This window comes from Tursiops truncatus, chromosome 4, assembly GCF_011762595.2.
Source record: "Tursiops truncatus isolate mTurTru1 chromosome 4, mTurTru1.mat.Y, whole genome shotgun sequence".
Lineage (NCBI taxonomy): Eukaryota > Metazoa > Chordata > Mammalia > Artiodactyla > Delphinidae > Tursiops > Tursiops truncatus.
The window spans coordinates 64,320,269-64,392,357 of record NC_047037.1 but is presented as its reverse complement, the minus strand read 5'-3'; the positions used below and the strand labels follow the sequence as shown (position 1 = coordinate 64,392,357).

The window sequence follows — 72,089 nt, the reverse complement described above, 5'->3', positions numbered from 1 at the left end:
ACCACAGTGGCCTTAGGGCAGGGGTGTTATCCTCAGATGGGGAACACGAGGATCACGAGGTCAAGCCATTTTCCCAAGGTCACATAGCAAGTATAACTGAATGATTTCAAAGCTCACGCTATTTGCACTACATTTCTCTATCATTTCCACTACATTGCTCTATCATCTCTAGGGGGAGGATGGCACTCCAGTCAACACATGGTGAATACCTGCTATGTGCAAAGCATAACCCCAAAGTTGTTAATAGAGGCATTTTGCTCCTGAGAAGCTCAACATGTCATGTTGGAAACCCTTGATCCTTTGATTCATTCACTCAATATTATCTGAGCTCCACCGATGGGCAACGCCCGCAGGGGGGCCATGGAGATGGAGGACACAGGGGCTCAGCCCTGGCACACTGTAACACTGACCTCGGGATGCAGTGGGAAAGCAGAGGAAGGGATGTTTCATATTCTGTGAAGAGTTCAAGGAAGATTTCCCAGAGTTATTTTCGACTGACGTCAAGGTTGAGGCTTTTATAGACCAAGAACGTGGGGAAGGGAAGCCAGGGCTGAGACAACTACAAGCACCCTACAGTGAGGAAGTATAGGAAACGGCAGGTGTAAAGGAGAGTAGCATGGCTTAGCAGATGTTGGGGAGATGCTGGATTGTTGAGATAAGCTTTCAAAGCCCCACCAACGAGACAGAATTACTAAAGATTTGAGTATTTGTGTCTTCTGCTGACCCCTCAGCTCTTCCTTGTACTTACTCCCTTTACTGCTCCCTTGATATCAGGTGCTGGGTGAGGGGTTTGGGGGACAACAGAGAGTAAAAATCAGGGACAGTCTCTGCCATCAAGGAGGTTAGAGACCCATATCAGAAGGTCACACTTCAATGGATATTTGCGAACTTGGATAGTGTTAGGAAAGAAAGGAAGATGGTGTGAGAGGTCATGGAACAGGGGGACATGTTTTGGGAGGATGGTGGTGGTAAGCAAGAGCTGCTTTGAAGAAATAGCACTTAAATTGAATCTGAAAAAGTATATAGGAGTAATTAGATGGTGTGTGTGTGTGTGTGTGTGTGTGTGTGTGTGTGTGTGTGTGTGTTGAATGGGTGGTGGAAACAGGGGGTAGAGGGCAGAGAGTATTATCCCAGTAGGATGGCATTAACAAAGAGGAGACAGATGATATAATAAGTATTCTAGCAAAATAAGAATGCAGGATGGTCTGGAAGCTGTTGGCACCCTGTTGGGATCCCTGAATCCAGTTACTGAAGCCATGCCCTTGTGCTTATCCCGAGGAACAGCAGCTGTGTTTGGTCTTGGTGACATTCCTGGGTTTTGCTCTATGACTAGGACCTTTGTGTCTCAGCATCTTCATCTGTAGAGTGTAATGGAACTCACCTATGTACTTTTCAGAATACTGATACTAATAAGAAATGACAAAATACAAGTTATCTATAGACATTTCCTGAAGGATTAACATTGGAGTTGATGTAAAAAGTCAGAAAAGAGCTTCAGAGTGTTAATTAAACATACATGCCCCTATGCATGCACAGCCCAGGACTTAATGATGTCAGCTACTAGTAGACAGAGGTGGGTCTTCATTTCCATATCCACCTATCTCTAAATAAAGAGGTGGGATTTGAATAGAAGCACGGCATGGACACCCCTCCTGTGCTTCTTAGGAAGCTCCCGAAAAGAGAACGCTGCTTTCATTTCCCTCCAATTCTTGCACGCTTTTCCTTCCTGGGCTACAAAGGGGCTTCAGTTTGGAGCCAAAGCACATCAGACACGAGGATTAGTGTCCGAGCTGGGAGGAGAATCCAGATTTCCACAGCACTGAGCTGCCACTTTCTGAGAGCTGGAGCCCTGGCAGAGTGTTCCGGTTTGTTGTATAAAAGCCTAAGAACACTTAGACCCTGCAAACTTCAGAGACCAAAGAGAAAATGTGTCCATGTTATTCAGCAAATTCCCATCCCTGAGAGTTTAAGGGCAGGGACAGTCCTCAGAACGTCAGTGGGCATTTTGGCCTCTAGCCTCGGTTCTGCCACGTATTGACGGTATGACCTTGGACACAGTCACTTCCTGCATCAGAGGCCCTGTTTGCCCAACTCCAAAACAAAGTGGCTGGTCCAAGGTCTCTGACCTGCTGTGTTTCTAGGACTTGAAGCCCTCACAGAAAGACCCTGGGTAGTACTGAACCTGGTTTTGGATCACTGTTTGCCTATGTTTGCCATTGAAAGGGCTCTCTTTCCTGCTCGCTGTTGCCCTATCACCTAATCCCAAACTGCAAATAAGGTTTTTTCCACACACTTTCAGTACCAGCATTTCATGGATGGCTTCCACATAATTTCAAGATTTTCTGTTGATGAGGGCCCCGGGAGTCTGAACTGATGCCAGATTAAGTTTCATTTTTAATACAGGTAGTGCAGTGATCAGTCAGGGCAGGTGGAGTTCAAGGTGATGGATGGCATGATCAAGGAATAGCTGCGTAGGAGGGGCAGATTGGTTTGGTCTAAACAACCCATAATGAAAGCTTTCCCCTTCACCCCCACTGTCCAACGCTCTCCTTCCAGCTCCTGACCGAGAGTGAATTTCCCTGACAGTTAAAAGTTTGCTTGTGAAATTTGATAAACTAAAACAAAATTTACACTTCTACATGTTTATGTATATATGTAATGTAGTACAATACATACAGTTATATATGTGTATGTATGTATATATGTATTATAGACACACTATATATATACACCATATACACATATACATACATATGTGTGTGTGTGTATATATATATATATATATATATATATATATTTCCTTTGATTTGACTCCTGTATATACCCTGATTTTTTTTTTTTAATTTTTTGGCTGCACCGTGTGGCTTGTGGGATCTTAGTTCCCCGGCCAGGGGATGGAACCCAGGCCCCCTGCAGTGGAAGCGGGGTGTCCTAACCACGCTGGACTGCCAGGGATGTCCCTCCCCTGATTTTGATACAACTGTGCTTCCTAGAGTCGTAGAAAGTGGTAAAAGCCCCAATGCTGTAAGAAGGCCCATTATGAAGGAGCTTTCTGACCTCTCCAAGACTTATACAAAATAAGAAAATAGACTTCGCCCTCCTGAATTGAATCAGGGTAACCCCCAACTCATATCGCTTTCTTTGGATGCTCGTGATAACCCTGTGAGCTAAGTTGGTCTGGATGAAGAAAGAGATCTTGGAAAGTCACCCAGCTAGCAGGTTGCAGGACTAGAATTCAACTGCGACCTTAAGAAAAGAAAGAATAATGTAATTGTGCGTCTCTCATTATGCACCTCTTCATCCAGTTTTGCAGATGAGGAAACAGAGGTTCCATAGCTGATCTCCAAAGTGCCCTCTGGTTTGTGACCCGGCCTGGCTCTACTGAGGACTTGGACAGATTCCATCACACGGTGGTGCTTCTTTTTGCTCCATTATGAGCGTTACCATTCTGGTGAGACACTTTTAGTCACGGCTTGCATGTCTGTCATTCTCTGTCCCTTGGAAAACACATTTCATGGTCCAATAGAGCAGAGTTTCATCCAATAACACTTTGACTGGGTGGCTTCAAAGTGTGGTACCAACCTCCGGCTGGGTTTGGGGCAGTAATGCATAACAGTCTGGTAGTTAAGTTAGAAACAACAGTAACACAACCGCCAGGTTTGGTCCCAAACCCTAATGATCCCCAAACCTCACGCTGTAAGTGGAAGAAGTGGAAGGGGATGGATGAGTTTGTGACTCTGTAGAATTCCTACCTTATTCTTCTACAGCCAGACGGAGCAAGAAATCCCACTTAGCCATGGCCCCAAATCCCACTCTGTGGTTGAAAAAAACTTGGGCTTTGTTGACCACCTCTCAAGTCTCAATGCTGACAGGCTGGGAATAAACGGGAATAATTAATTCTAAAATTATCCCAAAGACAAATCTTTTTTTCCAAAGATATGGGTTGCTTTAATGTCTGGAGTGTGTGGTATTTGGGTTTTTCTTCCATCATTAATGCAATTATACATCTAGCTCGGGTCCCAGGGCTCTAGGGTCTCCAGAAATGGAGTGTCTCATTTCCAGGTCAGCCCTCGCCTGAGTGCCCCAATGCGACAAGGCAGCAGGCTTTCAGAGTTTAATCCCCTCAGATGCTCCGACCAGTGTGGCTTGGTTTGTGGTTCACCTCAGGACAATGCAAACTGAGCTATGCATTTACTGTAATTCTAATCAGATGACTCTATAATTGGAAGAACACCAGTGGCATTCTGTCTTTGGAATCTTCTCCATTAAGTGACTGAACGAGGGCCAGGGGACATTTGCTTGTCCCAAATGCAGGTCCTGATAGAGATGTTGGGATCTGGGTACTATGTTCCATTCTGCAATAGGATCAAGTTCTTCCTTTGTTGGTAAGATTCTAAATCAGTCTGGAATTGGCACATCGTGTGTATACCTGCCATTTCCCCTCTGCTTTCAGTAAAGTCTGGCCAATTGCTCTTCTAATAGTAAAGAACAAGTGAAATGAACATAGTGTGTGGGTGGCAGGTAGGTGGGGGATCTGTGCCTAAGCTTCATGACAGTGACTGAACATTTTAGATAAACATTTCCAAGTCTAGCTCATAATCATATGGGGTCACGGTTGTCTAAAATAGCAAGAATAATAATCTGAACTTCTTCATTGCTCTGGATAGCCCTGTTAGAGATAGAAAGAAACATTAAAGACAAGTGCATTGAGGAACCAGTTTGTAGTAGGAGCTTGGCAGAGTATTGTGTGGCTTTGGGAAATGTAGAAATGAATCAGACCTAGACCCTGACCTTGAAGAGCTCATATTGAGAGAGAGATATAAATCACGCTCATAAAAAGTATAATCCAAGATAGAAAGTACAAGGCCTGTGGCACTGGGATTTAGAGGAAGGAGAGATCACTCCCTTGTGGGGATATCTGGCTTGACTTCTTGGAGGAGGTGGTTTTGAGCCAGATTTCAAAGAATGGGAGGTATCTGGTTCACAGAAAAACCGGGAGAAGAGATCACAGGAGCAAAGCTGAGAGGGAACATGTGAGGATGTGGGCATTGGTGAGGGTTGTCTCTAAGTAGCCAGGGTGAGGAGGACGTTATGCCCAGGGTCAGGAATCTGGGCCGTATTCTTTGTCAGTATTTCTCAACACTCAAGTGCAGACCCATGGGGACCTTATTAAAATACAGATTCTGAAGCAGTAAGTCTGGGGTGGGGCCTGAAATTCTGCATTTGGAATAAACTCCAAGGTGGTGCTAAGGCTGCTGGTCTGAGGACCACTCTAAGCAATGAGGAATCACTGAGGATTTTTTTTAAAGTTTTTTTTAAAATTTTTATCGGGGTATAGCTGATTAACAATGTTGTATTAGTTTCAGGTGTACAGCAAAGACCACGGAGGTTTTTAAACAGTAGGGAAGGAGTTGCTGCTATAATCAGCCTTACACATCCCTTTAAGGAGATATTCTGAGGTTACTGACACACACACACGTGCGTGCTCGCACGCACGCATACACACACACACACACACACGACTGGTACAGCAAGCAGGGTTCATGTGAGCGTTTGCTTTCTATCCTTCCTTCCTCAATTGTACTGAGTCAAAATAAAAATCCAGTTAGAGGGTGAAAGTGGAAAAGGGGTGGAAAGATAGTCAAGACCTGGATTCAAGAAACCAGATAGATACAAACCACAATATAAATGCTGTTTTTGCTTCAGAAATGGTTTCTTCTCCTGAACTGTTTGTTGAAGGGCAGAAGTGAGCTGATGAGTGCCTTTGTATTTGAAAGCAACTTAAATACTGGCCCTCTGGCTTGGTCACTAATACAATTTTGCAATTTGATGAAAATACTTTAATTGTACTACGGATGAAAGAATAGAGATTAGAGTCAGAAGATCTGACTTAATCCTCTAACCTTTCTGGGTCTCACATGAAGTTCCTCATCTAGAACATGGGAGAATCATCCTTTTCCTGGTCAGCTCTCAGTTCTTCATAAAAAGCAAATGAGTCAATGGGTATGAAGGTCCTTCTTAGACTGACAAGTGCCTTGCAGGTGAAGCACTTGGCAGGTGCAAGGGCCACCTCTTATTACTACAGATGGAGAGATTAGTCTTTGCTCTTGGGAATTGCTGGTGGAATGACTTAGCATCTATGGGGAGGGGCCTGTGACAGCCTCAGGGGCAAGGCCCCAGGTACTAAGGTGTGCGAGGTCCTTCTGTGGAGCTTTCATCCCCTGTCACAGCAGGATGCACCTGCAGCTGGTAGGTCAGACTTGCCCTCGCATCTGGCTGTGTAGCTTCCTGTGATCTCTGGGGAAGTGTTATCAGCAGCAATATTGCCGTGCAAAGCATCCTCTGGGAGTGACTTTGAGGCCAGACTCAGGTGCTCGTGAGCTGTTGCCCGAGTTATGTCCTGTGTTCTCTGCTGCCCAAGGAAGGTTTTTCTGGCTCCAAACCCAGAGCCGGTAACACTGGCAGGTGGGAATATTATTTAAATAAGGGTAGAGTCAAGAACTTTAGGGCTCCAAGGGCAAAGGGAAAACAAGCAAGACACCAAGAGGCAGTCTTTGGGCCAGATAGAGAGGAAGGCAAAGAGGTGGCATTCAGGGTCTGTGAGGAGAGGAGAAGATAGCTCCTGAGAGCCAAACCTGCAAAGTCAATAACCTGGACCAGAAGCTCATTTTTAGGGAGGATTCTACTGCATTTCATGCTTGATAGAATTGGGTGTTCTTAAAACAACGGGCATTAGAGATGACCATGGACGTCAGGTTCAATCCCTTCATTTTGTACATGTGGCGACTGAGGTATCTGGCAAGGGCTTGCCCTGGTTAAACTCTAAATTAATAGAAGACCCCAGGGTGAATGCCAGGTCTCTTGATCACCTACTGAAGTTTGAGAAGGATCATCCTTTTTGCCTCTCTTGGCCTCAGTTTCTTCATTTGGAAAATGAGGGGAATGGAAGAGCTGTTCTTTCCCTTCTAAAATCTTCCAGCTCAAGTATTTGATGAGTCCCAAGGACCCAGACTCAATATAGGCGTAGGACGTTTCCCCCTACAGGCTGTGCTCTGAGGAATCACATCCTCTCCCCTTATTCTTCCTCGGGAATCTGCAATAATGCTTAATTCTTGCTCCCAGACTCACTTTCGCAAGAGGAAATCAATAGATTCTTCAAGCGGTTGGACCACAAGATGATGCCTGGGCCTAGTTTGTCAACCAGGTGGCTCTGGTGAGGGAAGTCGTATGAGTCATTGTCGGCCAGAAATGTAAATCTAGCTTGAGGCTTCCCTTGAAGCAAATTTAGGTCATTAATAATAGTGAACGTTACAGCACGTTACAGTTACAAAGCACTTTACATACCTCATTTGTTTATCACAACTATTCAGAGATGTAGGTGTTATTGTTATGCCCATTTTACAGATGAGAAAAATAGGCCCGGGAGGCATGGTAAAACTTTCCTAAGGTGACAGGAAGTGTGAGTGGTCAATGTGGGACTTAGTTAAGTCTTTGGACTTCATAATCCATGCTCCATGCACCACCTCTCTTTACATCAGGCTTCCTACTGCCAATTCATCCTCCATGGAAATAAACAACGGCAAGTAAGGTCAACCTACTCAGAGTCATTACCATGAAGAAGCAATGGTGGCAGCACCAGTGTGGGTATGACAATCATGGTGATGGGCCCGGGAACAGACCTAGAGGGGCTGACAGTTTTATTACCTCTGTCCACCTACCCTGCCTCTTTCACCTTCCATTCCTCAGATGGAAGCCCAAGCCTCCTGATTTCCAAACCAGGGCTTTTTTTTTTTTTTTTTTTCCCTATTCTGTAAAACATGAAACATAATTCAAACTCGTAAAAAGGCTGATGAGAACTGTAAAAAATACCCATTGTGGTAAACTTTCTTGCCGTTAGCCAAATATTTCCGATTCTATCCACTGCTGGGCTTGTAGTGGGACTGTACTCCCTGGCCCCCGTGAGCAAGGGAGGATGATGTAATTAGTTCTGGCTAATTAGTTGTGAGAGGAGGCGACCATGTCACTTCTAGTCTGGAGCGTGTAATTGTTCTTTCTTTTCCTTGGCACAGCTGCCAGCAAGAAGGTGGCTGCTCTGTTAGCCTTGGTCCCTGAGTGACAGCGATAAGCAGAGTCCCTCTGTTAACCCACCATGTGTGAGCAAAAAACCAAATCTTTGTTGTTTGAAGTACTATGATTCTGATTTTTTGTTACTGCAGCAAAACCTAACCTATCCTGACTTTTATATTCATATTTCTACCACCCTGACTTTGAAGAACATTAACGTCTTCTTACACCTGCTTCAGCTTGTAAAAGAAACAAACATCACCCAAAACAACTGAGTCTCTTTCTAGCTTACCTCTTCCCAGCCCTTTTTCTTGTTCCCCCAAACAAGCACCATCCAAAGATGGGATGCCTCTGTCCTGTCCATGTTGGATACCTTTACTCCATAAATGTGTCCAAGACAATAGATAGTGTTGTTTCATGTTTCTAAAATCTGCATGAATGATATCAATATCATGCTGACTTATTCGGCAAATTGCTTTTTTCATTCAATATTATTATTTTAAATATGCTGATATTGGTACATAGTTCATTCCCTTTAACTTCTACATCACATTCCTTTTTATAACTGTGTCACAATTTATGAAGCATTTCTCTACTAATGGGCTTTTAAATTTCTTTTACTTCTTATAAGCAATGATGCAGTGAACATCCTTGTGTAAAGCTCTTTGTGTATATGTGCAAGAATTTCTCTGAGTTGTGAACCTGAGAGTGGATTTGCTGGGATATAAGATATATATATAGCCTCAAATTTAGTAGATATTGCCAAATTTCTCTCCAAAGTGTCCGTACCCATTTGTAGTCCTATCATCATGGATTTGTGCTTTGCTATTGCTTTATATCATTATATAAACACTTCATATTGTCAGACTTCAAAAATTTTGGCTAATCTGATGGATGTGAGATGGCATCTCTTAATCTTTTTAAATTTGCATTCCTTTGATTGTTAGTGAAGTTGAGCCTCTTACCATATGCTAAGAATCATTTCCTTTTCGGCACTTTGCATGTTCATATAGTCTGCCAATTTATTTCTATTGTTTTTTCTTCTTCTTATGGATGTGTAGGATTCCCCCCCCCATATTCAGTGTATTAATCCTTTGTCAGTTACATATTTTGACTATGCGCCTGTGACTTGCTTTTAATTTTGTGCATTGCCCAGTTCTCGTTCTCTTGCAAGCCACAGGCTGCCTGCTTCTGGACACACTTGACTTTTCAGATCACAGCAACATGGTGAAAATGGCTTAAAGGTGTATTTTGAAAAGTCCGTGTGAATAAATGTTCCCTGACCCTAAATATCTGTAGTAGGCTAAGGAATGTGTTCTTACAAAAGAATCTGTGAAGGACCTATTTTGCTTACTCAAGGATCTCATTTGCTAATATAATTGTGTGGTGAAAGCAAAAGAACCAGGTGTAAGTGGAAAAAACCTTAGTCACTAAGGCTTGTTCGGGCTGCTCTTTGCTGGATACCAGGGGTGACACGCTCGCCTGCCGCAGTGAGTCCTGGCATGATTTGCCTGGCTGTTTTGACATTCTGTAGCCCCAACACATGTGGGAGGACACCTGAGAGAAGCTTCATGCGCAGGTCGTCTCTCCTTCCCCCATACACACCCTGGAGAGCCGTTGCAAGGGTGTGATGATGGCGAGGCTGGGACATGTTCATCAGAGGTAGGAGAAAGCAGTGTCTTGGAAGTGCTTCTAGATTTCCAGTGGGGAGAGTCCCTTTCAAGCTTTGTTTATCTCTCGGTGCCTCAGCTAACCCCAGGAGAAAACCTTAGCTAAGGACAGGAAGCTCAGAGCACCCAAAAGGATGACTACACAACTCATGTCTATTTATGTCTGCCTCTCACGTGTCCCTCCGTCTCTTCCCCAAGAGGCTGGGCTGCGCAGGTGCTCTAAGGAAGCCTGATGCACCATCACTCCCTAGGAAACCAGTGGGCATGGCGGAAGCCGAGCTCTGGGATCAATTACGCTGGTGAAACTACAAAGGCAAGAGATGAGCCAGGAGTGTAGTGGCTTAGGAACGACTTTCTGAAAAAAGACTTGATGTTCCCAGGTGGAACCCAGTGCCCCAGGGGAGGTGACCCTGCGTGGCTGACCGACCGGCCGTAGCGCTGGGGGCGAGGAGCCAGGACACGCCTTCCGTTCCAGCGGACTCACTTAAGTGGCAAATTCTTTTCTCTCGTGCAATCCTCTCATCTTCAAAGGGAATTCAGTAAGCCCCACAATGCCATCAGCACTTGGCCAGGTGTTGTACTGGCCCATTAGGTGCATACAGGCCACTACCCCAGGGAGCGTGCCGAATGAGGTGGAGCATCCGGCTGAGACCCGTCGACATCCCCCAAGACTGTCGTGAAGCAACTTCTATAAACCCTCCAGCCGTTTCAAACGGTGTGTACGTGGTTGTCAGCGCATGCTGTGTTCTGCCCTCATCCCTGTGCCTTAGCTCACTCTGTTCTCTTTGCCTGGAATGCTTTTCCACTTTGTGTGCTCAATACCTTCAAATGCCAACTCCCAGGTGCAGTCTTCTCTGATCACCCTGGGCAGAACTGACCTCTCTGAAGTCTATACATCCCCATCCTTATAGCGTTTTGTATCATTGTTAATATGGCGCATACCATATATGCCAGAATCGTTTGCTTACATGTTTATCTTCCATAATGGAGTCTGAGTTTCTTGAAGGTGGATTCTCTGCCTTATTCATCTTTGTTTCCCCACCAAGAATTCAGTAGGTGCTCAATAAACATGCCAGATTAAATACAGCAAGGGCACAATTCACGCTTTTATCTGATTCCACCTTGTGGTATGAGTGTAAGCAGGTCACGTCTCTCTGAGTCTTAGTTTCCTGCTCTGTAAAATGAGAGTGGGGAGGATAAATGATGTAAAAGGCTTCTAAGAGGTTTTCTGACTCTATTGTCCATGATTTGAAGATTCTGGTCTCCTAGCAGAAAACTGAGAGTTCATTATAACTCTGTAAAGACCAGGGTAGTGTTCTCATGTACACGTATTAAAGGGTTCCATATTCCTTCCCGCCTCTAGTCTGTCACCTTTTAGAAAATGTGTACTATTTAGCAAATTCTCTGACTAAAGTTTCAAGAAGCTTGTGAGATTGATTGATTACAGGAAGTATATACATTTTATCTTCCCTGGGGAATAAAACTGTTGAGCTAAGTGACTCTTTGAAAGGAACTTCTGACTATATTTTCTGACGACGTTTGTCAGCCTGGATGTGTGTGGAAGGGGTCATTGTGTAGCTGTGTATGTCACCCCAGCATCTCTCTTCCCACCGATGCAGGCCTGCTACATGTGTCAGGCCCAGTAGCTCTGGACCCATGAGACCACCGCTTTTCCTATGCCACCTCTCTGCCCCTTGAGTTATAGGTTTGGAATTCCCTGCAAGAATAGGATTGAGTAGCTCTCATATTCTGAGAACACATATATAAGATGCTAATAATACACAACTGTGATCTTTGTAACCGACCTATGAAGTGAGGCAAGACAGAGGTTATTATTGACCCATTTTGCAGATAGAGCTAAGACTCAGACAGGTGAAGTGACTTGTGCAAGGCTGCATGGCTAAGAGGATCTTCTGAGTCTGGCCTAGTGAGATCCATTTATCCTCCACTGTTCTAAATTTCATTGACCCCTTTCAAAATTGTTTAGATTGCTGTTTTCTTGACTGATTGCTCTGAGGCTTACTATCTGGTGAATCCGAAGCAGGTGAATTCTAGCAGAAGGAAAGAAAGCTTCCTAACCCACTTCTGATTTTGTGGTACCAAGAAGCTGCACTCATTAATGAGGAGGGAAGTCAGATGAGTTAGAGCTGTCCATTGGGGGTTTCTATCATTAGCATCTCACTTTGCCAGTGAAGAAGTTGTTGAAGCCTGGAGGGTCTCCCTCTGAAAACCTGAGAAGATTCAAGCTGCAGGGCAGGGTTGGGGGACATCTTAGGAACATGAGGTCTTAGTGCCCTCCCTTTACTTCTCCAAATCCAGCTCAGAGGGGGCATAACTTGCTAGCTGTATCTGTGAACTGGAGATGATACATCCTTCCCAGCTTACTCAGTGGGTTGTTGTGAGGGTCACATATTATATGGAGGTGACAGTGTTCTGGAAACTCAAAGTGCTGGGTGAAAATCAGGCAGCATCAGTATACTTCCATAGCTACAAATGGTCTTACTGGAGGGATAGGAGCTCAGACCAGTGTTTTTTTCCTAAAAGTGGTTCCAAGAAACATTATGCAAGAGAACACATAGCATGAAGTATGAATAACCACAGTTCCTGCCCTACCTACCTGTCAGAACACTGCAGAGGATTAAGTTAGGTAATGATGTAAGAGCATTTTAAAATTGTAGCAATTGCTATTATTATGACATTCTTGTTCCTCAAAGGTTAAAAGGTAGTTCTTCTATAAACAAGACGAAAAGACAACCCTTAGAAAATATTTGCAAATGAATCAATGGACAAAGGATTAATCTTCAAAATATATAAACAGCTCATGCAGTTCACTATTAAAAAAACAACCCAATCAAAAAAGGGCAGAAGACCTAAATACACATTTCTCCCAAGAAGACATACAGATGGCCAAGAGGCATATGAAAAGCTGCTCAACATCACTAATTATTAGAGAAATGCAAATCAAAACTACAATGAGGTATCACCTCACACCAGTTAGCATGGGCATCATCAGAAAATCTACAAACAACAAATGCTGGAGAGGGTGTGGAGAAAACGGAACCCTCTTGCACTGTTGGTGGGAATGTAAACTGATACAGCTACTATGCAGAACAGTATGGAGGTTCCTTAAAAAACTAAAAATAGAGCTGCCATATGATCCAGCAATCCTACTACAGGGCATATACCCAGAGAAACCATAATTCAAAAAGGCACATGCACCCCAATGTTCATTGCAGCACTATTTACAATAGCCAGGACATGGAAACAATCTAAATGCCCATTGACAGACGAATGGATAAAGAAGATGTGGCACATATATACAATGGAATATTACTCAGCCATAAAAAGGAACGAAACTGGGTCATTTGTAGAGATGTGGATGGATCTAGAGACTGTCCTACAGAGTGAAGTAAGTCAGAAAGAGAAAAACAAATATCATATATTAACGCATATATGTGGAACCTAGAAAAATGGTACAGGTGAACCAGTTTGCAAGGCAGAAATAGAGACACAGATGTAGAGAACAGAAGTATGGACACCAGGGGGTGGCAAGGGTGGCGGTGGTGGGATGAGTTGGGAGATTGGGATTGACATATTTACATGAATATGTATAAAATAGATAACTAATAAAAACCTGCTGTATAAAAAATAAATAAAATAAAATTCAAAAATTCAAAAAAATAATAAATAAAAGAAACTGCCAAGTGGTTTAATAAAAAAAAAAAGGTTAAAAGGTAGTTCTTAATAACCTGAAAGGAATTTACCCAAACCCTCTGTGATGCTATTTATGTTGCAGCCCTGCCTCATCTTGGGAGTAGTTTTACTTGGCTGAGAAGTACAAAATGGGCTGGGTTGGAACTCCTCTGCTCAGATTTTGTTTCTCATATCTTTTGGATGCTCTTTTTGAGTCAACGGCTCTAGCTTTCTATAAGGATCTGTAGGCTTCCGGCCCCCTTGGCTCTAAGTGGTCCCTGAGGACTAATTCCCTTTCCAAAGAGGGCTTTTTTTGGTTTGTTTTCACTCTTGTACCTGGGGAAAAATAGTTACTCTCATAGATCGTAAAGAAAAACTCCTCAGGAGGCTAAAATATATTTGAAGTGGATAGTGTCCAACCTTAGCTTGATAATATCAAATGAAAACATATATACTTTTTATTTGCAAAGAGTAATAGAGGCAGCTTATGATATGGGACATGCACTGAGGATATTAAATTGTAAATAAAAAATTAAAGCCATAAAAATAGCAAGAGAACAAATATGTTAATTATAAGGCTTCATTAGCATATCATTGCAGTTGAGCCTTAAATATAACTCTGAGCTTCCTGGCAGGCCAGGCAAAAGGTAAACATGATGACTTATGTCCTTTTTTCTGACTGAAGGGTGTGTCCTGATTGCTTAAATTTTTTTTCTGGTACTAATTTTGAAAACAAATTTCATACCAAGTAACCCTCAAGGGTAATGAATGTCTCTAGCAAGAATTTCACATCTAATGCAGGAAAGTTCTTTTTATATTTCTATCTTGTTTCCCTTTTTGAGTTCAAAGGCCCATATTAGCTAGGAACTAAATTCCTTCCCCTAGATAGTCCAGAGTCACCTCAAACTGAACAAATACCAAATCGAATTTAACTTCTTTCTGAAATTAGTTCATTCTCCTGGCTTCGTTAATTCAGTTGAAGCAGCGCATGTACAAGCTGCCCTTGCCCGAAAAATCTCAGGTTGTTTAGATGACTCCAACCCTGACCTCCAGCCTGCACCCAGTCAATCCTGGAGACTCTGTCTTTTGATTTTGTTTAAGTCCCCCCTCTCCTCTTCACTCCCATCACCACTATTTTAGGTCAAGCTCTCACCATGTCTCACATGGGCTACTGCAATGGCTTTTTAACTTGCCTTCTTGTTATTTCAACCTTTTTTTCACACTGCGTTTCTGGAAACTGATCTATAAAAGATGGAAACCTTCTGCAAACTTCCCAAAGGCTGCACGTTGCCCTCATGGTGAAATCTAAACTCCGGGCTTGGCAGGTGAGACCTCTCACCTGCTGAGTTTCCAGCCTCATCTTGCTGCCACGGCTCTTACAAATTCTCTAACACAGGCTACTTGTTCCCTAAGCACACATCATGCCTCCTGCCTTTGCACAGCCTATTCCTTCTACCTAGAAATCTCTCCTACTTTGCAAACTTGGTGTCCTCCATCTGGGAAGCTTTTCTGATAACCCTTGCAACATCCACCATAGTTAGGTTCTCCCTGCTCTGGATGCCCCAGGACCTGGGCGTATCTCAGGTTATACTTTCCACATGGTGCTGTAACCACTGGCTTAGTTTCTGAATCCTCCAAGAATATTAACTCCTTAAAGACGGAAATGGGATCTCATTCATCCCGGATTTCCAGCTCTGTATGTATGTCTGACATAGCTGGAGCCTGATAAGTATTTGTTGACCAAATGGGTGGAAGAAAAGAGAGAACACTGTTAGACATGTCCCAATGAGGCCAAGTTCAGGATGTGTTCACTACCGGTACAGGGCTCCACAGAACTTTTTCTTTAAGATATCTGGAAGAGTGAGTGGATAGACAGCACTTTAGATAAACCTCTCTGAAAGTATCTCTCTGTGCCAGCCTTTGGTAGGAGCTGGTGGCTGACAGTGAACGGTTTTGCTGTTTGCAGAGGCCTCAGTAGCTGATATTCTATGCTGACCAGGCAAGTCTGTATACCTTGAGCATCCTGTATGTGGGTGGATGGGTAGGGACAGTATTATTCTATTAAGAGAAGAAAGAAATCTGACCAGGACATGGATTATGAGGGTATCTCCCTGCACACCCAGGGTTTCCCTCAAGAAGTACTGCTTTCTATCAATGCCCTGGCACAGCATTGATCCAGTCCTTTCCTTGCTCCACTCCATCATCATGCAGCGTTTTTGTCAAACGCATCTGAATTAACTGGGGCACTTGTTTAAATGGCAGACTCCCCAGGCCCCCCTCACCCCCCAAAAGACCCCTGCCTCAAAGATGGCCTCCAAGTTGGCTGGGGAAATCTATCAAGCAGGCCCCATTGCTTAGCTCCTTGCTGATCCTGTCGTGGCTCTAGACTGACGGAGCTTGGGCTTGATCTTGTTTTTAACCTCCACAGGTCATTTGGTGTGAAGGTTTGTGGGCACAAGCAATTTCCAATGCCCCTGGGCCCAGTACAGCAGAGCTAAACTACCCCACAGGCTCCGGGCACCGTTCTCTTCATGTTACACAGGCCCCACCTGAGAGCAGCTCTGCTTCAAGGAAGGGATGCGAGCTCCTGTGCAGGGTTTGGCCAGCGTGGCACAGGTTGGTAATTCTTATGAATAATAATGTCCAGTAATCCATTTTTGGAAGTAAATAATAATCATTCAAAGCCAAATAGGATTTTGCTGTTATCCAAACTCTTGCTGTTGCGTGATTTCCTTTTATCTCACGATAGCCCTTTGAGGCGGGCAAACCAGGGCTGTTCCCATTGTATAGACGTAGAAACAAGGTGGCTTGTACAAGGTCACACAGATGGGATGTTAACACCTGGTCCCAGGTTTTCTGACTCTTTTTTTTTTTTGAGGTACGCGGGCCTTTCACTGTTGTGGCCTATCCCGTTGCGGAGCACAGGCTCCGGACGCGCAGGCTCAGCGGCCATGGCTCGCGGGCCCAGCCGCTCCGCGGCATGTGGGATCTTCCCGCACCGGAGCACAAACCCACGTCCCCTGCATCGGCAGGCGGACTCCCAACCACTGCGCCACCAGGGAAGCCCTGACTCCATTTTCATGCTGCATTCCATTCCACCTTGCTTGTTGATCTCTTATCAGATTTGCAAGTTGAGGAATAGGAACATTACTAAGGATGTTAGAACTGTATTTTAGGGCTCAACAATGTCCATAAAGAAATTTGCTATCAAATGCTAGGTACAAAGTTAAATAAAAATAAGAATTTCCATTTCTGAATTGTTGGAGGAACAGACACTGTGGCTGGATGTTAAAACTTAAGCCCCATGTATTAAGAAGTCTTCCAAAATCCATTATACCAACCTAAGCCTTGAGCAAAGTTTCCGGGGTGTGCTGCACTCACTAGGGAGAGCCAGTTGTGGCCTTCTTTTCCTCACTTCATGGTTTAGTGATGTCATATCGGTAGCTTGAAATCGGCATGGCGCAAGAATTTACCCCATGGAAGTCAGCAAATGCTACAATTCAGGGCTTTGTCATTCCAGAGAACCAGCTGTTAAACATTTACCAGCACACCACTGCTTCCAGCTAATAGTGACGGGCACAAACTTAGAATCTGAAAGTTCTCCTCTGTCATCTGCATGGGACCATTTTCAGTGTTGATTTCACTTCTAACCACAAGTCATACCCCATTCGTGGGATTATGCCATTCCTTAAACAGGAGACTCTTTCTATCTGAGCTTGCAAAATCAAGGCAGTGGGCTTCTACTAATAGTGCTTCATGTTTGTATAGTTGGCAAAGTGTTTACACACCCTTCATCACTTCTGAGGTTTGTGTGGTCTGTGGGGCAGATGCCTTCTCCTCTTGGGAGAGAGGAAGGGCCTGAGGATCCCACAAGGGATGTGACCTCTCTCAGGGGCATAATAGGCCTAGCAAGTGGTAGACAGGGGCTTGAACGGGGTCTTCTGCCTCCTTGCTCTGTGCTTCTTCCCCTTGTACCAGACCTCCTCCGTTAGTTGGGACACTTGCAATACCTGCAGCTCAGGCTGCTGTCTGGGGCATAGAGAAGGGATGCCTAGATAAAGTCTGGGGTGTAACCTTTCTCTTAGCCCTTGAGAGAAGGATAGACATGCTAGCTTGGGAATTTCTGCAAAATAACAGCTAGCTCCACTTTACTGATCTCATGCAAGGGGAAAGGTCTACTTTCACTCCCCCTTCTCCTTGATCCTCCCTTTGATTCCTTTAAAAACTGTTATGGGGACCTTGTGTTTTTAGGTCCTGCTCTCAGAAGAAATTTCGAGTCTCCTGAGTGACCGGCATTAATGCCCTGCTTCCCCTCTTGCACAACTCCCACCTTCTCTACTGCCTAGTGATGGAATTATTGATTGGTATGCATTTCACAACACATTTTCAAAACATGCTGAAGGTCAAGAATTAATGACTCATGGGCAGTCACATTTCTGTCGCCATGGCCCCTCTATATTATATTGATGAGGTTGGTGAATGCAAGGCATGGGAGAAACTGAGAAAAAGTTAACTCTGTCCAACTCTGGCCATCAGGACTATTATGTAGCTTGAAAAAATAATTCTTGATCTTCTATTTAGTGCTTGATCTGCTGAATCACTTGGTTTTTAATACCCAGGCTCTTGAAGAATATAAGATGTAATTAAAGGATTTCAGTGCTGATTTTGCCACCAACTTGTCCCAGGGGATCAGAGTACCAGAGAGGTACTAAGCTGAAGAAGAATCTTGGATTATATCTGAAGGGAATTTTGCTGCTCCGATCGTCAGTGATTGTACAGCAGTCCTTCAGAGAACAAATAGATAACCCCCGCTCCAGTCTTGTAGATAATTATTCACCTCTCTGCTTGAGGCCAGTAAGAGCTCCCCTTGGGACAGTGTGGAAGAACGCCTAGCACAGGAACAGAGAGTTCCAGGCCAGGAGGCAAAAGGTCTGGGTTCACTCTCAACTTTGCCACCTATGATTTGCCTTCACTAACAAGTTGCTAGACCTATTAGAGTTTCAGTTTCCTCATCTGTGAAAGGGAGACATTGACAAAGACCTTCTTTCAGAGGGCTGTTTCAAAGATCAAGTGATATCATGTGTGTGAACTTTTCAGTTATAAACTCTAATGAATAAAAAGCCCTACAATCTGGTCCTGCATGGGCTGGTTTAAAGGTTTTGGGGCAAAGAATGTCAAGGTGATATTTTTTTCTTCTTGATATGAAAATTTTTTTCTCACCTTTTTTTCCCCCCCCCCCAAAGTAATCTAATTTTCATAATTAGAATTTCTGAATGCCTTTTCAGTAACATTTATGGAACTGAAAATTTCTTAATGATTCTTCCGTAGGTGTTCATAGTCTAAATACCCTGAAGGTCCTTTAATATCATCACAGAAATAAGTGTGATGCAGTTGAAGTAATTAGTGGAGCCTGTGCCTCCTTAGCAGCATGGGTCCTCCCCACAGATACTCCTGCATCGTCCCCCTCTCCAAGCTGGTGTGGGCAGCATTGCTTCCCTTGCTCCCCACTAAAGAACAAACCAGTAGAAGAGGAAGTAAATTCACTTATGTAAAGCACATTCTGAGTGAGGAAAGGCAAGCATGTGTTTTGCCTTGACTGAAATTGCTTTGTCCCACCAGTTTGTCCTCTCTCCAGGACATATCAGAACTTATACAGACCTTGGCAGTCACCGCTCTCACCTCTCCATTGTGAAAAAGAGCCACAAGGCTTAGAGCTGAGAAATGACTTCACAGGGTCACACGGCTAGCTTGGGGAAGAATCAGGATTCAAGCCCCCATCCCCTGACTTCTCCCGTCTCCTCTCTCATTACACCAGATATGGAGAGAACACAGAGAACCTAAAAGAAGAGAAAAAAGAAGTACATCCTGGTCAAATATCTTGGGCTTCTGGTTTTCAAGGACAGTTTGATGACCGGCAGCAATAATGCCTCAAAAGCTGTGGTGATTAGCTTGAATGAACTTATGTAATAAACACTTATCACAGCACATGTGGCATCAAACACCAGCTAGATCTGAGCGTTGGAGCCAAAGCTGCTTTCATCGTCAAAGAAAAGGCGGGTGGGGGGGGAAGGAACTTAGCTGAGCAAAGCTGACAGACTTTTCACTAGAAAATTCAGAGGTAGTTTTTGGAGGAATGGGAACACATTTCCAATGGCTTTAAAAATTTGTTTAAATGTGAGTGGGTGAATTTAGTAATTAAAGAAGCGAAGGCCACTGAGAACCATTTGTGCCTTAGGCCTCTTCCAGACTGGTCCCTTCTATCTGCCTTGGTCAGAATCCTAGAAGGCTCAAGACGGGCAGGTTCAGAGGTTTGCCCAGAGCAATGGCTGAGGTTGCTGATTTCCATCTAGGCTCCCACACAAACACATACCAAACCACTCATGCTTCTCCCTGGAATATCTTCTCATTACCAGAACAAAGTCAGAGAGGCAGGGGCCATCAGTCTCTCAAACTGAGTCTCTCCATACAAAGTGGATTCTTCAGCCTGTTTTGGAGGTTAACCTACATCAACAGAACAGGGCAGTTGCCAAATACATGGTCACTTCCCTTTGGCTACCCACAAATTTTTGAACTGCAAGATCTGTTCATTTATCTACTTGTTTGATAGTTATTATCGGGAGAACATTGGATTAGCATACTTGCTGGATGTGCAGCTCCCTCGACCTGCGTTTCCTCACCTGTAAGATGCTACTCATTATCTGCCTCATGGACCTCGCCAGTTGTTTCAGGCATCATTTGAATGACACATGGAAGTGCTGTTTCAGCTCTAAAGGCTGCCATGAGAGTGAAGGAGTGTTGCTACTACTCTGTGCCCAACGATGTGCTAGGCACCAGGGGGGTTACAAAAGAAACGTAAGAGATGGTCCCTACCCTCCAGGAACTTCCAACCCTGTGTTGGGAAAACAAGACACACCCAAATAAACCAGGTATGTAACACCTCAAGGCTGTATTTACTACTTAAATGATGGCTAAAGACTGACATTTGTAAGAGCTCAGAGAAGGCCAAGATCATCAGCAGGCTGGACAAGTCGGGGGAGGTGAGGCTTGAGTTGGGTGACAAAGTAGGCAGAGAAGACAGAGGAGGTCTCTCCATCAGGGTGTGGCACACCAGTAGTGGAGGGCTTCCTTGGTAGACCAATCTACTTGGAGTTAGACTCCCTGTCAAGCTTGAGTTATGGATTTAAGAACTTGAGAGCTTTGAGAGATTTATAGGAAAGGGAAAGTCAGGAGAGCTTTTAGATCAACGATAGGTTATGATGAAACAATGATTTAGGAGGACTCATATGTGAAGGATGGACTTGTGGTGAGATACAGGAGAGAAGAGGGCTGGTGTGGGAGTCTAGGCTCGGGGTGTGGTTTGGACCACACCAATGGAAATGGTAAGAGAAGGAATTACGTGTAAGTGAAAGATAGTTCTCTTTGTAACGGGAGGACAAGTCACATTATTAACCCTTCCTTCCTTGTTCGTGCCTACACTTTGGAATTTGAGATAAATTGGGTAAGGAGGGGCAAAAAATAGGGAACATCTCTATAAGTGCATTGGAAGAGTCTAGAAAACCCGAATTGGTCTCACAGTGTCTGTTTGTCTCTCTATAAAAAAGGATTTGAAGTGGCTAGCTGATGCATAGAATGATAGATTTTAGGAGCTGGACAAAACCATAATGTCCACCTGTTCACACCTGTGGCCAATTTCAGAATTTCTGTTCCAATATCCCCAGCAAATGCTCACCCTTCTCTTCTTGAACTTCTCTAATGAAGGGTGTTCACTACCACTTGAGGAAGACCTTGCATGGTTGGATGTCTGTAGCTTCACAATTTTAAAAGTTTGAGCTTTTGTGAATTTTCCTGATTGGCTCTCTTATTGGCTCCCAGGATCATCCAGAACTTTTTACATTCCTTTCACCTCTTCTGGACTCAATCATTTTAAATTGAAGGTGCAGGCCCGGCCTTCTAAGTTTTCCTCATCACCCACATTTATAAATTACCTTTTAAATTAAATAAGTAAATTGCCACAAACTCTCATCACTTCAATCTTTAGTTATCACTTGACCCAAAGACAAGAGACTTTGATTCTGGACTTTACAGAAAAGATAAATAAGTAAGAAAGGAAGAAAAACTTGTGGGATCCCTCTTATCCTTCTTTCTTTACGTCAGCCGGGGTGTTTTTATGCCCTTGCACAAAAGTCAGGTCCCACGAACCCATGAAATAGGTGTTTTCATCTCTTTCCTTTTTCAGCTGAGCAGCTGGATATCTTTCCAGGGATTCGGTATCAGAAATCAAAGCCAACACGTGGGAAGTTTGACTTGATTCAGGACAGTCTTGCCAAGTAGCCAAGTGGAGGGTGAAGTCAGGTCAATCAGAGGGGGCAGCAAACGTGAAGCTTTAAAAAAAAGTGCTGTATATTTGGAGCAGGAAAGGACTTTAGTCAGTAGCAGTTGTTATTAATAAAACATAAAAGCAAAAGAAACCATCACCATCATCATCGTCATCATCATCATCATCAAACAGGCAAACCCTAAAACGTCTTCACTGACACAGAAGGAAGGAGATCTGTGTAAACACACTATTGTCCTCAGATGGTCTTTTATCATTGCCTAAGTTATATTGCCATGGTCTCTTTCAGGCTGTGTTGCAGAAAAATTTCAGCATTTACTTTAAAAGTTTAGGGGAGGAAGGATAATCTTTAACAAAACATAGAAAATGCTCCTTCAGATCAAAACCAACAAGCAAACAAGCAGAAGCAGGTCAGTTCTCTTTTTGGCACTGGGCAGGACCATATGTTTCCAGAGATGAGAATTTAAAAATAGCCTGTCACACAGCTCACATTGTAGCCCTAGGACATGGTGGGGTGGGAAGGATTGCCTCACACTTAATAATAGTGACACTTCACATTTACACCAACCTCTTCTCAAACTAACTCAGACTACTTTCCAGTTATTTATTTTTCTTAAAAAAGTCAAATCCTTCTGGAGTCCCTAGAAGTTGAGTACGAGCTGGTACAGTTCTTCCCACTTCACAGAGACAATGACTGAGGTATCGCAAGGTAGAGTTACTAACTCAGGATTATAGAGTGACTCAGGGGTTAGTCTTGTGCTCTTCAAAACACGCTGGGCTGACAACTGCAGCAATATCCTGGCCTGTGAGAGCCACGAGTTCATAGGATGTTGCACAAAAAAGAGAGGCAGTTGCTTCCCACTGCTTCTGTTTTGAAATGCACTTGCCTTTCATTTTAAGCATTTCATCAGTTTCCAGTTTTAAGGCAAGTAGCTTATAAGCCGTGCTGACCTATATTTGCAGACCAACTTACAGAGGCATCACAATAATGTAACTTTTCACATCTCCACAATTCCTTGCAACTGAGATGGTTTTATACTCACCATCTCATCAAGTCTGTGTAACGAGCTGTAACTTAGGCAGGGCCAGAGGTATGAGGGAACAGAGGCTCAGGGTGTGAGAGAACTTTCTCACCTGGTGAGTGCAGCAGACTCCGACAGAAACCCAGGTCTTTTCTCTGCACGTCTGGGGTGTTTTCCTGCCCCACACTGTTGCCTAGATCTAAGCCAAGTGGTGAGACTTGCTGTAGAGTGTGTGTTACTAGGAAAAACATCCCCCTCTGTGCCCAGGTTTGACTCCCCCTAGCCCCGGTTTTGTGCCCGATACTCAGTTTCTAATTGGTGGCATAACCCTGAATAGGGATTCTAGATGTGGCAAAAAACCAAGGGAAGTCAGTAATAAGCTCCCTTTTCCGGGGGAAGGAAAACTCTTGGCATACTGAGAGGTTTAGGCAGACAGTCTGGATACAAGTGGAGTCCAGTGATGTGTTATTGACAAGTCTTAACCCCTATTTCTACCATAACTCTCTCTGCTCTGTGTCATAACCACTCTCTTTCCAATACTATAAATTCCCTTCCTGCTTTCCCCTTCATTGGGCTAAACCCCAATCCTGGTGAAATGTAATTATTTTCTCTCTCCTCCTTTGCTTGCAAGTAAGCAACAGAATGCTGTTAAGAACATTGCGGTATTTGTTTTTCTCTCTCTGACTTACTTCACTCTGTATGACAGCCTCTAGGTCCATCCACCTCACTACAAATAACTCAATTTCGTTTCTTTTTATGGCTGAGTAATATTCCATTGTATATATGTGCCACATCTTCTTTATCCATTCATCCGATGATGGACACTTAGGTTACATCCATCTCCTGATTATTGTAAATAGAGCTGCAACGAACATTTTGGTACATGACTCTTTTTGAATTATGGTTTTCTCAGGGTATATGCCCAGTAGTGGGATTGCTGGGTCGTATGGTAGTTCTATTTTTAGTTTTTTAAGGACTTCCATACTGTTCTCCATAGTGGCTGTATCAATTTACATTCCCATCAGCAGTGCAAGAGTGTTCCCTTTTCTGGAGATCAGCTCAGTGCTTTGTAACCACCTAGAGGGGTGGGATAGGGAGGGTGGGAGGGAGGGAGATGCAAGAGGGAAGAGATATGGGAACATATGTATACGTATAACTGATTCACTTTGTTATAAAGCAGAAACTAACACACCATTGTAAAGCAATTATATGCCAATAAAGATGTTAAAAAAATGTTTTTGGATCTATTGAGGAAAAAATAAGGTGTGTCCATTTTGCTTATCTTTTCAAAGGAAAAAAAAGAAAAATAAACAGATTAAAGAACAACAACAACAAAAAAGAACATTGTGGATCTTGCAGACCAGCTCACCTCACATTTTTGACCACAGTCCTCAAATGGACCGTGCCAGAGCGCCCTCTAACACTTTTAGCAAAGTTGCTTTTTCAGGCTCTGGATCTATTCTTTCATACCTTTATCTCACTCCTTAAATATCCACCATGTTTCACTCTCTCCATCCCCCAGAATGATGACTTTCCTTCACTGCTATCAGAGGAAATAATTCCGTCTTTCCGCCACCAACTCCTTAACTCACCTGCATCTGCACCCACATACACTGCCTCCTTCCTATCAAGTGGAGAAAGTGTCACAACCTCTAAGGTCACCTCTTCCATGTGTCCTCTGGATCCTGTCTCCTTTCACGTACTTCTTTCCTGCAACATTATTTTCGCTTATTCTGTTACATCCATTCTATAAGCAAACAAATATGTCTTCATAACAACCATTAAAAAACAACTCTCCCTTGACCCTACACACCCCGGCAACTACCATCCCATTTCTCTGATGCCTTTACAAAGAACTTTAAAAGAGTGAGATCTACATTTCCTCTCTCCTTTGCTCCCATCCTCTCCTCAACAGTGCTCCAAATTTCTTTCGATCCTGTCTCTCTACATAACAGCCCTTATCAAGGTTACCAACGATGGATGTTTAGGAAACCAAAATGTACCGAACTAACTGGACTATTCAGTAGAATTCAACGTGGTTGATCCTTCCAACTTTGAACGTTTTCTTCTCTAGCCTTCCTGTGATTCCACACTTACCTCGTTTGCCCTTACCTCATGTCTCCTTGTCTGACTCTTCTTCTATATCAAATTTTGGAGTGCTCTGGGGTTCTTGTCTTAATTCTGTCTATACTCTTCCTAGATAAACTCCTTGAGTCCCATGGCTTTAATATACTATCTATATGCAGATAACTTTAAATCTCTATCTCTGTCTGACTTCTCCCTTGAGCTCCAGACTTGATAACTCTAATTGTATATCTAATAGGTATTTCACACAAACCATGACCCAAACCAAACAATTGCTTTATTCCTCCCCCACCCCCAGTTCCTCCTTCCCAAGCCTTCCCTGTCACGGGAAGTGGCCTTGAGCCTTCTAGCTATTTGTTCAGGGTCAATCATTGAATCATTCTAGTTTTCTTTATTTTCCTCAAAACCCCATGTTTAATCCATCGGCAAGTTGCATTGACCTTACTTCTAAAACAGGTGTCAACTTAGACTATTTTCATCATCTCCACAGCAACCATCTTATTCCAACTACCATCATGTTTTTCCCATCTAGACTTTTGCTCCCCTACTCAGCTTTCTGTGCAGTCGCCAAAACGGTATTTGTAGAGTCATAAATTATAATGTTACCTCTCTGCCAACTCCTCTTACTGTGACCTATAAAACCCTGCGAGACCTGTCCCCTGACTACCTGTCTAGTATCATCTGCTTTCATTCTCAGCCTTGTCCACAATGTTCACTGGCCTTTTTCTCCCTCAGACTTGCTAACGCCTTCTAATCTGAGGACGTCTGCACTTGCTTTCCCTTCTGCTAGATGCTCTTCTTGCACATTTCCAATGACTGCTTCATCTTGTCATTCAAGCCTCAGCACAACTCTTGTCATTCCCTGAGAACTAATTCGCTTGACCCACATTGCTAAGGTAGTCCCCTCTAGGACCAAGTAAATAAGTAACCTGCCCACCTTCCCCCACTCCCAAACAGAAGTGTGTTATTTAGGTTGAATTTAGGTGAATTAATTATATCCTCAACTTTCATAGTCAATATAAGAATTAACATTGAAATTTGTGACTACACTCTCCCCTGTGGTTTAGAGGACATGATTTGGCATGTCATTCAGTGGACTTTCTATAAAGCCCCATTTGAGGAATTCTGTTAGGTCTAAGGGCTAAAAAGTTTGTTTCCTCTGAGGAACTAGTAGTGGGACACTGACTTTGATTTGTTTTTTGGCTTTGCTAATACAAAGCTCAGAACCAAAATCTTGGCTGCATTATTGCAAATGTGTAGAACTATAGCACCTGGTTACCTGTCTAGACAGCAGTGTCCAATAGAACTTTCTACGATCGTGGAAATACTCCGTATCTGCAATGTCCAATAAGTAGCCATCGGCCACATGTAGTCACTGAGCACTTGAAAGGGGGCTAGTGACCCTGGGAAGCTAGATTTTTAAAATTATATTTAGTTTTAATTAATTTAAATTTAAATAGATATATGTGCCATTGAACAGCATGGGCCTGGGTACCCTATGGTCCATTTCTAAGACATTAGAGTTTATTTTTATGTACGCTTTATTATTGATGATTGGATTTCCTATAAGTTGCTTTGATCCTTTGTGGCTGGTAAAAAAATAAAGAAACCATATTTAAGTGAGTAACTGAGTTTGCAGGTAAGTTAGTAGGTTCAGAGCCTTAGGCGACGTGGTCAGTGAATGCAGACAATGAGTCTTAAATCCTCTCTCTGTTCGGGAGCTCTGTGGAAAGGGCACCAGCAGCAAGTCTGAGCTCCGGGTTCTAATCTTTGTTTTGCGGTTGTGACTCCAAGTGATCCAGATATTCAGTATGTTCAGATGTAAAATGGGACTTACGGATTGATGACTTGGTGTCTTTGGCACCTGGGATGCCAGATGTGTAGCCCCTGCACCCCTTCCCATGCTTTCCGGAGCCTAAGAAGCTGGCCCTTGGCTACCTACTTGGAACATAAGGCAGACCATCGGGAGGTGATTTCATTCATGCCTGTGCCTAAGGTGGGGTCATTGATAAACCAATTTAAAACAAATACGAAGAGTCCCATCTTCAAAACATCTTTAGGGAAGGAGAACCCACCCTAAGTGCTTCGGTATTTGGATGGTTTTGAATGCAGGATGAGGTATCATTTCTTTTATTATATAAAAGCATAGGACTGAAATCAGAAGACTTGGGTTCCAGTCCCATCTCAGCTACTAACTAACAACGTGACTTTGATCAAGTCAGTTTCCTTTCCTCTCAAATGGGAGGATTGAACCAGATGACATTTAATTTCCTGTCTCACACTAGCCATAACAATAAAAACCAACATTTTCTGAGTGCTTAGAATGTGCTGAGGTGCAATACCTTATCTAGCCCTACGGAGATTGATAATATACTTCCACTTTCCAGGACAGAAGAAACTGAGCTTCATTGTTTCCCGAGAGTTGGCAAATGGTGGATTCTCTATCTGAATCTGGTCTGCTTTCAGGATTCACTTTCTTACCTGTTCTACCTTCTTTAGAATTTCGTGTTTTTCCATAGGCCAGAACACCATTGTTTTTCTGGAGTTGCCTTAATCCTTTCAACCAATGCTTTCCAAATCTGGGCCCCAATGGCCCCAAATATTGTCTCCTTAGTTCTTGGAGTCACCAGAATAAAGGGGTTGGTTGTCACCATGCAAGAACAGCCATGTTCATTTGCCCAGTGTGCTGTATAAACACTGTCACTTTCTAAGGATGCCATGATATGCAAAATGTTGGGAAGCATGTGGACTTAGACATATATCATGACTCATTTGAAGGGTTTAGCTTAGACATTTCACAAGTCATATCATATACATTATACAAGGTCTTATCAGGAAGAGATGGTCTATCCCACAAATCCAAATCATCACTCCCTGAGATGGGAGTATCACAGTCGTTCCATCTCAGAGCGTGGCCTTAAGCTGATCCTCAAAATAGAAGTTATTTTGCTAGGTGATAGAGTAGCATCCCTGTGTTGGTTAGAATTCTAGAAAGTTAGAGCCAGAAGGAAGTTTAGAAATTTTAAGTCCAACCCAAAGAGGGTAGAGGATTTTTTCAAGGTCAGTGTCAAAGTTGGAACAAAAACTCTGGTCTCATGCCCAGTCCAGGGCCCTTCCCCTACCTCTAAACCCCCAACTGATCATCAGAACTGCTTTTTTTGGGAGATGATGCAGAGGAAACATAACTGAAATTTCATCTCGCCTCTGCAGATGTCAGGAGCAATGGAGCACCCGTGGTAGGAGAACGTGCCTCCCTGGCTCCTTCAAAGGCCACAGACCCATGAGAACCATTCAGTGTAGCCTGAGCCACATGCCCAGAGGCCACAGCAGCACACAGGAAAGTGAGGGGAAGTGGAAACGTGTGAGCAGATGCCTCAAAGCGATGGGCTCACCACCGGAAAAAAAAATAAAAATAAACACGCTCAGAAATAGTGTAACTGATATGCAAAGGAGATCAAAACAAGGGTTTTAAAATATCTTGGCTGCTTTAGAAGAGGTGAGAGTGGTAAATGAAGCGAGGTTACAAATGTGTGTTAGGGGAATGGAGTGATAAGTGGAGATGGTTCACTGCAGCCTGCTGGGCCATGGGAACCTGGAACGCAGGGGTATTTCAAATGAAAATGTGGGAGGTGTAGATCCCCATGGGGAGCTCTGAGGCATGCATGGACCTGGGAGCAGGAACCCCAGAGTCCCACAGCCCCAAACTCCTCTCTCCCTGACCCCCTTGCTCTTCCCTGAGATTCTGCCCCCTTTGCAGTCATGGACATTTGTCCTGGGGCAGGGCATTGAGGCTCAGACGAGCCAACAGTGGAGGCACCCCGAAGGCCACCCAACTTGGCTGAACTTCAAGGCTCAAGGAGCAGTTTGGAACCAATGTTCCAGGGTTAAGGGCTGGGGCTGAGCAAACTCACGGAAGACAAATTCCCCAGTCTTGCAAAGTGCAATTCCCTTTCCTTTCAGTGGGTCGGGAAGAACTGCAGACATGCACTCTCTTCAAAGGAAAGGTTTTCTTTCGAAACTGGCTCCTGAAATGGGAAGCCCAAAGGTTAACGATGGCTGTGCAGGCTGTTTATAGGCTCCCTCTGCCAGTGTAACCATCCCTAATAATAGCTCAAGGGACGTGGGACATTTCCAGCATCAGAAGGCCATCGGTCAACAGCATAGGTACAAAAGGGCGCACTTACTCCTCTATAGATCCAAATGGCCTCATGGATTTTAACAGAGGAAAAACACTGGGCAAGAGTCGGGGGTGGCGCATGGAGGGAAGAGCCTGGGCTTTGGAAATTAACCATCCCTCGTACAGGTCTAGCATTTATACTTACAAAGCACATTCACATCTATTATCCAGTGAAATGGGCCAGGCAGGGGCAATCACCCACATTTTCCAGTTGAGAAGCCTGAGGCTCCAGACTGAATGGTACAAGGACACCATTAGCGACCCACAGTGCTGTGTGTTCATTATAGGGCCCCGAGGAGCCAGAGGTGGAAATCTGGTCCCTTTGATCTGAACTTGAACCATCCCTCATCCCTCTCCACCTCTTCCTTCTCCTCCCTACTCTTCCTCCTCCTTTTCTGAGGGAAGAGGTGCATTAACTACTTTAGTTATGGAATAGAAGAGTTTTACTTTTTATTTATTTATTTATTTATTTATTTATTGGCTGCATTGGGACTTCGTTGCTGCATGCAGGCTTTCTCTAGTTGTGGCGAGCGGGGGCTACTCTTTGTTGTGGTGCACGGGCTTCTCATTGCAGTGGCTTCTCTTGTTGCAGAGCACGGGCTCCAGGTGCATGGGCTTCAGTAGCTGTGGCACGCGGGCTCAGTAGTTGTGGCATGCAGGCTCAGTAGTTGTGGCGCACGGGCTTACTTGTTCTGCAGCACGTGGGATCTTCCTGGACCAGGGCGCGAACCCGTGTCCCCTGCATTGGCAGGTGGATTCTTAACGACTGCGCCACCAGGAAAGTCCAGGATTTTTACTTCTGATCCAAAATTTTTTCTGTGTTTCTTACTTGTTTGGTCATGGGAAAGCAAATCCTACTCCCAACTTTTCTTGAACTTGGTATTTAGTAGAGAACCACCAATAGATGCATGTGACTGACCTTTTTCTGATGCGCAAAGCCTAGCCCTGGGCTGAGGCGGGGAGACAGCAGGTAAAGGCAAGCTTGAATCCTGCCTGATACAGGTTTGCTCTGAGGCCACGGGAGTAGGGTGGCTGACGCAGGCTGAGGAATGTCGCAAGGGAGAGTTCACTGTGGGCTGAGGGTATCCGGGGGAGACTTCTAGCAGGAGGTAGCCCTTAATGAAGCAGCATCTTGAAGGACAGATCTGGGTTGAAGTGTGGGGAGGTGGTGCAGAGAAGCCACAGGATAAAGGTCCAAAGGTTTAAAAAGTGCAGAGGATATTGTCAGAAATTCAATCAGACCCAACGGTTGGAAGCAGTGGAAATCATATTGAGGAGACACTTTGGAATCACACTCTGGAGGGCCTTGAAACGCTAGCCATATCACTGGAATTTTATCCTGTAGGTGGGAGGAATCTCTGAAGCTTTGTGGATGTAAGAGTAGTCTGAGAAAAATGGTGATCTAGAAAGCTCCTTTGAGCCAAATATGCAAGATGGATAATAAAGGAGTAGCTGGGAGAAGAAGACTTACAAGGAGCACTGGACTTGGAGTCAGAAGGCTGCCAATGCTGCTTTCTAACTATGTAAACTTGGTCAGATCATGCCCAGATATATGCACAACTACGGGATTGTCTCCTCTTGAATGTGAACACCTGCCCTGCCCACCCCTCAGGGAGGTCCTGGACATCACATACAATGAGGTTAAAATGCTTTGTAAACTATAAAACTGCAGAGCAAACGTGGGGGGGTAATAATCCAGCCTGGCAGGAGGCGGTGGAAGCATGAGTTGGTTGGTGGCTCTGGGGTTGGGCAGTTGGGCGGGGAGGTTGAGTGAGAGGCTCCATTTAGGGGGGAGCATCTTCCCTCTAGAGGGATATCTTTTTTCGTCCCTGGCAAGTCCCATGTCACCTGGCCCAGACGGGGGGCCAGCAAAAGATGGGGGTGTGTAGAGCCAGCCGTCGAGAGCCGAAGACCAGAAGTCCCCTGGGTCCCTAGTAACTTCCTCAAGGGAAAGAAAGAAAATACACAGCTAGCTCTTCAATCTTGATCTGGAAATAAAAACAAACAGTTGGGTTACTGTTTTGCAGAGTTGCCGAGTAATTGTGGAAGGCAAGGAAGAGCCGGTTTGCACAAGGTGGTTGCTCAATGGAAAAGTCTTACCAGAGGAGGTGTCCGGGAAGGTACAAGCAGAAGTCAGCGCAGCTGCTCTCAGAGCTTCTTGTTGGGAGAGAACTTTCTAGGCTTTCAGCCAGCCCTGGGCTTCTAGTGGAAGCATTTCACAATCTCCTCCTTTCTCCGTGGGTTATGTCCTTGGATTGAACAGCCAGTGGGGGCTTCTTGGGTGAGTGGAAAGTGCACTGGACTCGGGCCCAGAGCTCTGCATTCCAGCCTTGACTCCACCACTGCCCGGTGGTGTGACCCTTCCTCTTGGGGCCAGAGTTAGACTAGGCTGCGTGATCCCTGGGGCGTCTTTCAAATCTAGACTCCTGGGAGGTGGGGGACAGGCCAGCCTGTCTCTTCAGATTGGGATTCAGAGGGGACAGCAGCTACTGTGAGTGAACTGACCTACGGCCCAGAGCCGCTGAGCTCTGTGACCAGGCTTTAGCTCTGGCCACGACGGCAACACGGGGAATTTCAAATGAGGTCAGCCTGGGGCAGAGGCAACTGTGTGGTTGCCAACCAAGTCTGGCAATTCAGATGAATCAGAAAGCTGGGATCCCTCCTAGTTCACCTGCAGTGAGCTGTGGAGCTCCATGTAGCCGGGAGGAGAATTTTCCTAACAGATTCCATGTACAAGGGCAGCATCTCCCTTTGAGCTTGGAAGAGCATAAGACACAGATCATTTCCCTCCCACTCCCATTCTCTCTCCCCAAGTCTTAGGAAATAGGACCTCTTCCCTGCCCCTTGTCCCGTTTCCCAAGCAGAGTCTCAGTCATAAATGCAGCATTTTCTCTCTCGTACTCACTTCCCCTATTCTTTCTGGTCACCAGGAACAGGACTGGCCCAGGCTTTGGGAAGTATAACGTTGGGGCATGAGGGTAAAGTTCACTGAGCTGACCTGTTGGTCCCTTTGGCTGCCCAGGCTGTGCCGTATCCATTCAGGCAGAGTCGAGTATTGAGCGGCTCTGTCTCATTTCTAGAGAGGGACCCATTACTCCCGAGCAGCTCAGGATCACCAACAACTTTCTCCGGCCTTCTGCCCAGGGTCCAGGGGAACAGTCGAATAAAAGAAACCTTTACTGAGCACCTATGAAATGCTAGAATCCATCTTTAGATGAGACAAAGGATTCAGAGGTAGGTCAGTTTCTGCTTCCAAGGCGGGAGACAGGATAACTGGAAAATCACTATAAAACCATGTAGAACATGGGGACAGCCATCGTACAGGGACGCTTCAAAAGAAGGAGAACTGGTACTCGGTTGGAGATGATAAAAGGCTGTGTGGAACAAATGACTTAAGACAGACGAATCATCAACGTCATTACGAATACGGCTATGATTATAGCTAACTTTTGTTCAACTCTTACTGTGTGCTAGGTGCTGTGCTAAGCTAAGCCCTGTGCCTTGTCTGAGTTCCTCTTTATGAAAGCCCTTCCCGCTTACCGTGAGGCTCGGAGAGGTTAAGTAAGCTTCCCAAGGCCGTCCTGTGGGTAAATGATCAGAGCCCATGCTTTCCACGGAGGTACAGTGTGAGGTATTCCTAGTGGAGAATAAAGAATGACAGCTTGGAGCGGGAAAGGACAGCATAATTTGATGGGGAGCTGCGGGTGTTAAGATCAGTGGGACTTGAGGGCTAGTGAGGAGTTTGACTTTGTTCCGGCAGCTGCAGGGAGACCGGGGGTGTTTGAGCAGCACTTGGCTTAATGAGAAGCTGGCACTTGGGGTGGTAATTTAGCAGGGAGAGCAGAGGGACCGCAGGAGGACTGAAGATGAAGGGAATGAGCTGAGAGACCTGGGTGTAAGGATAGAGTGATGAGGTGGGAGGAGAGGAACGACCTGAGTCTGATCGCCTCTCCACCCATCCCCCTGCTCTCAGCATCAGTGGCACAGCACGCAGAGGAGTGGAGGAGGGCGGCCTCCCTCTGGTGAGGATCTACAGGAGCCTGGGGAGCTTTCCTGTCCCTCCAGTCTTACGTCAGGCCCCAGTGGGGTGGCTGGCACTCTTTCCTCATCCTCAGTGAGCGGTGCATCCTCTGACTTAGAACCCTCTGTACATGTCCGATTTCTACCTTTTCCATCACTCTCTTCTCCGCACTCTCAAAACCCCAAAGCAGCAGAACCAGATGAATCACAGAGCTCTTTTAATGGAATCAGGGTCCAAAGGAGAATACCTGGGCGGAACCAAAGAGAGGGTGCTGTGAGTCCTCAGCCACCTTCAAGAGATCAAGGAGGAGGGCTTCCCTGGGGACGCAGTGGTTGAGAATCTGCCTGCTCGTGCAGGGGACACGGGTTCGAGCCCTGGTCTGGGAGGATCCCACATGCCGCGGAGCAACTAGGCCCATGAGCCACAACTACTGAGCCTGCGCGTGTGGAGCCTGTGCTCCGCAACGAGAGAGGCCGCGACAGTGAGAGGCCCGCGCACCGCGATGAAGAGTGGCCCCCGCTTGCCACAACTAGAGAAAGCCCTCGCACAGAAATGAAGACCCAACACAGCAAAACTAAATTAATTAATTTAATCAACTCCTACCCCCAACGTCTTCTTTAAAAAAAAAAAAAAAAAAAGAGATCAAAGAAGAGGTGGGTCAGAGAGCGACAGAGGTGGGGCAGGTGGAGGAGGGAGAGTGTCCGTGACCGCGAACAGCGAAATCTGATGGAAGCCAGTGCGCAAACTCCATCTCCATGCTCCCGAGGAGGCTGCTGCGGCGACGGCGGCCAAGAAGGCAAGAACGAAAGCTGCAGAGTTTCTTGCCTCGGCCAGGTGAGTGTAGCCACCCGTGGTCATGCTCTTCCTACCAAAGAGCTGCTTTGACATCTCAGAGCAGCCCAGGGTGGGATTCCAGGCCTCACTGTCCCAACAAGAAATGCAGTCAACATGACAGCAAGAGAAAGGGGCCCCTAGAGGCAAGTTAATCCAATCTGTGAGTGTCCAGAGTGGGTATGTGACTCGCTGCCACTCATACAGTCGCCTGTCTTCCCAGTTTGCTTTATAAGCACGTGATGCTTATGTGCCAGGCACTATTCTAAGCATTTTGTAAGTTATTAACTTATTCAATTCACATAACATCCTGTGACGTGTCTACCTTTACCCTCTCTTGATGATGAGGAAACTGAGGCACAGAGACATGAACGAACTTGGTCAAGTCCTCACAGTAATTGGTAGAATCAGGATTGAGCCCGGGCAGTTCAGCTACAGGGTCCAAACTCTGAACCCCTGAGCTCTGTTAGTCTTTATTCTAATTTCCTCTTTAAGTCCCTAGCACTCTTACAAAAAAGGGAGGTCAGAGCAAATCATTTCTAAAGTTGCACCGAGCTCTAACACTGTGATTCAGTGGAATCAGTAAGTGGTTAGGTCTCAGGCTGTGAGTTTTCAGTGGGCTGTTAAATACGTTTTGGTGTGACACAAATACCCCGTGTGTGTGCATTTCACTGAGCTCCGGCGTTGGCTGGCCACCAGCCTGGCTGTGACTCAGTGGATCTGCTGGCCCATTGCAGGGCCCCAGATCTTCACATCAGGGACTCGCAGATTCTGCACCTCTTTGCAAAGCTCTAGCCAATGGGATTGTGAAAACAGCACTCAATCTAAGCAAAGAAGTGAGATGCGGAAGTAACTAAAGATTTGGGCTGCAGGGGTACGGTGATTCAGTGAGATAAGGCTGGGAGGAAACACTTAGCCCTGAGCGCTGGCTGTGGAGGTAGACCAGAGGCTTCGGTTTCCTTAGCAAGGACAGCGAGGCAGGTGATTGGGTTGTTGGCAGTGGGGTTACTTGAGTGGAAGAAATATGACCTTTCTAGTGGACCAAATGAGAAAGGCTCTGTATGGTAATACAATCTCAAGTTTCCCAGTTTGTTTAAACATTCAAATGGGAAATAGCTAAATTCACATTGTGGATTCCCCGGTGGGAAGGTAGTAGGTAGAGTGGAAAGAACACGGGCCTGGTGTTTGGACATCTAAGTTCCAACCCTGGATCTTCCCCTAGCTAGGTAAGAGGTGTTAGACAAGTCAAGTCCCACCTTGGCCTCAGTTTACCTATGATAGCAGTGACAATTTCTTGAGTCGTTGGCACGCTGAGAACGATTCTCAGAGCTTGGCATGCATTACCCTTTCTAATTCTTACAGTGGTGCCATGAGGGATGCACTGTGTTTACTGCTATAACCCAGAGGAGGAAAAGGAGGCTCCGAGAGGTGAGGGAACTTACCCAGGGTCATACACTAAGCAGTGGACTGGGAATTGTTCCTAGGATGTCTGGCTACACCTCCCACATTCTCAGACATGACGCTCTACTGCCCTTGCCTTTATAGAGAGGGGTGGGTCTCTGGAGGGGCTACAAACAAACCTATTTAGGATACTTGTGATGAAGATGGCCCTTCCAGGAGCCTGTCTTTGCTCATGCCTTTCTGCCCGTGGAGTTCGGCGGCTTCCATCAACCTCGCCTGGACGGTCAGCTCTGTGAGGGCAGGGCTCCATCCCTGAAGTCCTAGTGAGAAGCACCATGCTTGATCCATAGTATCAGTGAATATCTGTTGAATGAATGTAAGGAAGAATCACGGAGCCTGGCGGAGCTGAGCAACAGTTGAAGTGATGGGAAGTATGAGAGAAGCAGAATGGAACTAGCTCAGCGGAGTGTGAGCTGGTCCAGACAGTCTGAAACCTGAAGATGCTCACCAAGAGTTAAGATGTGGGCTTTCAGATGAAGAGCTGCGGTGTAACATGTGATCCCCTTGTAATGAACAAACTCTCCCCTGAGGCGTTCATGTATGGAAATGCCTGCCCCGTAGGGCCTGGCTGCTAACGAAGGCCCTTGAGAGTGAAGCCCAGGTCTGTCAGCCCTCAGGGAGGCCTTGGCAAGCCGTTCAGCCTCTCTGGGCTGGGCTTGCCTCCTCTATCTAATTCCTTCTCTAGCCAGTTGGGGTTGGGACTAAGCCCTCAGCCTCTTTGACCCCGCCCCAGCTTTTCTTCCTGCACAGGTAGCATATCAAGCCCTGCTCTTCCCAGCCACCTACTGCCCGTCACAACTTACCTGTCTTGTGTTCTGTGTCTTCAGGACCCTGTCCTCTGCTGAGCGACATTTATCCTTAGCTACTGCCGTGAACACACCTGCTGATGTGCGCTTGGGTATTCACGTGCTTTGCCCTGGTGAAACATTCACATTTCACCAGGCCCTTGAAGACATAGTTACTGATGGGACGTTTCAGCCCCGGAGAGGTTTGTGGGGGGGCAGATGGTTATTAATCGCAGGGATAACAACTACCAGTACAATGGGCAAAACGCTTTGTCGTCCTTTATCTCATTTGACTGCCATGTGCAAGGGCAGGTTGGAGGGGCACCGTGGGCCTGTGAGAGGAGACCTGTGTGGCTCCAGCTCTGCCACTAACTGTGGGATTTCTTTCTCAGTGTCTTCGTATGAGAGAAGGTTGATGAGATGATTCTAGGGCTCCCTTGGATTGAACCTTCCTCAAATCTAGTATTAGGGGCTTGTTTTACGGAGAGCAAGTGAGGTTTAGGTGGTTTGGCTGTTTAAACTGCATTCTTACACGGCTTCCTTATGTGGCCTTCTTACTTACGTGGCTCCCCAATGTGTAAAGTGCTGGCCCATGCTGAGACAGGCAGCACAGAGGTTATTATTATTACACTCATTTCACAGACAAGGACACGGAGACTCAGAGAGATTAAATGAATTGTCTGGAGCTACACAAAGCAAGACGAAGGCACTGGGATTTAAACCCAGCCCTCAGGATGGCCAACCCTGCCTGCGGGGTTAGTAGCAACTCTTGGGAGCTCTTGGTCTGGTTTTTCTTGTGCTCCCCTGAGACCTAGGGCCAGATTGGCTCCCAGAGAGCTGCAGCAGGGCTCTAGGGTGACTTTACTCTGAGAGCATGGGCTACTGCTTCCTCCTCAAATCCCAGCCCCTCAGACTCTGTGCTGTGCCCCCTCCACCAATTTCTTGCCTTTGGCGGCTGCGAGCAGCTGTGTGCTGGGTGTTCTCTCTCTCACCCTCCACATCCATGCTCCTTCCTTCTCATTCGGCCTCTCCAGGAGATCAGTCGTTTCCTCTGCCCTCTGGCTTCTGGTTGGATTCAGCTCAGCACTGATTAGGTGAGCAGAGGGTGGGAGAAGGGAGGATGGTTCTCTCCCAGCCCCTTCTCTGCGGGCCGTAGGCTGGCAATGGCTGCGTGCATCTGTCAAAGGCCACAGAGCCATCTGGACAGCCCGCTCCTAGCTCTCCAGAACTGCCTAGCCCACGAGGTTCTGGCAACTGCCTCTCCCTTTGCCCTTTCAGCCCAAGGACTGGTAACGGCTCTCAGTTATCGTTAGCCTCAGGGTGCACCATCATCTCCTGGCTTTCCTTAACCTTGTCTACACCTTCATAAATTATCCTTTAATTAATCTCTCTTTGGTCACCCTCTTTTGAGTGTGTCCTCTGCTTCCTCCTTGCACCATGACTGATATACGCTGCCTCTTTCCTTCATGTCTCTAGTCTTCCATTTCTTAAAGGCACGATGATCCCAGGCTTTTAGCATGAAGGTCTGCCGATATTGCTTCTTGCAGCGTTTAACAGAAAAACAAAACCAAGCTAAAGAGAAAAGCAAAATGTTGAGGGGGCCACGGGGTATGGTAAAGGGCACTGAGCTTGGACCTGGGAGCTGAAGACCCAAGCTTGCCACTAACTAGCTCTGTCATCTTGCCAGTCCCCTGGCCCTTCCAATAAAAACAAGGAAGAATCATTTTTGTGTTATTTTCCCCGTAAGCCTCTTGGGCAGATCAAAGGAGGTGATGCCGGTGGAAGTACTCTGTGAATGCTGAAGTCTTTTCTGAGCATTAGGTGTTATTGTTGTTGTTTTTATCAGACACGACATGTAGACAAAATCCTCAAAAGGCCATGTGCTGCATTTTCCAATTCACTCAGATTTCACTGTTGCCCATATGCCTCCTGGATTAGGAGATCTGGCATTTGCGGAATCCAAGATTGATGGCCAGGGAGGGTTGGCCAAGTCTGGACCCACATGAGCAGAGCTAAAAATACCCGTGACCTCAGCGGGAGCATCTCAGTCCTGAAGAGGATGAACCCAAGGGACAGAGACAGTGAGGGAAATGACCTCCATCATTCGTCGGCTGGGGTTAGGAGGGGGCAGGGAGAAGGTGGCTGTCACAGGCCGTCCTTGTCAAGAGCCTGTGGGAACACTGGCTTGATCTTTCTCCCTGTCTCTCTGTCTGTCGCTCTGTCTGTCTGTGAATAGGATTAACCTGAACCTTTTGTACTTTCCTGTTAGAGAGAAGGCTACATCTTAAAAGCTCTTCCTCATGGCCAAGCCTCTTAGAGGTTTTCCCAGCCTGCCTTGTGGTGAAGACAAACACCTCCAGCCAGAGGGAGGTAAGGAGGTGATCCTAGGACCCTGGCTGACTTCCATCCAGAGAAGGAGACGTTGATCCAGGAGCCTTGGTTTGATTTCTCCGGGGATGGGGAGTGGTGCGGTTCATCGCCTTTCCATCCTAAAGATCAGTGGTTTGGGAACAACAATCCTTAGAGCTCTAGACTGTTGCTATGTAAAGTGTGGTCCCTGGATCACCAGCGTCGATATCGACCAGGAGCTTGTTAGAAATGCAGAATTAGAAAAAGAAAAAAAAGAAATGCAGAATTTCAGGTCCCACCACAGACCTCTAGATCAGAATTTGACTTTTAACCAGATCCACTATGGATTCATAGGCACGTTAAGGTTCGAGAAGCACTATTCTAGAATCCTTCTGAAGAAGCTGAGGGGGTCACACAGAGAGGTTGTCTATGTGGGGTCCCATAAAAGATAACATTTGAGGGCTTCCCTGGTGGCGCAGTGGTGGAGAGTCCGCCTGCCGATGCAGGGAACACGGGTTCGTGCCCCGGTCCGGGAAGATCCCACGTGCCGCGGAGCGACTGGGCCCGTGAGCCATGGCCGCTGAGCCTGCGCGTCCGGAGCCTGTGCTCCACAACGGGAGAGGCCACAGCGGTGAGAGGCCCGCGTACCGCAAAAAAACCCAACCAACCAACCAACCAAACAAAAAGATAACATTTGAAAAAGAAGTTTCACTTGTATTTAGAAAAAGAAGAAAAGGTTGAAACAATGTGATCTTTCCCTTTCTTTGATAGGAACTTCTGCTGATGTTAGGACTCTGCTCCCTGTCTCTCCCTCAGTCCCCACGCCCCAGCCCCAGCCTTTCCATTGGATCCTCAGTGCCTGGTGCAAGCCTGGCATGGTGTCTGCTCCATCAGTGCGGCGCTATGTTAGGCGACTTGTGGGAATCGGATTATTTCCCAAGCTGCTTCTCGGCTCCAGCCTTGACGGGGCTGCCTGGTGAGGCACTGAGGACAAAAAAGGAACTTGCCCTGAGCTGGGAGTTTAGGACTCAGCTCTTTTCTCTGGAAGGGGAGGGCAGAAGGGTGTGGAGCTGCCTCCTCCGTAGGTGGAATTACTCGGGCAGCTGAGTGTTTGTTGTACGAGGAACAGCCTGGCAGGAGCTGAGAAGAGAGAAGTCTGCCACCAGCTGGGATCTGGGCCCAGCCCCACGGCAGCAGGTTTTCAGGATTTCCAGAGGGAGTGCTTGGCGGCTCACAGTCTCAGTTTGCTGCAGTTATAAATATCTGTGATTTGCATTCCCTTCACATCCTCCCCTGGAGCTGCTCAGCGTGTTCTGCCGTCGCTCCCCCCCTGCCTCCACCCCCAGCTCACACAGGTCCCTTACCGGCAACATTCATGGCTTCCAGTTCACAGCAGGGGAAACTGAGGCTCTGCAAAGCCACCCAAGGGCCCCACCTACATCTGAGCTGACTCAGGGAAGAAACTAGCACCTCAGCACAGCCTCAGAGTCCTTCACACTCCAGCCGCAGACCTCCTGGCCTGAACTCTAGCCCTTCCTCATCCTGCGTTTACCCTCGGTCCAGACCACCCACCCCTGCTAGCCTTCCCTGAGCACATGAGCCCTCGAGCTGTGCAGACGTGTTCCTTTCTCTCCTCTCACACCTTGACACCCCAGACATACACCTGTGCCTCTCTCCGGTGGCACGACTGTCCTCCCTTGACTGGAGCCATCTGACAAAGTGCCTCCCCCATCGCCACCCTCGCCAGCTTTCAAAATCATGGAGTCAGGTGTGTTGCAGGCCCCTTGGTCCCAACTCAGTGCCATCCTCAGAAAACACTAGTGTAATGATGAATGAACCAGAAGACAAAAATATACAAGCTAGTGGATGAAGCAGAGACAGAGTATTTTATAGACTCTCATGGGTGAAACGAGCATGCCATTCAACAGCTCTGACGCTTTGCAGGAGCTCATGTGAAAAAGATTTGGAGCAGAAGCTGCAGATTCCTAATGAAAAACATCTCTCTGGGGTTCCCCTAGTGGCGCAGTGGTTGAGAATCCGCCTGCCAATGCAGGGGACACGGGTTCGAGCCCTGGTCCGGGAAGATCCCACAGGCCGCAGAGCAACTAAGACCATGTACCACAGCTACTGAAGCCCGTGTGCCTAGAGCCCATGCTCCGCAACAAGAGAAGCCACTGCAATGAGAAGCCCACGCACTGCAACGAAGAGTAGCTACCGCTCGCCGCAACTAGAGAAAGCCCGCGCGCAGCAATGAAGACCCAACACAGCCAAAAGAAAAAAAAAAAATCCCTGTGGCTTAGAGACGTCTTAGGTACAAACCTGACACTAGCTTGTGATTCAAGACACTTGAGTTATCTGAGTCCCAGGGTTGGTTGGTTCGTTTTCACCTGAAAATGGACATTCTGAGATTATTTACCACCTAGTATTGTTAGGAAGGTGAAATAAAGTGATGTACATGTAAGACGTTTATTAGAGAATAGGCACCTCCTATACTCTTAGCACTTCTCTACCACTAGCTCCTAGGAGGACTCTTCCTTTCTTCTCCTATCCTGAATCTCAATTATGCCTGAGGAAGAGGAGAGAAAGGTGACAGGTAATCCTGAATTTGGAATCGAGATATTCATTTCAGGTCACAAATGCTCTGCATCTTCAGAACTGGTTTTCCAGGATTCTAAACACAATGATTTAAAAAATGGAGTCTGATCCAGCCCACACTACCTTCTTCGTTCCCATCACGGAACTATCCACCAGTGATTCAGGAATTACGCAGGCCCAGCCTCTGGGCCAGTGGTCTCCATTCTGACTTCGGTTTGTAGAACCAGTGAAGTGGGGTTGAAGAAGGACTGGCCTGGGATCCTCGGGACCTGAGTTTGTCCTCTGTCCTCTGACTCACTTGGTGACCATTGACCGTTCATTCCTCCTTTTTGGGCCTCAGTTTCTCATCTGTCAAATGAGGAGACTGGACTAGATGCTTCACAGGGCCAATCACCTTAGAGCTACATGGAAAACAGGAACCTCCACAGCCTCTACTCTCTAGGCTTCTCTGTTTCTTTCTTCTCACCTGTCTACCTATCCTGATGAGTGGGGTCTGAGTTGAAGGAGAATAAGCCCGTGAAACAGTGCTTTATGTATTCAGAATGGCTCCATACTCACTCTAGCTTTACAAACAGCTCAATGGGGGGCAGATAAGGTGGATGTCATAATCCCTATTTTATAGACAACAAAACTGAGGCTCAGAGGAAGAAAGGGGCCCCAGGGCACATTGCTCAGCAGAGGCCAAGCAGCGCCTTTGCATTCCCAGTTCTGATTTTCTCTGCCAAGGACTCCCAGGACGGGTGGTGGTTATACTGCTGGGTTGGTTCCTTGGGCCCAAATGAGCCTCTTTTGGTTCCTCCCAATCTCCCTCCCCTGCCCGGGCTCTGCCATCTTGGTCCTTGCTTGGCCTCCCAGTAAGAGAGGGATGTGGTGAAGCTGCGTCCCAGGTGTGTACACAAGACAAAGATCCATGAGGCTCCATTTCCCCCCCTCTGCTGCTTCCTCCTGTGCTGAAGTCCTCATCCAGGTTTCACCTCCTGACCAAACCTCCTTGGGAGGGCACAGAGATGGGGGGGCTATTGTTCTCTGCATCTGCAGGTAGAGGGTGCTGAGGACGGAGACAGGGCAGGGGAATGACCTAGGCCAAGTGTGACAGTGAGACTTCTGAGCTGCGCGGTTGACCTGCTCTGATGGGTTGAAGACAAGTAATTGGGCAGAAAGTCACAGACCTGGGAGATGGAAAGATAAGCTTCCAAAGAAGGGGTGGGTAGGTAGTATGACACCTGCAGTGAATGGGTGTATGGGTTACTGCGGAGATTAGTCAAGGGGATTTGGAGGCATGTAGGCAGCTCTGTGGAAACATTTCTCGCACCCATCCCTTCCTTCCATTTTCACTGCCGCCACCCTCTCACTTCTCATCCAGGAGGTTGCAAGCGCCTCTTGACTGGTCTCCCCGCTCCAGTCTCCTGCTCCATCCCACGCCCACATGCACCCCAACCTACCTGTTGAGCTATCGTCCTCAGAGCTCCAGCTGAGCACGCAGCCCCGCTGAACTGCGAACTCTTCCTGGCCCTGTACTTTTCCATCTCTGGACGTGGCTGGTGTTTTCTTCCTGCTGCTCGGCTCTGCCTGTGAGTGCAAATCCTACTTCACTCACTTCAATGCCACCTTCTCCCCATGATACCTTTCCTGGTCCTGCCCTTCTCCTCTCCTGGGGGAGTGATCCCACGTGGCTTGAGTGTGTATAATACCTGCTGGTTCCATCTCTTCTTTTAGAGCGTTTATTGCCATCTACCTGGTATCATAATGATTTCCGTGAGTGTCCTGTCTCTCCTGCTAGACTGGGATCACCTTGCAGTTAGTAAGATTACTTTCAAGTTTGTATCCCCCATGTCTCAGCTGCTATTTAGTTATTGGATGAATTAATAAAGACATAAGTGAACCAGTGCTTCTTTGGACAGGAAGCAGAAGAGCTCTACCATCTAAGCTACAAATCAAGTTAACCATAAACCCAAAATTAAACTGAGAAAGTCATTTTGAGGCACGTGTGGAGGGAAATGCAAATAGATACATTCAGAGAAAGGCGGATCAGAAAGAAAAGAGCTTGGCACGAGAGTGCAACCCAGGGGACCGAGAAGATAGGTACGAGGGAGACGACAGTGTTTTATGCCTGGTAACAGGAGAAGTCAACAGAAGCTGGAAGAAGCGCCTTAGGGTGGGACCAGAGGAATCATAAGTCTTCCATTTAACCCTTGAATGGCCCCATAGGTCCTCCCCCTGGTAGAAGCCGTAGGAAGGAAGAGTGCCCAGAACATTAAAGGGGCATCAAAAGTTATTGAATTCATCCACATTTAGTATTTACCTTGAGTCAGTGAAGAGTAGCAATGTGAGCAAGACACAACTCTTTTTTTAAAAATTTTTTTACATCTTTATTGGAGTATAATTGCTTTACAATGGTGTGTTATTTTCTGCTTTATAACAAGCGAATCAGTTATACATATACATATGTCCCCATATCTCCTCTCTCTTAGATCTCCCTCCCACACTACCTATCCCACCCCTCCAGGCGGTCACAAAGCACCGAGCTGATCTCCCTGTGCTATGCGGCTGCTTCCCACTAGCTATCTACCTTACGTTTGGTAGTGTATATACGTCCATGCCTCTCTCTCGCTTTGTCACAGCTTACCCTTCCCCCTCCCCATATCCTCAAGTCCATTCTCTAGTAGGTCTGTGTCTTTATTCCTATCTTACCCCTAGGTTCTTCATGACATTTTTTTCTTCTTAAATTCCATATATATGTGTTAGCATACGGTATTTGTCTTTCTCTTTCTGACTTACTTCACTCTGTATGACAGACTCTAGGTCTATCCACCTCATTACAAATAACTCAATTTCGTTTCTTTTTATGGCTGAGTAATATTCCATTGTATATATGTGCCACATCTTCTTTATCCATTCATCTGTTGATGGGCATTTAGGTTGTTTCCATCTCCGGGCTATTGTAAATAGAGCTGCAATGAACATTTTGGTACATGACTCTTTTTAAGACACAACTCTTGTTCTCAAAGAGTTCACAGTCTACTAGGAAAAAGATGACATGGTTCCTAGTAATCATGACAAGACATATGGTCAAATGTGTAAGTGTATGTGTGTGTTTGTAAGAAGGTATCAAACATGTGCCGTGGCACTACGGAAGAGGCAGCAAGTTACTCTAAGTAAGGGAAGGGGGAGATGAGGATAAAGATGAGGGAAGACGTTATAGACAACGTGCTTGGGAAGCAGAGGCTTTGAGAATGGGCTGGCTTTCCACCAGTCTCCAGAAATTGTCTGTGAGAAGGTAATTGTGGTATGAGTTAAAGTCATGAGGTTATCCAAGGAGGGCAAACATGAGGGGGTCAGGGCACAAGAGACTGTCATGCCCAGATAGGCAGCAACAGTGGCCTGTCTTTTCTAAGGACAATGGGTATTGACTGACCAGTGTTTATATCTTAGAATGACTAAAAAAGCCCACACTGCTCTGTGTGTGTCTCTCTGTGTGTATGTGTGTGTGTGTGGTATGCAGGAAGGCTCAACGAAACTATGAAATGGAAAACTCTACTGAAAAATGGAAAGTAATTCCTCCTTCTTCAAACCTAGTCCTACCTGTGCAGGTGGAAGGCAGGGTTGAGTTCCACAGGGAGGAGGGTGTTGGAAAGGAAGCCTCACCTTGGCCACTATTGGCTTAGGAAAAGTGAAAGGCTGAGAAGAATGTGTCTTTTCCCTTTGGGCAGCCCTTGCTTATTCACAGCCTCATCTGCATAGGGAAATCGGAGCGGTCAGCAGTGCAGGACGAGCCAGCTGTGGCTGTGCAGCTGCATGGAGAGATGCTCCGGCAGCGGCAGTGGTGGGGAGTCCCCAGAGCTACTCCGGGCTATCAGCGCACACCCTGTTTGGAGCTGGGGGCCAGGAAAGAGGGGATAATGTAATGGGAGACTGTCAGAGAGGAAAGGGGCCCTGGGGCCATTTTGGCTAACTCCTTTATTGGGGAAACTTAAGAGGCACAATGGGCTTGTCCATGGTCTGTCCCACAGTCAGTGACTGTCAGGACCTTGGTGAGAACCCACATCTCCTGGGCGCTAGTGCTTCATCCTGTCCCCTTGCAAGACTGACGCGGAGGAGAGGGACAGAAAAGGAAAATAACCGGGGTGAATAGCCCCTGGGTACCCCATAAGACACACTGGCATTCCCACCTGACCAGCTGTTCTCTGTCTGTCAGCTTCTGTCTTTATCCCACTCACCTTCCAAGCAACGAGGCTCCCAGGGCTATAGGAAATTAGGGGGCAATATGGCTTCTGTAAGAAACACTTTCACAATTTCCATGAAATTTGCAAGGTGTTTTTGTTTGTTTGTTTGTGTTTATTAGAATCCTTTTGAATCTCGTCAATGTTGCTTTCATGGGTAAAGAACTTACAGTCACCAATTATATCTGAAGGTTTTGAGTGGCAGAAAGATGAGCATTAAGACATTCATGCTTGTTCCACAAATTTTACTTTATGTTTCGAAGAGATTAACCCCAATTTTATAGTAGGTTTTTAAGGTAACTAAGCTGAGAGGCAGTTATGCTCTACTGAGAAAAGCATTCACCTTGACATCAGAAAACCTGGGTTCAAATGCTAGCTCTGATGTTTCCTAACCTTTTTTATTTTCATCAGTTTCTCTCTCTGAGCCTCAATTTCCTCATCTGAAAATGGGGATATTAATAATTCATTAATATTAATAATTTATATTATTAATGTTCATTTAAATTTATTTAACAGATATTTATTGAGCCCCTATTATGTGCCAGGTGATGTTCACGAGACTGAGATAAAATCATGAACAAGATAGCTGAAATTCTGGCTCCCTGAGTTTATAATGGAGATGAGATATGATAAGCTGTTTTAAAGAGCTTAGCAGTATTCTGGGCGTGTAGTAGTTGCTTAATAAATTGTAAAATTAGAACTCTCACAACACTGGGTGCTGGGAGAGCTAGTTTAGTTTTAGTTGTGCCATTAACCAGCTGGGAAACCTCAGAAGTCTCTGGATACCTAAATCTTTGGAGTACTGTCCCTTGGCTCATGTGACCTTCTGTAGCACAAATGATTGGGGACCCTCCTATGTTTCACTGTTCTCATAGGGTTTCACAGACAGAAAACCCCTTTGCTTGTGTAACTCCCATTCATGTAAGGACCCTGGGTTACTGGCCTTAAATATGACCATTGAATAGTCCTTGCCTCATGGATCAGTTCCAAGGTCTGAAACTAAATTTTTAACTTTTCTTCTGTCTGTTGCTTGCTTTCTACTTAACTTTCCTCTGGCTATTAATAAGCAGCTTAGCTAACAAAAGTCTGATGAAATCTGCTCTAACCTTAGATGAACCTGCTTTCACAAGGAATGGGGGTGAGAGAGTTAGTGGCCAGTAATCATGGTCAGTGAAATTTCCATCCAGTTGTGTTGGTCCTTCTTAAGGGACTGATAAAACTCCTTTCCACTGATGGTATATTGAAGAGAGTTTCAGAAGTGGATTGGGGTTTCACCACTACCACTGGCTGACTAAGCTGAAGCCAGAGAATCATGGACAGAAGGGAGAATAAACATGATCATGTTCAACCTCTTTATCTTATAGTTAAGAGAACTGTGGTCCATTATTGACAACCACCAAGACATGGAAGCATCCTAAGTATTCATCAATGGAGGAATGGATAAAGAAGATGTGGTGTGTGTAATGGAGTATTTTTTCAGCCAAGACAAAGAAAGAATTTCTACCATTTGCAACAACATGGATGGACCCTGAGGGCGTTATGCTGAGTGAAATAAGTCAGACAGAAAAAGACAAATACTATAGGATCTCACTTCTGTGTGAACTCTAAAAAAGCCAGAGTCACAGAAACAGAGACTAGAAAGGTGGTTATCAGGGGCTGGGGTGTAGGGGAAAGGGGAGTTGTTGGTGAAACAGTACAACCTTCTAGCCATAAAATGACTAAGTTCTGAGGATCTAATGTACAGCATAGTGATTATAGTTAACAATACTGTGTTATATACTTGAAAGCTGCAAAGAGAGTAGATCTTGTGTTCTCAGTACAAAAAAGAAATGGTAATTATGTGACTTGATACAGATGTTAGCTTACGCTATGGTGATCATAATTTTGTAATATATAGTGTATGAAATCAACCTCTAACTTACACACTGTTGTATGTCAGTTGTATCTCAATAAAGCTGGAAACAAAAAGGAGTGAGGGTTGGAGGGAGAGAATTTGGTGTGGACCATTTGGAGTATAAACATCCTGCTGGATGTGAGAATAAAGATAGCCAAAAGGCATTTGGAAGATGATTCTGAAGGCTAAGGAGCAAGGGATGTGTGTGTGTGTGTGTGTGTGTGTGTGTGTGTGTGTGTGAGAGAGAGAGAGAGAGAGAGAGAGAGAGAGAGAGAAAGAGAGTGAGAGAGAAGGAGAGAGAAAACCTGCGGTCCAGAAATGTGAGGTCCCTGCCCTCTAAGATCCATTTACTAATTAGTGACAGATAAGTGACATGGACTTCATATAAGAAGTTACAGAACACCACTAGAATCTAGGTCTCCTGATTTCCAGTCTAATACTTATTCTTTAGCCCTCTCAAAGCTGGAAATGTGACATTATACTCTTCCTTCAGAATTGTTAAAGTGCCCCCCGCCGAAACAATTGCTGCCTAAGTATGACTTTTGTTCATGACATTGACTTTAACAAATAGGGGTAAGAGCTGGATTTAAACACCTGAAGGAACGTGAAAAGGAAGAGTTTTCAGATTTGTTGTGTGGCATCTCAAAGGCAGAGATGGAGCCAAAATGAATGTAGTAAACAGAGATAAGTTTTGTTTAAACCTAAGAAAGCACTTTTTGATGTGCAGAGCTCTCAACAGCTGGAATCACCTGCCTTGGGAGAAAGCGAGCTCTTTGCCATTGGACGTAAACAAGTGGATGCCCATGAGGTGGTAAGTCAGGCCAGGTCGACTTTAAGTTCTCACTCATCTTTAATAAACCCATGTGGAATTTATGAGCCTCTATGGTATTTAAATAATCCCTTCTTAAACCCATTTCTAGCTAGTGACTACCTCTGCGCTCATTGAGGTACCACCTACTACGTAAAGTATACTTCCTTTCACTTTCACTGAATCTAACTCTTGCAAACTTTGGGCTAAGGGGAGGTTGGGATAGTTCTGTTTTTCTGAGATTTGCTGATTAAGTACACAGTTCCATTCGATCAAGCATTGTAGTATCTCCTCTCAGCCTTCTCTTTTTTGATTGAGGAAATCTAATTTTGTTAAGTCTACCTGTTTTACCGACAAGCTCCATCATACTGATGATTTGAATAGTCCTCCGTCCTTTCCCCACCTCCCCAGCTCCACTGAATTTTTCCTGAAGGTCCATGACTATAACTGCCATGTTTTTCCTGAGCCCACACACTGCTATCATTTGATCATAGGATAATGTCTTTCTGTTGGCTTCCATACTCTTTCTGGTGAAACCCAAGTCCCTCAGCTTAAGCTACTGGAGTTCAGATTTGTCAAGTTGATCTCCATTTCTGCCCTGTCACTTATTAGCTATGTGACCTTCGACATGTCACTAATTTTCCTTTGGAAATGGGGAACACTATACTCCAAAAAATTGGTAAGAGACTCAAAAAAGAGAAGATCCATGCAAGTAGCTTGCACAGTACCTGGTACTTGTTTATAGAAGTGAAATGAAATAAACTTAAATGTATTTCCTGAGTTGTGATACGTTAGTGTCCATCATTTTATAAAGAGAGATTAGGGTGTAAGTTACCTAAGAGCACTGCTTTCTATTTTCCCAAACTGAAGCTCAGTTGTTACATCCTCCCCTCCCCACCCCATTCTCCTGAGATCTTTATGCCCCTGAGATTTAAAGTCAGGGAACTCCAGTTTGAGTTCTTTCTCTATGATTTATTAGCTTTACAGTTTTGGTTTATTAATATTTCTAAGTCCATATCCTCCACTGTCACATTGAGATAATAGAAATATTTGACCTACAAGGGCTTTGAACCTAAATAGACTCAGGTTTCAAATCCGAGCTTCACCAATTTCTGGCTTTGTGACCATGGACAAGTTGGCTAACCTTGCTCAGTTTCCTAATATGCAGAAAGAAAAAATGACTCCCACCTCAAAGAGTCATGGTCATAATTCAATGAGACAACTATATAGAGCATCTAATATAGCCCCTCGTCACACACAGCAGGTTCTCAACAGCCAGTTGCATTCCTCCCCGTGTCACGGAGCTATCTAGATGCTTTGTAACTTCTGAAGAGGTGTGAAGATATTAGAAGCTGTTGTTTCCTGTGGTATTTCTTTTCCCAGAAGCAATGCTGTGTAATGAAAAGTGCACTGGATTTGGAGTCCAAATGGGATTCAAGTGATGTAAGGTTTGGAAACACATTCTGCTCCCTGAAGCGTGGCTTCCTCATCTCAAACGGGGGATGATAGAGCTCAGTCTGCTCAGCTCACAGGTGCACCTTGAGCATCTGATGAAATATTAATGGTGAAACCATTAAGGTAGTCTGAAAATGAGGCACCATGATGACTAGAAATGCTCATGACATTTGCAAAAGTGGAGATTTCACTACTTTATTTTCTTTCTTCCAAGTCCTCTTATTAAAGTATGAATTAAAACCCAATTCTGGGTGATTTTTGATGTCTGGAGATTTCTTTGTTAATAGTCTCTATTTGGGGAGGTTGCAACAAAAATATTACCATAGTATTTCCATGATCCTTGTGAAAGATGACATAGTATCATGACAAACAATTCTGGAATCAAGCTGCTCTCTGATGTAAAAATTCAGTCACAGATATCTTGAATCTATGAAAATTGAAAGCCTTGAGTTTCAATAGTCCTCTACTTAGACCCTAGCCCTAGTTATTTAGAGAACATTGGTTTGTTAAAGTCCTTCTGGTTTTTTCCCCTGATAGGTTATGCTTTTATATTTCCATGATCCCTCCTGTTCTTATGAATTCCAGACACGGCAATGAGGTTTAGTAGCTTATACTTCCCAGGTGGCCCTACAGATGGGTGGGAAACCCACTGGCAGCGTGACATTCCATCTGGTTCAGTGGCCATTTATAACGACCGGACGTGCATTCTTGACAACTAGCATGGCAATTCTACCCATGACTTCCTCCAAAATTCTGGGGTAGATGCTTTCTGGCCCAGATGACTTATTTATTTAGTTTGTCCATTCCGTTTATTTGGGGAGGGGGTGGGCAGAAGTACATAGCATGCAGCCCTGACTTGAGAGGCAAGAGATTTGAACTCTTGCCTCCAATATGCTACTAACTTGTTGGAAAAAAAACTGAGCAAATCATTTCTCTCTACAGCTCAGCATCCCCACCTGCGACTTGAAAGTGTTGGATGAAATGATCTGTACTGTCTTTTCCAGTTTTGTCATTCTGTGATTCTAAGATATGCTGTCATTCATAGCTCTTCCTGGCAAGGTCATGGAGGGCCAAGGCTGAGGTAGCTGAAACATCTGATAACACATTTCTCTTTCCCGGCCAGCTACTCAGAAGCTCCCCTCCAAATAAACTCTAGGTGGATATCCCTTAAAATAAGCACATCAGACTCTGTAGAACTCAGCAACTAGAATGGCAACTTAGACCAGACAGGAGTTCAAAGGAGATGATGGAAAATCATTTGTATTGATCTTCTATTAGTCAAGTAAATTGTAAAAATACCCATAAAGGAAAATTAGAGAAAAAATTAAAAGGGGAAAGAGATTGCCCGGCTTGTTTCATAGTGCTGGCATTGGAACTGTATCTTCATTAGGGCCTTGTACAGAGGAAAGGGACTTAAACTAGACAGTTCGCTGAGTTGCATCCTGACGACATTCTCGTGCTGTGTGACCTCGCGCAGGTCCAGCTGCATGTTCGAGCCCTTATTTCCTCCAGCCCAAGGTGATGAGCATCTTGGGCTAAGGCAGTGGTTCTCAAAGCGCAACGTGCATATGAATCCTCTAAAGATCTTTCTAAACTGCAGATTCTGGTTCTGTAAGTCTGGAGAGGTGCCTCTGATTCCGTAGTTCTAACAAGATCCTCAATGCATCTGCTGTTGCTGGTCCTTCACTCGTTGAGAAGCAGGGGACTAGATCATTTTTAAGGTCCTTTTCAACTGTGAAATCTCCATGATTCAAATAATCCCCCATACTAAGGTGGGAAGCAGAATAGGAAAGCCTCTCTAGATGGTCCACCATCTATATTAAAATACGTTTTTTTTTAAGAGAGATAAGAATAGAATTCCTAAACCAGGGCTTAAGCAAGACGGAAGGTAGGCACCATTGGGAATATTTGCTCTGAAGCCTAAGACAATCTGAAAAGGATTGCTGGAAAGGAAAGCAGAGGAGAGAGGCAGAAGGTTTGCCTGAGGCAGGTAGAAAAGTCAGGGAACAACCGTCCATAGAAACCACAGGTGAGAGTGCTGGAAACGGTCATAGAAATGTAATAAAGAGCTTGATGCTAATTCCGCGGCGAGGCCTGGTTGGCCCTGGGTTTAGAGATGTTATCTCATGCACCCTCACAGCATTCCTGCAAAGCTGAGAACAGCAGACCTCTCCCCATCATAAAGGGGAGCTAGGTGGAGAGAAAAAGGGGGCCGAAGCTGAGAACACCAGGGAGGTGGGGGTCTCTGGGATCTGGGAGCAGATCCTTGGCTTTGACATCCCAGCAACGAGCCCGGTGCATCTGTCTCTGCACACGCTTGGGCATAGCCTCTGAGGCTCTCCCCATGTCACCCCGTTGGAGCCGCCCGTGGGCAGCAGTCGTGGGGGGGAAGGAAAGTGTCTCAGCAGAACCTCGGTTTCACTTCCTGCCTCGAGCACAGAGAGTCATTATATAAATATCCACCTCAGCAGCTGCTACTCTCACCCCTCTTCTCGCTATTACTCCCGAGGCCCGGCTCACAGGCAGGACGCCTGCAGCCTCTCACTTTCCCCTGGTCCCACAGCCTTGCACCAGGCCAACCAGGTGGGTGCCTGGGGCAGAAATGAATCACAACCTCTCTCTGGCCCTCCAGCCAGCCGTGCCCCGTGGCCCTCGCCTCACTGAGCAGGGGAGGTTGTCCTGACCAGTGGCCCACATTAATCAAATGAAACCTCGTTTACAGACGTGACAGGCAGCCAGCCCATCCGTAGAGGCCACAGAATGCATCGTCAGCACTCGTGCTGGTCGAGGTGGGGCACGTTCGTATGTGTATGCTCTATCCTATGAAATGAACGAAAATCGTCCAACCTTCCAAACCTAAGTCAGCAAGGCAGTGTAGCATGGCGTAAAGAAAAGTCTGGAATGAAAGATCAAAAATGAGTTCAAGTCTCCACTCCAGTACAAATGGATAAAATCCTCTGCTAATCTTCAAACGTAAGAAACCCCCGCTTTGAACATTGCCTCATAGTTGTTGACTTATTGTATTTCTGAAGATATTATTTAAAAAAAAACAAACAAAACAGCAGAACAAAAATCCCAGGCAGGTACACGTAATCGCTTTGATCCTAAATTTCTTCATCTTTACAATAATGACGTGAGCCATGCTGCTTCTCCGGGGTTGCTACAAAGACCATTCAAGATGTACGATGTCTCTCTCTCTGCCTGAGCGCACTGACTGACATATAATAGTGGGTGTGCGTGCAAACTGAAAGCTGTTATTCCAAGCTATTTCAATTACTCATATCTTAACCATGTTTTAGCCATGGCCATATTAGAGGCAGGAACGCCTCTGCAGAACCCAGCGAAATGCCTTCATTGGGCCCTTGAAACAGTCGATGGGAAGCAGTTTTGGGGGATCTCAACATCTGTGTGTTACTCAACAGATCAAATGTTGTCAAAGTATTATGCTGCTTCTCCCACTTGACCTACTTATGACCCAACCAGATATTTGTGATTTATTATTAAATGACAGAAACAGATTACTAGGCAGTTTGTTCAGCATGAATCCATTAAACAAATCATATATACGCTTGACAAAAAGACTGAAGAAGAGTAGATGTTCACCAAGATATTAACTAGTGGTAATCTCTGCATGGCGACATTGGGGAGGTTTAAATTTCTCCCTCCACGCTTTTGTGGAATGATTGGCCCCTTAAAGATCAGGGAGGTTAGGTGCTGCTAGTTCTTCCTCTTCCCTTAAACACACATATGAGGTGTCAAGTGAAGGGAAACCAAAGGTGAGGGAGCTGAAGTAAGTTGCCATGGGTCCAAGCAGAGTGAGGGTCTGGAGTTATTGTTTTAAAAAATCTTGGAAACCCCAGGAGTGATTGGTTGATTCCTATGTTTGTCAGCTGTTCATTCATTCATCCATCGTATCACCATTCATTCACTTTTAGTCACCAAAGAGTTATTGAATTGCTTATGCTGTGTAGAGGAAGGGCGTGGACTGGTTGTCAGAAGACTGAGGTTCGTGTCCTGCTACCATTTTTCTGAGAGCATGAGCCCTTTTTGCCCTTTGGACCACCTGAGGCTTCCCCATCTGTAAAATGGGGCTCATAATGAACATGAAAACTCTTTGAGAACTTCACAGTGCTGAGAAAGAAAGAGTTTCTGTGAAGTCAAAACACTAATGCTAGCAGTGCAAGAGAGATGGGTAAGTCATACAGAACCTGCACTCTTGAGAAGCGTACACGCAGGTAGTCTGCTGGCTTAATGCCGAGTCTAACACTATGGGACATGGAAAGAATCTCTGAACCGGAATCCAGGAAGCCTGGATTCCAGGTTAGTCTGAGCTGCTGACATGCTGTGTGACTGTGAGCCACTCAATCTCCCCCTCTTGACTCTTGACCCCCTCTTGACTCTTTTCCAGCTGTCCTATAAAGGGATTATTAAGCCCAGTTATCTCTAAGGCACCCTGCAGCTTGGACATTCTATGAAATGAGTGAAATCAGGAAAAATTTGAAACACGTTAAGATATCCACCATGAACCAATACGCATCATGTGCTGGTTTCTGTTTGTGCAGCAAAGACACAGGAACATTTTAGGTGTCACCGGCCTCCCACAGGGCAGGTCCTGGGTCTGTAGATGTTGATCTTCTGCCGTATCTCTGCTTCTCTGCTTAGCTTCCATCACTTCGGGAGAAAGAAGGAGTGCAAACTCTTCTACAAGATGACTGGGAATCTACCTGGGAGTCATCAATAAACATCATGGGCAGAACTGTTTGCAGCACCTTTTGGCCATGTTTCTGAGCTGTTTCTCAAGCCTATGACGTGAACCTGAGTGGGAAAGGCAGAAAGCATGAGCAGAGGGGAGCCCAAGGTTGCAAATCTAGAGCCTCGGGTCTGGGGTCAGTTTAACCAGGGACTGGCCAGTGACATTCATTTATTCATTATTCATTTATTCAGGAAGAATTTATGGAGCACCTACTGCATACGTTAGCTAGTACTGGGTTAGACATTGGAGACAATGAGGACAACATAGTTTACTAGACTATGTGTTTCCTGAAAGCAAGCGTCTTGTGCTTATTTCTCCAGGGCCTAAGCATGACCTTGCCTTAAGGAGCACATAAACTAGTGGGGTTTTTGGACAAGTAATTTCCCTTCCTACAACTCCCTGTTCTCATTTGTAAGATGGTTTTGGGAAAGTGGACTTAATGATCTCCAAGCTCCCTTCTAACCTGGGTGCTCTGTTCTGTGGTTGCGTTACCTGGTGTCTTGCAGTGAGAAAGGTTTGCATACAGAGGTGCAGCAAAGGTCAGAGAACAATCTGCAGCGGAGGTGAAATGAAACCGCAGAGCCTCCAGGGAGTGCGTGAAGCTAGTAAATCCGCCCCCCTCGCCGCTGAAATAAGACAAAGCCTGGTCCAGAAATTCAGTCTGTGTGCTCAGACACTGCAGGAACAGTGGCACCGGCTCTGGGTCTCGGTGGACCCTTCCCTTAGGGCAGGGGTGGGGCTTATCGGGCAACGAGCTGGACAGTGCCACAGCCAGCCCTCTGGGCCAGACCAGGAGCCAAATGTTGAAGCTGAATACACGCAGGACTGAGAACCAGAATCTCTGAGTTCCCGTCACAATCCCCCACCCCCTGCTTTTACCTGTGTCGCCAAAACTCTCCGGGGATGGAGACACCTACCTCCCATATTACTGTGATGATTAAATGTGAAAACACATATGAGAGGTCTTCGTAAACTCTGAAGTGCTTTATACATGGAAAATAGAATTAATATTCATGAAGGAGGGAGAATTAAAGGGCATCTGAAAGAATGAATAGGCACCACCTAAGCGGATAGCTGTGTGCAAGGCATTGAAGTTAGCACTTCATACAAACCAACTCATTTAAACCTCATAACGTGAGGCAGGAGTTATTTTTCCCATTCTACAGATGAGGAAACAGAGTCCCTGGGAGTTTAAGTAACTTGACATGGATCACTCCACCAGTAAGTGACAAAGCTAGGACTCACAGCAAGGGAGACTGACTGCGGAATCTGTGCTCTTCACCAATGTGCCCTTCTGCCTTCCTGCATGGAAAAATGTTTCTAATTCAAGTTAATTCCAGCCCATAAATGTGGCCTGAGAGCCAGACTGAGCACTGGGTACATGACAATGAAGATATAGGAGCATAAACAAATAAGGAAATAGATACCGCAAATATGATCTGTATCAGAATAACGTAAGGAGATGGAAAAGATGAAGAGTGATTCAGAGGCTCTGCATTTATCAGACTAGGGAACAGAGCGGTAGATAAAGAATAGTTCAAGGTGAGGCTGAAAAGGTGAAGTGCTGGAGCCCTATGGTGAAAGATCTAGGGCGCCAGGCTAGAATGATAGGGGTTTAGCCTAGAGCTAATAGGAAATGATGAAATTTCCAGAGCAGGTGAGCAGTGCCTCAAAAGTGGAATTTTAAGAGAGTTAAACTAACAAAAGAGAAGAAAACCATTCATCTTGGAGCACCACTATTACCATAATCTGTGGACTAGTAAAGACGTAGTTAGATGAAAGTGAACTTTTCAAGTTGGACCCCTCGTCAGGGAAAAGAGGGGATGAAATTTCAGGGGTTTAGTGCATCATTGATCCTCAAAATGGTGAAGAATGAAGATGTGGTCGCAGAAGATTGGGTTGAAAGGCTGTCAGGGGTGACGCGTCTCCATCCCATGCTTGACTCTCCCGCTTCATTGTTGCGGAGGTGACCTTGCCGCTGGCAGACTCCTCAGGTGATGGGGAATCGTCGTCCCAGGAAGCAGCCTGCTCTATCCTTGGACAGCTCCTCCTGCTAAAATGAGTTTTTGTTCTTTTCTTTTCCTTCTTATTTAACTATAAAGTGCTCGGCACTGCTTTATTCAAACCTGAGAATATCTTTATTTCAGTATCATCAAGTTGGCAGCCCCCATGGGCCTAAAACCTGCATTAGGTGTCAGCAAGGGAACTTTGTGGATGACCAGAGGGGCTGGATCTGGGAGGCTCAGGACCCAGACAGACTTAGCAATTCGGGAGAGGAAGTCCAGCCAAGTAGGTGAGACACAGAGCTTAGAGGTGGAAGAAAAGAAGGAGCTACTGTTTATGGGCCTCTGAAGCCAAAGTCCAAGAGCTGGGCTTCAAGGATCACTGTGTCAGTCAAGAAATAGGTGAAGCGCTCCAAATGAAGCTCGACTCTAATTCCTCTTAAGAAGCCTCTATCCCTTTTATCTGTGATCTTATATCTGTGAGGGAAACCTCACAGATCATTCCTGCAACCAATACCTACTGGGTGTCAGGCAGTGAGATTTACAAGTGGGCTAGGCACGCCTCCTGTCCTGAGAGGCTCACACCCTAGGGGGCAGATGAAGGGGAGGAAGGGGTGAGCAAAAAAAATTATATAAAGAATCTGTGATGTATGCATAGGCAGCCACCAGTCCAAGTTCCATGAGGTCAGAACTGTGTCTGTTTCGAAGAAGTGTCTGACAGCGTCTGATCTAAAGCCATAACGAAGTTCTTCTGACCTTCAACTTAATACTTTACTCGCTGTCACCTGGTGATCCTTATGTTGTAAGGTCTCCTGTGAGGCTTGTCTGAGCAGGTAGATATTAACTAATTGAGGATAGGCACATGGCATCTACTGCTTTCAATGACAACACTGCCCATCCCAGTACTGGTTCCTAGGCCACATGTTGAATCAGCAGAAGCCTGACTTGTTGAGTGAACTTGGGCAAGTCACTTAACCTCTTAGAACTTCAGTTTCTTTTCCGTGAAAGAAAGCGAACATCCTACCTAGTTCACATTGGTTATGAAATAATTTCATTCCAAGAAAGAGCTTGACCTTGTTGAGAAAGGAACCGAATGGAAGGCAGGCCTTTTTCCTAAAGCAGCTCGATCTTATCAGAACATCCAGACTCAAAGGTTAGCCCCAGGGAGCAGCTGACATGAGAATGGTATTTGAACCTGTGAACTTTTGCCTTAAAAGTAAGAGTTCAACTCTCCCCCGGTTCTCTCTGGTGTTGCAATGTTGGCCAAAGGCGGCTGCTGTACTCAGCGGAAACCCCAAATTGCGTTTGCATCTCTCTGGCCGAGTTACCTTCCCCAGCTTCACCTCCAGATGTTCCACGGGGGTTTGAGGTGTGGAGGAGGGGTTAACAGAGCTCAGTGTCTCTCTGACTGAGGTGAGTCTGTGCACCCGCATGCATGAGGGAGCTGGGGATTGAGGGGTGTCCCAGCCCGATTCTGTAAACGGGTGCCACAGACTGCCACAGGGTGTTTTAGCCAGAAGGAAAATAATGCTTCTGTAATCACGAGACAGAGGTTTCCCCACCTTCTCTCTGAGAAAATTGGGAGGCCATTTCTTTTTCAGCTTTTCCCTACATCAGTAATACTTCAATGGCTTTTACAAACTCGCCTGCCTGCTTTTTAATAAGCAGGGCTTTGCATTGATGGTACATGTGCAAGGTCTGACCTTTTCATAGGAAAAAACATTCATAACCAAAGCCTATATATAGAAGCTGAAGACGGGAGCAGATAAAGATGTAGGTCATATGACTTTTTTTGTGTGTGAAGCATAATGCAAGAGGGATGCAGCAGACAATTCAAAACTCACGAAATACTGCCACTGGTTTGAGCCTTCCTAATATTTAACAAAGGCTTTCAGTAATGACTTTGTTTTCATCTGGGAGTTACAATGCCACCTTCTATCGCTGACCACAGGACTTTTTCTCCACAGGGGAAATTTACTTAGTTTAAGAATGCATTTCACTATCTGGTTAACTCTTAACGATTCCTGTTAAAGGAAAGAAGAACAGTGACCATAAAAATTTATTCAGTCAATAAATATTTCACATAATATGATTGGTAATCCAAAAATCTGATTTGTGTCAGAGGAAAACATTTCCCCAGGCTCATCATTACCTAGGCGAACAGAAACCAAATTCCTCCGCGTTCAAGGCTAACATGATCAGGAAGTTGCTTGTCTTTCCAACAATCTTTCCAGCGCCCCTTCTTATATGCCTTGTTCCACCAAATCTTATACTCCTATCTATGTCTCCGTGTTCCTTTATCTTTGCCTTTGCTCCCTTTCCTCTCTCTTCTTGGCATCTCCCTTCCTGGACATCTCTGTATGTACAAGTCTATTCTGAAATCTATGGCTCAAAGGCTGCTGCCTCCAAGAATCCTTCCTTCTCTCCCTTCCCAAGCTTTTTGTTTTTTTATGAGCTGATCATAGCTTGCTCTAGACTATGCTTCCTGGGGTCCATTATATTCCATTCTGTTAGACTGTAAGCTCGTCGCGAGCAGGGCAAGAGTCATGTTTGAGGCACTCTGAATCCCAAAGCACGTAATACTGAAGATCATGTACCACAGGTAACACCTATAAAATACATTCCTGCAAAATGTTTATTGAGAGGGGCTTCCCTGGTGGCGCAGTGGTTGAGAGTCCGCCTGCCGATGCAGGGGACACGGGTTCGTGCCCCGGTCCGGGAAGATCCCACATGCTGCGGAGCGGCTGGGCCCGTGAGCCATGGCCGCTGAGCCTGTGCGTCCGGAGCCTGTGCTCCGCAATGGGAAAGGCCACAGCAGTGAGAGGCCCACGTACCACAAAAAAAAAAAAAAAAAAAAAAAAATGTTTATTGAGTGAATGAATTTGGCTTGGAATGCACTAATGGTGATTTGTGGAGTGTTTATGTATAGCTACTGTGCTAAGCATTATCTCATTCGAACATCACTAATAAACCCACGAAGCTGTTAGTGTGTCACCTTCCACAGCTGAAAACACTAAAGCTCAAAGGAGATTTAAACCTCACCAGACCTCACATAGCTGACAGAACAATAGGCCAGGATTCAAACTCAGATCTGTCTGGCACAGTGCTATGCTGGGGCCTGACTTGTTCCAGCTTACAGGAGCTGATCAGGAATTTGATGAACGGGTTGAAAGCACAGCTACTGTTAAAAATTAAATCATGTAAACATACAAATAAATCACATTAAAAACAATGGTAGAAAATACTCAAAACTCATCGCTTCTTATCTATTTCATGAAATTTTACTATCATATATGTTCTTGAAGTTATTAATATTGCTTTTATCTGCATGTTAGAACCATTACATACTGCTGTGCATCTCTTCCAAACTACACACTCAGCAGTGTTGCACTAGTAACTTGAAAGTAGCTGTGGTGGGAATATCTATACCAAGGATATTGGAAAACACAACAAGTGGGACTTTCCTCCTACCACACTTAGAGCCAGTTGTTAAATATTTACCAGCACACCACTGATCTGGCCCCAAAGTGACACAAATACTTCAGTAAGTAATAGGCTTCGGATCCAATACACATACAGACTCCTCTGTTTCCAGGCTTAACTTTCACCCTGTAAGGTCTAGCTTTGGCCCATCACAGATAAGCTGCTTCCTGATGATAGAACATTGACACTTACATGGCTCCTTTGGGCTTCAGGGTTGGAATAAAAGAAATTCTTAGTAGTTATGCTTTGCCTACCCATCTATCTTAAACCACTAACACAAATTTAATTATGCTCTTCATCACATCCTATACCCAGGAACACATGATGAATCTCTTATAGAGTAAAATGAGAATTCCAAAATATGGATATAAGCTTATTTCCCCAAATTTACATGAATATAATAACCTACTGTTTGATCTACATCACCTCAGAAGCTGTATTTCATGTACACAGTTTCCTCACTATGTATTTTATGTGTAGTTCTCATGAAATGAGGTCTGAACTTTGAACCGGAGGTTATGGGTTTTGGTACTAATTCTTCAACTCAAGAGCAGGTGTGTTAGCATCGCTGGGCCTCAGTTTCCTCATCTGTCCAGTGAGGAATTTGGCTGAGATGTCCTTATAGATCCTCCTGGCTCTATTTCTAAATGACACTACATGCTGCTTCTCTTCTCTAGGGCTCAGTTTGTGCATCTGTAACCAATGGGGAGTTGATCCACGTAGGTCCTAATATCCTTTGCAGCTCATCAGTTTGTGGCTGCATGTGAAAAGCCTTGTCTTCCACCCCATGTGTCGTGCCTACCGGATACCATCATGCCTCACTTACCACTGGAAAAATGCCCGGTAACCTGCTGAACACCCAGAACTCAAGCGCCAAGAGAGGACTTGGAGGTGGAGTTGCTTTTCTTGCCAGGAGCTCTAACTGCCACAGGACCGGGCTGCCACAGCCCTCAAAACAAAGGGAAATGCGTAGGCGGAGGGAGCACCTCTGCTGTTTTCTTTTAGATGGTCTAGAAGACTAAAGAAGTGAGGGTGAGACATCTGCACAGGGGTTTTGATTTGACACTCCAGCTGGGTCTGCAGTGAGGTGGGTGGGGGTGAGAGAGGCTCAAGACGTAAGACGGGTGACACTTTCTGTTGGACCGGGGAGACGGGGGTGACGGTGGAAAGGAAGGAGAGGGTTATGCAGGAGCCGCCGGGGTAGTTCTCAGGGTGAGCAGAGCACTCAGCTAGCACATCTCCGTCCCTGCCCTTACTTGTTGACCGTGAACCTACAGCTCATTTGTATCTCTATGGAAAATCAAAAAGCGTTCATAACCCCTTATCTACATCTTCATCCTCATCCTCCCCTACACAACCCCTTATGCTTTTCAGGTTACAAGCACTTTGACATCTAAAATCTCATCTGACCCACAAGACAACTCTGTGAAATAGGTATTATTACCTGGACTTTTCAGAGGAAGAATCAGAGGTTGAGAAAGGGAACTGAAGTTGTTTTAAGATCACCTAGGTTGTAGAGCTGAGACTGGAATGGAGCCCGTTCTTTGGACTCCAAAATGGGTGCATGCTTCCCATGGCTACAAGAGTTGGAGTAAAAGTAATTCTTGGTGTCAAGACTGTTAGCTGAAATCACATTTTTCTGAGCTGCTTCTCCCTTGAGGGCTCACAGAACTATACTAGGGAAAGGAGGAATTGACACGTTCATGGGCTCAATGAATCCTAGAAGTGGAGGGGACCTTGCACATCCCCTGCCCCACCTCTTCAATTTTCAGATGGGGGAAACGCAGCCCACAGAGGCACGTCCAAAGTCAGGTACAGAGTCAGGGTCAAGGCTGAAACTTCACCTGCTGGTCATTGCCATCTGCTCAGGCGCTGCTCAATTGTGATGGCTTTTTAGCCACCAGAAGCATTTCAAGATCATAACGACTCTAAAAGCCTTCACCATCACTGTGGGGCAAAGTAACATTTTCTACCAGCATGAACATGGACAGAAGAACTGTGGACGAAGGGAGGCCAACATTTTCCAACCTCAGCCATCATTTTGCATTCGATCTCTTCTGTGCCAGCAATTGGATTTATTGCTGGTGAGAACAGTGATTCATGCTCTTTTTTGAAAAAAGTTTTTAACATCTTTATTGGAGCATAATTGCTTTACAATGGTGTGTTAGTTTCTGCTGTATAACAAAGTGAATCAGTTATACATATATATATATCCCCATATCTCCTCCCTCTTGCATTTCCCTCCTACCCTCCCTATCCCACCCCTCTAGGTGGTCACAAAGCACTGAGCTGATCTCCCTGTGCTATGTGGCTGCTTCCTACTAGCTATCTATTTTACATTTGGTAGTATATATAAGTCCATGCCACTCTCTCACTTCATCTCAGCTTCCCTTCCCCTTCCTTGTGTGCTCAAGTCCATTCTCTATGTCTGTGTCTTTATTCCTGTCCTACCCTTAAGCTCTTCAGAACTTTTTTTTTTTTTTTTAGATTCCACATATATGTGTTAGCATACAATATTTGTTTTTCTCTTTCTGACTTACTTCACTCTGTATGACAGATTCTAGGTCCATCCACCTCACTGCGAATAACTCAATTTCGTTTCTTTCTATGGCTGAGTAATATTCCATTGTATATATGTGCCACATCTTCTTTATCCATTCATCTGTCAATGGACACTTAGGTTGCTTCCATGTCTTGGCTACTGTAAATAGAGCTGCAGTGAACATTGTGGTACATGACTCTTTTTGAATTATGGTTTTCTCAGGGTATATGCCCAGTAGTGGGATAGCTGGGTCATATGGTAGTTCTATTTTTAGTTTTTTAAGGAACCTCCATACTGCTCTCATAGTGGCTGTATCAGTTTACATTTCCACCAACAGTGCAAGAGGGTTCCCTTTTCTCCACACCCTCACCAGCATTTATTGTTTGTAGATTTTTTATAATGGCCATTCTGACTGGTGTGAGGTGATACCTCATTGCAGTTTTGATTTGCATTTCTCTAATGATTAGTGATGTTGAGCATCCTTTCACGTGTTTGTTGGCAATCTGTATATCTTCTTTGGAGGAATGTCTATTTAGGTCTTCTGCCCATTTCTGGATTGGGTTGTTTGTTTTTTTGATATTGAGCTTCATGAGCTGCTTGTAAATTTGGAGATTAATCCTTTGTCAGTTGCTTCATTTGCAAATATTTTCTCCCATTCTGAGGGTTGTCTTTTCATCTTGTTTATGGTTTCCTTTGCTGTGCAAAAGGCTTTAAGTTTCATTAGGTCCCATTTGTTTATTTTTGTTTTTATTTCCATTTCTCTAGGAGGTGGGTCAAAAAAGATCTTGCTTTGATGTATGTCATAGAGTGTTCTGCTTATGTTTTCCTCTAAGAGTTTGATAGTGTCTGGCCTTACATTTAGGTCTTTAATCCATTTTGAGTTTATTTTTGTGTATGGTGTTAGGGAGTGTTCTAATTTCATTCTTTTACATGTAGCTGTCCAGTTTTCCCAGCACCACTTATTGAAGAGGCTGTCTTCAATTAAAAAAAATAAGGTGACCATATGTGTGTGGGTTTATCTCTGGGCTTTCTATCCTGTTCCATTGATTTCTGTTTTTGTGTCAGTACCATACTGTCTTGATTACTGTAGCTTTGTAGTATAGTCTGATGTCCAGGAGCCTAATTCCTCCAGCTTCGTTTTTCTTTCTCAAGATTGCTTTGGCTATTCAGGGTCTTTTGTGTTTCCATACAAATTGTGAAATTTTTTGTTCTAGTTCTGTGAAAAATGCCATTGGAACTTTGACAGGGATTGCATTGTATCTGTAGATTGCTTTGGGTAGTATAGTCATTTTCACAATGTTGATTCTTCCAATCCAAGAACATGGTATATCTCCCCATCTGTTTTTATCATCTTTAATTTCTTTTATCAGTGTCTTGTAGTTTTCTGCATACAGGTCTTTTGTCTCCTTAGGTAGGTTTATTCCTAGGTGTTTTATTCTTTTTGTTGCAGTGGTAAATGGGAGTGTTTCCTTAATTTGATTCACGCTCTTTTAATGCCAGCCAACTAATTTTCCTGCCATGGTTTAGTAAGTACAAATGTTTAGTACGTGATCAAAATTAGAGATGCCCCCCCATCCCGTCATCCAGTTCCTTATGATTGGTCTTGCCTGAGCCTGAGGACTTTGTCAAACCCAAATCAAACTTTTACCTCAAATGTAATCAGCTTCATTTCAGGAATCACTGACTTGTAACCCAGCCATGAAGGCTAGCATAATGTAAAAGGGAAAAGAGTCTCACCTAAGAGTTCCCTGATCCTCATTTTGTAAATTGAATTGCTTTGTCACCTCTGGCAACTCATTTCCTCTCTCTGAGCCACGTTATCCCCATTTGCCAAATGAGAGGGTTAAAGTGGGCGACTTTGGGGGATTATTTGTTTTGAGGAGCTCCTTATAAGATCACACTTTTATCAGAGACATCTTGTTACATCTCAGTTTTTCTATATGGTCTTGATATGCTTTGGGGATGAGGTTTAACCTGTGTTTTAAATGGGGTTCTGCTCTATTTTGAAAAAGATGACGAAAGCTAAGAAGAACTATATCTATTTAACCTGTATAAAGTTAACTTCAGGATCAGCAATGGAGGGGTGTACAATGAACTTCCGAACTAGACATCACTTAAGCTTTCTTTCTCTCATTACAGTATTTCTTTTGAAACCTACTTTTCAGGTCAGATGGACAGGGCACACACCATAACTATCCAAGAGGTGAAGATGAATTCAGAGGAAAATCTTGCAAGGCTAAAAACAAGCGAGATGTTTTATTTTAAAAGTCACAGATAGTTGTCTCAAGATTCAGCCAGTTTTGATCCTGGAGAGCTGGCTGTATTGATTTTTCTAACATGACTGTCAGAACTCAGGTCTGAAACTTGGGTCTCTTCATTCACTTATTCAACGAATATTTCCTAAGTGCCTATGCAGTTCCAGGCACTTTGCTATGGCTGTGGGAGAACAAGGATAATTTTGATTCCACCCTGATCATAAGGAACTTAGAGTCTTCCAGAGACGATTTGGCATGTGCACAGATTACTAGAGTTTCAGGCAGTGCTTCAATGCCACGAGAAAGCTAGAAGCTGTTCAGAGGAGAGAGAGTCCATCTCACTGGAAGTTCTTCCCAGAGGAAGTGGCATCTCCAGTCTTCATGGTGGTCAGGCAAGATATTAATTCAGTGTTAATAAGCCAGAGATTGGGGAGCTTACGCCTCTGTGATTCATTTTTTTTTCATCTATAGAATGTGATAAGAATAGTATCAACCTCATAGACTTGTAATATGTGATTTCATGTGTATTAAAACTCTTAGAAAAGTTCCTGGAACATTGTAAGTGCTCAAAAACATTCATCATTAGTTTTATTCTTAGCATCAGAGTAAAATTAACGAAAAGTTTCTTGCAGTCTCAAGAGAGAGATCTGTGGAGGGAAGACCCACGCTCACAGACTTTTTTCGTATGTTACGGTGAAATATACTCAGGTCTTCCCAGGTGTCCAGGCTGTGCAACTCACAAGTGGCTCTCACTTTCTCCCTCTCCCCCAAACTCATCTTTCTGTCTCTCGATCTCAAACACACCACACACACACACACACACACGCGCGCGCGCGCACACACACACACACACACACACACACACACACATTACTCTTTCTCTCTGTAGAAGCTGGACTCTTTATCAAAAGCCCCAGGTGCAGGAGTGTTTCAGATGATTTTTGGAAACTGAAATGATTTCAGAGATAATAGGCATCAAGACCGTGGGTGTAAAATACAAACAATAGGTGAGTTCATAGTGAAATCTTTACATTGAGAAGTGGGTTTTCCTTTTTGTTGCTTTTTTTTTCTTTTTTTTCCAAAAGCATCATCATTTATGTGGTTTGAAAATGATCTTTCCTCTGGAAACTAGACTTCGTGACATACAACACAGAGATGTATCTGATTAATTGTATGAATGGCTCAATCTCTTCTGAGCACGGCTTTGTCCTCCTTCAGGCATGGCAGCCTACAAGAATGAATTTGCTTTGAGTCATATATTTTACATAAACCAAAGAGGTTACCCCTAAGATGAACTGTCTGGCTTACTGTTCCCCACCCCACTGCGTCCCACACGCAGGAAGGTATTAGCAGTTTCAAAACTTGAACTTTCTCTCAAACATTTCTTTAATTGAACCAAGCAGGATTTCTATATTAAAAAAAAATGATTGTCACTGTACCAGTTGTAATGAACGATTATGGGCATGTTGTCCTTTTAGATGTAAAGCTAATGGGATAATATTTCTCACTTGCCATCAGTGTGGCAAATACTGGGGAGACGTTTGCCCTCCTGGATCCAGCTGTGTTTTTTGTCTCTCTGGTCACACTGTGAACAAAGACAAGCAGTCACAAGAGGCCGACCATGATTAGGGTCCTTGAAGCTCATCTAGTTTACCCCCCACCTCTTCTATTTTGGAAAGATTGAGGTCCGAAGAGAGAGAGTGACTTGCCGAAGGTCATGGAGGGGTTAGAACCTAGAACTTTTGAATCGCAGTCCAGGATTCTAACAATAGAACAAAAGATTAACAGTAGCCCATAACCACGGTGCTCCCATAAAGCGTAATAACATGATACAATAATATCTGGCTTGAATGTTTGTTATGGGGATAAATAAGATAATGAAGGTGAAATTTTCATGTAAAATCTTAAAGCACTTCCTAGGTGGTTGATAAAAAGTGCCAAACATCTACCTAAGTCAAGGGAAAAATAAGAATTGTTTTCTTCCTGCAAATAAAACAGAAGTCCCAAGGTCATTTTAAATGTGTTTGCCTGTATGCCTTCTTTCAGCCTGAAGTTTCATTGCATAGTTCAGCACTAGGGAGTTTCATGTCATTTTAGAACAAAAGATAATTTGTCTCAGTCTATCATATAACTTGCGATCTCTAACCAAGCACAAATGTGGCTGAGGTCAAAAGCAGAAACACTACCTTAAACTTGAAGATGGCATTTGCAGACCTAAACCCAGAGCAGGAAGTCTGCACTCAGAGTGGAGGATCCCCAATCAAACAGGTAAATAATATCTTTGGCATCACAAAGACTTCCTCTAGAGCAAGGAAGATGGGAAGAGACGGTAGAAGGTTAGTTCACAAGATACTTTGGGCTTGAGAATGGAAGTACATGCCGCTCATGGGACTTTTAAGATAGGGATTTAAGACAAGTCAAGTCACCTGTGAGATTGGCAGCAACACATTGGATGCTGGTGGAAGCAAGATCAGACTTCTTCGGAGCCAACCACAGGAGGAAGTTCTCATGAGACAAAGTGTGGTTTAGAACTTTCAGACAATCTAAACTGTTAAAACACGGAGCCAGGCTGCCTCTGAGAGGAGAGCACGTCAACCCAGAAGCTGTCCTCCAGGGGCTGTGGAAGGGATGCTGAAAGGAAGAGTCAAGCTGAGAAGGGCTACAGACCAGATAAAAACCCCTGTGCTCTGCCGTACCCCAGAGTCTCTCCAAGAGTCTAGAATTCCTTTTTCCAAAGAGGAAGGATGCTGGAAGAGCCACAGGAGTCAGACTGACAATAGATAGAGTGGAAAATCCTTAAGCGGGCTCACCTTTCTTCTCTCGCGAAAAGAGGATGATGGTACCCTGCTCTCAGGGAAATGAAAGGGCAGTAACTTTCCAAAGCAATCAAAGGAGCTGCCTCTGGTCCTATATTCAGGCCACATGTGCCAGTGCTTTCTTTCTGATGGATTGTGGTGGCTTCTCTTCAGCACAGAGGCTTCTGTGGCTGAAGTGATGCGATCCAGATCATGCAGTTGGATTGCTCCACGCTAGGTGGTACCCAGAGTGGAGGACCACCCACCATGGCCTAGCAAGTACAACACTGGTGTGGGGCGCAGCGGGAGGTGGTGGTGGTGCTGGAGTGGTTGTAATATTTCTCTTGGAATCTGTGATGCTGCTTTAAAAGACCAATGGGATCATCAGAGAATTTCCCACTATTTATCAGTTTATCAAAATGGGCTCCATAGAACATTAATTCCATGAGATCCACGTTCTAGGGCTAACTTAGAGGAATGTTTCACATCCATAGTCTCCCTCCCCACGTAGATTTGCATGTAAAGGCTCTGAGAAGGGCCAGCGCAAAGCAACCTGTTTCATTTTGAATACTCCTGCTTTTTTCTAACTTATTTGACCATGGTAACCATTTTTACTTTATACTACAGTCATCCTGGGCACTGGTGCTCCAGGGTGAATCCTTTGGGTAATATTTTTGGGTAATCCCATGGATTCAGTAGTCATTGACACAGGGACCCACAGAACGTTAGATCTGAAAGCAACACAGGATTTAATGCCTTCCTCTACATTTTAAATAAAGAAAGCAGAGACCTAGAAGGGTTGTACAAAAAGTAATGACCAACAGCCATTAACCCAGACCTATAAGAACCTAAAATTTAAAAATGTCGACACACGACTACATAACATTAGGTCATGGATTATGATGTAATATTATATTATATACAAGGTTAAAAGGGAGTTACAAGAATACTGGAGTTTGAATGAATAGAACTGGCTTCTAATCTGAGGTCTATGGCTTTTCCACTCTCACCGCTTGGGCCCATCACTTTTACTAGCACTGGGTACTCTCTCCTGTCTAAACTGGGGAGGATAATGCTTGTCTGGATAATTTCACAAGTTCTGGTGAGAATGAACAGAGATAAAGGATGAGAAAGTAGTTTATAAATTGTAAGGTACTATATAAATGGTAGAGATCCTTCTCCCCCCTAATAGGTTGATGTGTCAGTTGGCGTTGGGAGGATGTATACATTTTCCATCGCTTTCCTGTTTCTTGAGGTTTGCATACACCTCTCCACACACTCCATCTTTTAACCACTTTCCTGGGCTAGTGAGGTGACCTGTTACCTTCGTGTGGAATCTCTCAGCAAAGTCAGTTGCCCCCTGGAATGAGACACGGAATCTAGGACCTTAACTCACACACAGCCAAGCTGACTCGCAAGAGAAAGCAGAAAGCTATGCGCAGGGCCAAACCCTCAGCAGTTTTAGATACTTGCCTCCTACTTCTTCTCATAAACACCTGTGGAGAACATGAAGGCCTCCAAATTCTGTGTTGTCAGGACTGAACAAAAGAAAAAGAAGAAAACAACAACATTAGCACCAAGAGAAAAGAGAGTGACAGAGACGGAATGACTCGGCTGACAAGCCTGGGTATCTTATCTCTGGAATGTTATTGATGATCTGAGTGTAGTGTGAGATCTTAAGTGAAATGAATTGGTGGTTTCAGTTCCGGATATGGTATGCAAAGAAAAAAAAAATTGCTCTTTGAAATTCAGAGCTTCCTCGTCTGGGCTTCAGGAAGCCGCACGCCTGAAGTTGAGTGTGGAAACTGACTCATTTCTAGCCCTTTGAGATTAGTCTCTCCAGCCCCCAGACTGTGGGCAGGATCTGAGGCCTAATGGGAAACCAGAATTGGATCCGGCCAAGCCTGGAGCAGGAGATCACAAAGAAGGGTGTCGGATGCACACCTCTTTTAAGGTGCTTGGCCTCCCAGAAGGTTCTACAGGCAGTGGACCTTCTGGACAAACTATCCCCAAAGCTTTTCAACTTACAGTTGGTGGTGGGTGGGTGGCCTGAAGTGAGAGGAAAGAAAAATTCAAATGCAGCACCTCATTTTCAAAGTCACGTTAAAGCAGGTTAGCTGGCTGACCCACTTGGGGGACCAACTTGACCCTGAGGTTCTGAGTGTAAACGATATCATATGTTTTTCCACACTGTCCAGCCCTCAGAAGCAATGAGTCATTCTCCACAACTGTCCCAACAGTCTGTGGGTTTGCTATTCTGTGCTCCACTCAGGGACAGGGGAAGCCTAGGAGAGGTATCTTAAATAACTTCTTTAGAAGAGAAAGGCATGTTAGAGATCACATTTCCCCATTTTCCCTTTACACCTCAAACAGAGTTGCACATGATGTGTCAGTTAAACTGAAGCATGGAACCCCAGGAGGACAGAGGGGAACTCAAATTTTCTAGAAGAACCATTTCAAGCTCGACCCTTTAGACCTTAAATCAGTGGTTTCTAGACTGCCTGCAGACCATCTCAGCAAGAGAAACAACCACTAAGATGACCTTTTGTTTCTATCTGATCGACACATTAAAAAACCCCAAACAGCTTGTTTGAGGATAGTAAGACGAATGCGGTTTAAATGGAAGCCAGTGAGAGACAAGGTGATATGGGGAGTGGGGACCAACAAAAGACACGGCTCTGGGTCAGAAGATCTGAATTTACTAGATCTGTGACTTCGGGCAAGCCAGTTAATCCCTCAAAACCTCACTTTTCTCATCTATAAAGGGAGAACACTAATTACAAATGACGGCACATATATGAAGGCATTTGCCTTATTAAGTGGTAAGGATTATGCAAAGGTCCATAGCTGTTATTACATATAAGCTTTTAAATATAAATGACTAATTTGTGTTAGAAGTGAAATTTCAGACTTCATCGTAGAATAAGCATTCATCTCCCAAACTTTCTCGCCTGGAAAGCACTCATGAAACATATTAACCCACGTGATTGATTTATTTGCGTAGCACTTCCCAAAAGTATCCAAAGTAACTCATAAGACACAGAGACAACAGCCTCATCAAAACACAGATAAAAGATTAAGACCTGGCCAGGAAAGAAGAGGACAGTGAGGAGGAAGAAAACTCAGAATCAGAGTAACTTTACTGAAGCGTATAGTGTGATTTTGAGCTTCCCAGCAGCTTAGACAAAAAGGGAAATGCGTGGTATTATGCAGTCCTTTTCATTCAGTAAAGGAAGAATGGCTATGTATGGATTGTGAAGGGGGACCAAGTCCTTCCTGTCCCTGAATGCCACAAGAAATGTATCACGGATAGCTTTATTTAAGGGATTTGAAAAAATAAAAAGGGCAGGATCTTCAAAAGGAGATGCAGCAAAGATACTGTTCCAATTTAACCACTAGGCGATATTTCCCTCTGTGAAGCAGTGCTTGCCTTCCCAGAACGAATAAACAGCAAGATGATTAATAGAAGAAGTAGGCTGCCTTTAAACAACAGGGCAGTGAATATTAGAATGTTTGTCCGTGGCTGGGGCACGTACTCACTGGCCCGGGTACTCATGGAGGCAGTCACCATTCATTAGGGGAGTACGGTCAACAAGGCAGTCTACAAGGTGCCTTGCGCAAGGTCACTTGGTGTCTCTGAAACTGACTCTGCATTCTGAGTTCCTTAATATTATTTTTTTAGGTCACAGTGTTCTAGGCAAAGCTCCCTATTGATGTACATCTCTCATGCAAGATTTAGATCACCTCTTTTCGGGCAGAGCTCCATGGAAACACCGCCCATGGTTTCTGAAGGGGAGACTGATTGGGTCCCGGTAATGCCTAGCTGCAGTGGACAGTGAGTCTGCAGTTGACCCGTTGCTGGACAGTTGGTAAGCCTGAGACTCCCAGAATCTAGTCTTCAGAGGCTACCATTATTTTATTTTTTATTTTTTCACACGTACACTGTATTTTATTTTTACAAGAGATAAATCAACTGACACCAAGCATTGTAAATGGATGGCCACAAGAAAAGCAACAATGACTGCAATTACCAAACATGAAGCACACTCATACTATGTCATAATATTGACATTCAGTCCAGTAATCCTCCGCTGGAACAGCTCCTTTACTTTGCAGTGAAACTTGATTTGTATATTTTTTGTAGAGGCTACTACTATTTTGACGCCACAGTAAATTCCCATTTACCTGAGATGGCTAGGGAATGGGGTATTCTGGGCAACGGAAAATTCTGGTTTGTCTGTTTACTGTCTATATCATTTACTGATGCTTGGCTTCCAAATAGTAAATTACAACACACTTTGCTAAACACTGAAATCATACGCTGGTATGATTTAACCTTTCTTTGATAATTCATAAGATACTTCAACATCTATTTGCATTCAATATTAGCATTAATATCATTAATTAATATTAATATTATTTAATTAATTAATATCATTAATTAATATTAATATTATTAATATCATTTTCTGGGATCCTGGGTGCAAATGCAGAAAGTGTGGAAAATTGGGCTGCTTCTGTACTAACTCCCCACCAGGCCGTCGGAATCGTTGTGGTTCAGTTGAATCATTTCGTCCTGGATATCACTATGTTGGTTGGTGAAATAATAAATGTAAACTTATTAGCCTAGTGTCTGGTAAACGGTAAGTTATTGTTTTACCATTTTTTTTTTCCCTCATGGACATCAGGAAAAAAAGGAATCTGATTCATTGAATTGGCTAAAGCGTCTGAACAAATTCAATTCACAGTTCATTTCATTAGTTCTGGCAGGGGCCACAAAAATAACACGCCGA

At 44.8% G+C, this 72,089-nt stretch overlaps 1 long non-coding RNA gene across 2 annotated transcripts; it reads left to right on the top strand.

Moving 5' to 3' along the window:
- Positions 1-20,059: 20,059 nt before the first annotated feature.
- On the top strand, positions 20,060-49,692 carry LOC141278566 (uncharacterized). Of its 2 annotated transcripts, XR_012331428.1 has the most exons (4): positions 20,060-20,353; positions 31,074-31,327; positions 46,673-46,950; positions 47,930-49,692. It is a non-coding gene; the product is annotated as an uncharacterized lncRNA (long non-coding RNA). The 2 variants fall into 2 exon arrangements; XR_012331427.1 differs by lacking the exon at positions 47,930-49,692 and having other exon boundaries at positions 46,673-47,909.
- The last annotated feature ends 22,397 nt before the right edge of the window (positions 49,693-72,089 follow it).